Source organism: Panthera tigris, chromosome C2 (genome assembly GCF_018350195.1).
Source record: "Panthera tigris isolate Pti1 chromosome C2, P.tigris_Pti1_mat1.1, whole genome shotgun sequence".
Taxonomy (NCBI): Eukaryota; Metazoa; Chordata; class Mammalia; order Carnivora; family Felidae; genus Panthera; species Panthera tigris.
In genome coordinates, this window is record NC_056668.1 from 88985456 (window position 1) to 89057544 (window position 72089).

At 38.7% G+C, this 72089-nt stretch overlaps 1 pseudogene; it reads right to left on the reverse strand.

Moving 5' to 3' along the window:
• Positions 1 to 35378: 35378 nt before the first annotated feature.
• LOC102971803 lies at positions 35379 to 41452 on the reverse strand (annotated as a pseudogene).
• Positions 41453 to 72089: the final 30637 nt, after the last annotated feature.

A 72089-nucleotide genomic window follows, 5' to 3' on the forward strand; every position in this document is an offset into this window, starting at 1 on the left:
TGTACTTTACAGCAAGTAACAACCATGTCATCCCTCTGTGCTCCTGTCATTACTCCTGGAGCAACATGATGAGGGCTGGGTGGACAAACCTGTTTTGTCTGTTTTGTTGGTGAGGAATCCACCAGAAATGGATCTGGGTGCTTATATACCTGCTGTCTCCCTTCCTGAAAGCAGGCAGAAAAACCTTTGTTCTTGCATTACCTTTTGGAATGCAAATAACTGTTTCCACTTTTGTAACCTAGGTTGTTTTCCTGGTTCCAGGTCTCAGCCTCATTTGAAATGTATACACATACCTCTGAGAGGTAAATCTCTCTGGAGTTTTCTCTAGCTAACAAGTCACAAATTACCTTCATGCTTGCTTTTAGCCAAGGTTCCAAGTTCAATAATATTTGCTCACATACCTCTAACTCTGCAGAAAAATCAAAATATTTTATCCCTACCCCCACATGCAGATGAGGAGGGTGAAGTTCAGGCAGGTTAAAGACTTGCAAAAGTTATAAGGACTAAAGTCAGGATGTAAACTGAAATACATGAGTCTAAAGCCCATGTTTTTTCAGTCAAGTGGTTTAGTTTCAGAAAAAACTTTCTTGTTGCTTCGCCAGTCCCAGACGTTTCAAGAACATACTTAGTCTTTTGACCTTGTTTTGTTTATATTCCTTTCTTGGTCTGCTCAGCTTATATTTCTTCATTAGTTAGCTCTGCAGAGTGTTGTTTTCTGTTTAATTCCAATATTATTCAGTAGTGACTTTGCATTTTTAGTATCTTGGTGCATTACTTAAAGTACAAAGTGTACTTTATTACACTTAAAAGTTATAAAGTACACTGTGCTTGCTAGAACTTGACAAGGTATGACAAGGTATGAAATGTATTCTTAAGGTCCTAGGGGTCTTACGGAAGATTAGGTAATCATGGAATGATGCTCCAAAAAGCAAAACTATTACTGCTGTCTCTGGAAGTAGATTGCCTGTTTTAATGTGAACACATAGCTCCTTTTCAGTTTTAAACATACCAGCAGTTTCCCACATATCTTTCTTCCTTGATATTCCAATGCAGTTCATGCTTATTTTAATACCATATTTTGTTATTCCTGTTTCCCTGAAGGTTTGTACTAATGCAACAGTAACGCTCAAGGTCAGGGTGTGAGCTGTAAATAGTTATCCAGAAGAGTGTAAAAACCCCAATGGCATATTCAGATAATGAGGTACAAGGCATACTGTATAGTAGACATTTTTACTAGTGCATTCTCTTCAATCCTGCTGCCATGTAGGGGACACAGGGAAACTCTGCAATGTCATGAAGTTTTTCACATTGCTTTAGAGGGGATTGTGCATTTCAATTACGATTTGTATTCTGCACCACTATTTCATTCCTGACAGTTGCTTGGGCCTGACAATTACTGATTTAGCTCTTCTCTACTTTCCTGTGCTTTTAAGAATGGGGCAATAACGCAAACTTTTTATATAGCATATCAAAAGGCTCTGGACAGTTCTTATAAATGTCTATCTACAGTTATAGTAGTTACAGCATTAGAATAAAAGCCCCAGAGAAAACCGCTTACTAGTCCTGGTTTAGCTAGTTCCTGGAGTGTGCTTTGTCACAGGATAGACCTGTGACTGGGGAAGTTCCCCTTCCTATGGGTGAGAATAGCTAACAGGCTCTGGTGGAACAGGAAGTCTTTTGAAACAGTGTACCCAGGCTCCCTGAGGTGACACGGCCCTCTGCTTAGCTGCAGTGGTCGTGGTGCCTGTAGTTAACACAGTTTCACTCTTTGGAGCTCAGGCATTTAGGGAGCTGTGTGAAGCCTTTAATCCAAGCCATCTGCAGTCATCACTGAACACCGCACGATGGTGTGGCTGCTTCTGCTGCTGTTTCCAGTAGCTGCCATGCAGACTGGCATCTGCCTGCCATACACTCAGTAGAGTAACCCCAACACTATTTTGACAGTAAGTGACTTCTTGGTTATCCTCTTAGTTTTCTGCCTTTCTTTCTACTAAAAGTTTGACTACACTTCCTTGCCAACTAATTGAATGCTGCTGACCGAAGATGACTGTTAATTTCAGATACATTGTTATCTATTTACCCACTGCCACTTTATTTGAAAATCTCACAGTTGCTTGAAGGCACATGAAACATCGGAGTCATTTTTTAAATTTAAGTTCATACATAGAGGTAAAGTAAGTGGTTCTTTTGAAATAAAGTAAAAAAAAACAATGTAATAGTAAATGTATCCTTTGCATAAAAGACGGGTTCTTAGACAACTCTACTGTTTCATTCTACAAGTTAAACATATGGCAGAAATGAAGACTATTTAGGAGTTTAAAGAAATGGCCTCCTTAGTTCACAAATTAATAATAAGTTCAAAATAAATAATAATCAATAATTAATTAATAATAAGTTCAAAATAAATAATAATAATTAATTAATAATTAATCAATTTAAATTCATCCTAACAGTTTAGGACTGTGCCAGTATTTCTTTTTGGTTAAAGAAAGGATAAAATCTTCTTGTTCATTTTTCATTCATTTATTCATGCATTAATTCACTTATTCATTCATCAAAGCAATAAGTTCTAAGTGGAAATGTATTAGGCAAGAATTCCTCTGGTCTCATCCTGTCTGTAGGATGAAGACATGATGTTTGCATTTAAGCAGACTTCATTGTTCATGGAATAAATGGATGGGTGAATGAATGAATAACTCTTTTATCTTTCTGGTAATTGCTGTTTTGGTTATTGGGAGAGGAGAAATGTTGGCTATTTCTTTAGGATAGGCAGATCAGAGATTCTGCATAAGATGGTAGCAATTTCTACATTATATGTCCATCTGAATTTATCCAGCCACATAATTAGAAATAATAATAACAATAAAAAAAAAATAATAATAATAATACCACCACTACCAGCAGTAATAAATGGTAGAAACAGTTTTGCAAGACAGAGACATGTACAAGTAAGCACTTTTTTTTTCAGTGCTTCAGACTCCTGCATTTAGAAAGTTGAGGTTGTTAGTTGTCTCTCTCCTGCAGATTTCAGGTTCTTACTTAGGATATGTCCAAAGAGCAAAGCATTGTTCTTGATGTCCTTATGATTTTTATATTCTGATTTTGTTCTAGAGTAACTAGGAGGAAGAGGTGATGTTTTCAGTTGCCGAAGGAGTTTATGCTTTTATCAGGCTTTTATTGACTACGCACAATCCAATTTTCAAATATTTTTTGAGAATCTCTTATGGGCAAGGTGCTCTAGTATGTTGTCTGGAGATACAGAAATGAACAAGACAGGAAGCACAGTCAAATAGAGGAAATAAGGAAATAAGGTGTATACAGATACCCATAGTACAAGACAGTGTGGTAGAGACGGACAGAACAAGACCTGTCACACAAAGGAAAGGAGACACATTCCTGGGCTTATAAGAGAAGGATTTATGAAAGAAGAAACACTGACCTTAAACTGAGACTCTTTAGGGTCTATTCAGTTAGAAATGAAAGTGGAGGCAGTTTGAGGCAAGGTAAACCTCACCACCAACATTAATCAAACATTTATTGAGCACCGATAGTGCATAGTTGCAGTCTGCGAGTAACTTGTACTCTATCTGAGAAGATAGACACCCACCTAATAAATGCCATGAAATGTGATAAATTTGGTAAAAGTGGTATGTGCTGAGTATACTGGGAGCTCAGAGAAAGAAGTAATTTATTCTAACTAGAAGGAGAAGAAGATTACATTTGATTGGGGCCTTAGAGAATAAATAGGAATTTTAGAGTCAGGGAGAGAGAGAGAAAATGGCATTTCAGAGAGAAGAAAGATCATATGCAAATAGTCCAAGCCAGTGTTTCTCATAACGTGATTCTTGAACCTCCTTTATCAGTATCAACGGGTATGCTTATATATATACAGATTCCTGATTCTACCCCAGATCTACTGAGTTATAATCTCTTTGCATGGAATTCAGAATTTGCCTTTTAATCATGTTTCTGAGCTTGATAAAGGTGGCTGAAGATTATCGATGCCAGGGTAAAGTGATGTGGCTCCTTTGGAGAATGAAGAGTAGTTTGGCGTAGTTCAAGCTGAAGGTGTGCATGAGACTGAGGTGCGGAGCGATAGCAAGGGGAAAGGTGTTTCTGGCAATAGACAGTGCCTTGTTTATTTGCAGTGTAGCAGGAGTTGTGAGATAAAATTAAAGAGCATTTGGTGCCACATCACAGAGGGTCTTCAAATGCATCACCTTTGTTCCTCAGGTAATGGGGAGCCATTAAAATTTTCTAAGTAGGTGAGTAAAGTATATAAAACATCACATATGTGAATACCCAAGAAGTTTCCAAAGTTACCACCATGCCTTTCCAACAGTAGATACATAATACACAATTGTTAATTTATTGCTTTTTTTTTTCCTCCTACAAATATACGTACACATTTTTAGAAAGCATTTTGAAGATAATCAAACTCCTCTGTCTTACATTTGCCAGTTGTTATTTCGGGTGTTGCTAATAAACATATTGTAGAGCTTCTTTGTTTATATAATAGTTGCAGTTTTAACTATTCAACATGTTTGCTAAATATACGTTTTATTAATTTATAAATTTGGGGAGGTAATTTTCAGTTGTCTAAGACATCAGGTAGAGATGGTGGCCAGAACAAACTGGCCTGCAAGTCGGTAGAGGAACCCACGTGGCCTCACAGTGTGGCTCTGTGAGCCTGTGACCTTCGCTCGGTATGGGAGAGAGCACATGCTACGCTGCCAGTCTTGAATCTGGGACTTCAGCTGTTTTTAGCTTTGAGACAGGGAATCGAGAATCCTTGAAATGGTCTGTAAACATTATCTTCTTCTGTGACCTGTTCATCATGTTCCTTTTAAAGGTCATTGAAAAAGTGCGGGCACCTGGGTGGCTCAGTTGGGTAAGCATCTGACTTTGGCTCAGGTCATGATCTCATGGTTCACGAGTCTGAGCACCTCATCGGGCTCAGAGCCTGGAGCCTGCTTCAGATTTTGTGTCTCCCTCTCTTTCTGCCCCTCCCCTGCTCATGCTCTGTCTTTCTCTCTCTCAAAATAAAAATAAAAATAAACATTAAAACAATAAAAAAAATACAGGTCGTTGAAAAAGTGACTTAATGGCCTCCCTTGTTATCTGAATGCTGGAGCGATTACCACAGCACCCTCATCCTGGTCCCCACACTCCTATCTGGGGAATGTTCCTTACCTTTGGCAGAAAGGGCTTGTATTGTACTTCTGATATGCCAAGGAGTGATTCTGCCTTGCAGGTCCGCGAAGGTAGTTCTGCAGCCTGAGTACCAGGGTTTCCATCCTGGAGTGGATGCAGTTAGGCCAGCTGTGCATCTTTCCACATTTCAACCACATGAGGCTTAATCTCTGCACAGCCTAAAAAGCAACATTAATTCTGCAGAACTCTTAAGTCGGCTGTGGGCTGAGAAAGTAACTTAGGACCTCTCAGCCCATTGGAGTCTCATCTGAAGAAGGTAGTCTTCAGAGTAAGCCATTGGGCCACGAAAAGTTTTTTAACAATTCCATTCTCTGTTACATTACCCCCTGCTCCCCTAAAAAAGAAAAAAAAGAGTAAGTGTCCATTAACTTTCACACAGCACAACTGATGGCCAGTTCTTAGACTTCTTTTGACAAGTTGGCTACATCTATATCTTGGCCTGGCCATACGGTGCCTTCTTACTAAAGTAAAATGGTACCTTTATGGGCCCAATACACCATGATTCTCTCTGTGTGCCCTTACTTTCTAATGAGGGTTGGTTCCTGGACGCACATCCCCTAAGCACATTCCAAAGAAAATTGGAAGGAGCTGCTGAGGGCTTCCCAGGAGTGGGACAGGGGTGGGTGTTAAAGTGTGCCAGGGTAATCTACATGGATAATTGTGCATTGATTGTAATTGTAAACATTTTGTCCCTCATTACGGTCCTGATGTGGCCATGACAAGGGACATGCTTGCCAACCAGCAGGCCTCTGTGAAGGTGGAAAGTTGGGCTCTGGGTGTGGCCTAGAAGCACTTCTGTCAAATCACTGTCAGGAAAAAAAAGGCTCATTTTACAATTCCTGTGGTGGAAATATATCAATTTAAAAGCAAAATATGAGGCATTTGGGGCATATATAATCTCCAGTGATATGCCCAAACTTTTCAGAATGCTTTTTCACATTTGCAAAGCCATTAATGTTGAGAGTGGCTTTTTTTCTGATTTAAAATTCCAAATGCTATTTGGAATAAATAAATAAAATAAATCAATAAGAGAAATAAATAAGAAAATAGGTATAGTAGTAATTTATTCATACTTATATCCCATGTGTCATACTTACATTTATAAAGTAAATTTGTGATTTGTTCTGGTGTTATGGATATTTTCCCCTCCCCGTCTCAAGAACTCATCCCTTGCCAGTTGTCTTCCTGGATACCAGAGCCTTTGTGTGGAGTGGCATAATCTGCCATTCCCTCATGGCTATTGCCTATGAAACCTAGGTGTCAGGGAGGCATCATTGCTGGGTAATCGAAGTAAGAAAGAGGCTGAAAAGTAGGGAGTTCATGTTAAGTCATGTTAAGGGCAGGTATATTCCCAGGGGTGCCTTTAGGCACATGTCTGTAGACAAAAGCCACTTTGCATGTAAAAGCACATGTGGCAGGAACTTGCTTGCCTCCAGATACAGGTAGTGGGAGGGGCTGGTAGGCCCATGGGCACCTCATACCTGAACTTGTAAGGAGAGGAGGGTCTGCCTGCCCTCTGGAGACCATGTAGGACTGGGGCATGGTCATTTCAGAAGTAACTTGTGGTGTCCAATAATCCCCTCTATGAATATTCCAAACCCTCTGTGACCCTTGATGTTTTTGTACGGTTCTGGAAGGTAGTGTGGAAGTGATAGAGCTCCAGTGATGACTGCAGTCATCAAGTTTCCTCTCTGCTTTGCAGGTCAGAGACTAGAGATTAAATCTGATTTAGGAACCTAAAGGAACGGGGGCATTTATTACATCCAAATTTATGGAACCCATACGTACTGCTAATATACGTGTACCGTACAGCAATTTACCAAAGGCATTCATGTGTTTGATGCAACCATGACTCATAAACAGCCAGGAGGGCATTAGCCCCATCTGAAGATTGAACACAGAGAAACTCAGAGAAGTCAAGTGACTTTTCCAGAGCCACACAGCCAGTAAATACAAACTGAGGCCTGAGACCCAGGATGTTTCACTCTAAATCCACCTTTTTTTTTCCTCTACCACATGGGGCCGATGCTACAACATAGCATGTTGCAATAAAATACAGTGCTTTAAATGTGAGCGAAAAATAGTCTTTGTGTTTGTAGCTTCTGTGCTTTATCAGAGTCATCACCCTTCAAGGGGACATGTCACAGGATCTCTGAAACGTAGTTGTGATCTAAGGATGTTGAATTTGAGAGCAACCACAGAGATCACCTGCAACTTCCTCATGTGGGAGATAGGGGAAGTGGAGACAGGGAGGATGAAGTGACCTGGTGAAGGCCGTAAGGCTGGTTCAAGACAGAACCAGCTCTGGAGCCCAAACACATTGTCATCAGGACCCTCCCATATCATGAGGGAGTCTCCCACCATTGATGAGGTAGCACATGACAGATCAAGTTTGTTACTAACAATAATCAACAATAACACCACAGGGCAACACTGCTGAGGGGGGTCTGTGAGGAAGTCTGTGGTACTCCTCAGCAACTGGAAAATTTTTACAGTAAGCTGCTAATTATTTATAAACCAGAGACAACTACACAGCTCCTTGCTTTGCTAACAACGGCTGTGACAATAGGACACCCTGAAGAGGAAGTGTGGTCTTTTCAGATCAGCAGACTGAGGGAGCTAATTTTTGATTGATTTACATAGTAAAATGCAGTGTTGGTTTGGGCTTTATCCCAGCACATGCCACACTGGGACACTTCAGAGAGCACCAAACTAGGAGACGAAAGATCTGGGGTCAAATCCTGGTGTGTCACCTATACTTCTGTGACTTCAGGCAAGCTGTTTGCTGTCCATCCAAAGGCCTCTCTTCCCTGACACGTGGGGTGCTGCCATAGTTGCCCTGCCCACCTACAAGGTCATTGGAAGAGTGTCTATTATGTTTTATGTTATAATGCGAAGGAAAGGGCCTTGTGAACAATAGTTTCAATAAGTTATTATGATTATTCATAGATGATGATTCAGGAATTCCATAATATTGTTTATGAGGGTGAATGAAAAATAAATAAGCTGGCTGGGAAGGACTTCTTACTCCCTAGCTTCTCTTCCAAGTTCAAGGCTCTGTGCTAAGGTGCTTTACACACATATGTAGTTGTGTGCAATTGCATGTGATTCTTACAGTAACCGTATGAAGTAAATGTCATTATGTCAATTTTGCAGACAGAATTTGAAGATCAGGTTATGCAATTGGGCCACAAGGCTCCCTGATAAGAAAAAGAGCTGAAATTTGAATCCAATTTATTCTGACTCCTAGATCCCTGTTCTGGAGCAGCCCCACCGTCCCACCTCTCAGAAGACCCCGGGGGTCCCATTTGCCATTGGCAGGCCTGTGGCCTTATTCTCCCACAAGAAACTAGCGCGTTCGTGAATGGCTGGCATGACGGCCCAGGCAGAGACGCTGTGTTGCCGCTGCAGTGCCGAGGCCCAGTCAGGTCCACGCTCCGGACGTTTTGATTCACTACTGCAGACCACGACTGTGGTTTTCCGTTGTTTTATCACAGGCTCTTGGCATGAAAGCCTCCCTTTTATACCCCTTGTGAAATAAATCGAAGTGCAGTGTTTACAAAGATACTCTGCTTGATCATTTCGCTGCTGCAGCCTTTGAGTGCTCTGGCCTTACAGACAACACTTGTTTTAATGGCCTGAAGGAAAGAACCTTTTAAGAAGATCAAATGAGACACCTGAAAGGAAATCTGGCTTCTTCGTCCCATGGGTAGGAAAAGTAGCTTTTATGATTCAATTTAAATTTTGAGAATTGTTTGTCCTTTCAGATGCCAGGGAGAGGAAATAGATGTATATTGGAATCCTGCCTGGAGATAAAACTGCATACTGTTGAGTCACCTTAGTGCATTGCAGACAGCGGGTTGCCTGGTGATGTGAAAAGTTGGAAAGACTTGTGTTCCCGTCCTGGCTATGCCACTCACAAGCTGTGTGACCTTGGAAAAGTGAACTAACCTCTCTGAACCTGTTTCCACATCTTGTAATAGGCATTATTATAATCTCTATATTATAGATGAGGACACTGGTTTCAGAAAGGTTAGTTCACTTTTTCCAAGGCCACATAATTTATAAGTGGTATATGTATACCCTGAAGGGTATAATAAGAATTCAAAGAAAATATTCTTTTAGTCTGTTGATTGACTCATAGTAAGCTGAGTAAGCTGTCAATTTCCCTAGATCTGTGGACAGATGACTATAGCTTTAGTTTCACAAATTGGTGTGTGACCTTGGGCAAGTCACTTTATTTCTCAAGCTCTTTGTTTCTTAATTGGAAAGAAGAAAAAGCTTGGGTAAGCATTTCTCCGAAGTCCCTTCCAGCTCAAACATTCTACGTATCTATAACTGATTACTTTCAGCTCTACAACCACAAAAATTTTTGTGGCTCCTGCTTGAGGTACTTCAAAGGGAGAACACTTTTAAATGACTCTGACATTTTCCTGAGAATGTTCGATTGAGAAATATGGGTCCTATGCAGGTAAAACATGAAAGGATACCTTCAATATAGGATCTGGGTATTTCAGAGAAATTTGTATGTGGTCTTGAACTTGCTTCAAACATGTGTCTATCTCACCACTTGACTATATGCAACTTGAGGGCAGGTTGTCTCCTTCATCTTCGTGACAGAATTCATAACACCCAGAAGTTACCCAATACCAATGAATTAATTGGCTTTTTAAAATGTATTTATTTATTTTGAGAGAGAGAGAGAGAGAGGGAGAGAGAGAGAGAGAACGTGTGCACTAGTGGGGAGGGGCAGAGAGAGAGGGAGAGAGAATCCCAAGCAGGCTCCACACTGTCAGTGCAGGGCCTGATGCAGGGCTCCAACCCATAAACACCAGTGAGATCATGACTGAACTGAAATCAAGAGTCAGGTCCTTAACTGACTGAGCCATCCAGGCATCCCTTTACTGATTGGCTTTAAAGTTTTTTTATATGTACAGTTATCAGACCTATAGACTTGCTTGGACTAATAAAAAGAAGCAGTTTGGGGCACTTTCCTAATATTTATAGTTCTGTTAACTCCAATGTATGTGTTTTGGGTTGATTTACCAAGCTGTACACTGGGCTAGTAGCAGTGAATGGGCCACACAGAACATACTCTTCTCATGCAGCATTTCTCAGCAAGGGCCAAGCTTCAGTCCATACTTTGAAGGTAAGACATGGATATCATGCTTATATGTCTACCTGCCCTTCTGCTTATCCTCTTCTTGGTCAAATTACTTCAATAGTTTCCTTTTTACTATTTTATCCAATCTGTCACCTCGCTTTGATAAATCTCTATTTTATATGGAGTTGGACTTAAACTTTATTGCAAAGAGCTCTTTGCAACATACTACATTTTCTCTTGGCAAAGACTTGAGAACTTTTTGGTTATTCAGAGGTTATTTCAATAATTGAGAACTACCTGAAATTCTACAGAGAATTGGAAAAATTACAGGGATGCAATATCTTTTTCTTTCTTTCTTTCTTTCTTTCTTTCTTTCTTTCTTTCTTTCTTTCTTTCTTTCTCTTTTTCTTTATTTTATTCCTCCCTCCTTTCCTTCCTTCCTTCCTTCCTTCCTTCCTTCCTTCCTTCCTTCCTTCCTCCTCTCCTTTCCTTTCCTTTCCTTTCCTTTCCTTTCCTTTCCTTTCCTTTCCTTTCCTTTCCTTTCCTTTCCTTTCCCTTCCTTTCTTTTCTTTTCTTTTTGGAAAAAAAGGGTAGCATTTGGGAAGCTTTCGATGAGCTACTAGAGACAACAGAGTGATAAAGGTTTAGTGTTTTATTGAAATTGGCTCTGGTTGTTTCTGTGAAATTCCTGTATTGAGCACAGATGGTGGTATATTATTTATTTATTTTTTCAAATGGTGGTATTTTAAATCCATAAATATCTTGGTTTTTTTAATTTAATTTTTTTATTTTTTAAAATTTACATCCAAATTAGTTACATATAGTAAAACAATGATTTCAGGAGTAGATTCCTTAAGGTCCCTTGCCCATTTAGCCTATCCCCCCTCCCACAACCCCTCCAGCAACCCTCAGTTTGTTCTCCATATATGTGTCTCTTCTGTTTTGTCCCCCTCCCTGTTTTTATATTATTTTTGTTTCCCTTCCCTTATGTTCATCTGTTTTGTCTCTTAAAGTCCTTATATGAGTGAAGTCATATGACTTTTGTCTTTCTCTGACTGACTAATTTCACTTAGCATAATACCCTCCAGTTCCATCCACGTAGTTGCAAATGGCAAGATTTCATTCTTTTTGATTGCCAAGTCATACTCCATTGTATATATATACCACATCTTCTTTATCCATTCATCCATCGATGGACATTTGGGCTCTTCCCATACTTTGGCTATTGTTGCTAGTGCTTCTATAAACATGGGGGTGCATGTGTCCCTTCGAAACAGCACACCTGTATCCCGTGGATAAATGCCTAGTAGTGCAATTGCTGGGTTGTAGGGTAGTTCTATTTTTAGTTTTTTGAGGAACCTCCATACTGTTTTCCAGAGTGGCTGCACCAGTCTGCATTCCCACCAACAACGCAAAAGAGATCCTCTTTCTCCGTATCCTCGCCAACATCTGTTGTTGCCTGAGTTGTTGATGTTAGCCATTCTGATAGGTGTGAGGTGGTATCTCATTGTGGTGTTGGTTTGTATTTCCCTGATGATGAGTGATGTTGAGGATTTTTTCATATGTTGGTTGGCCATCTGGATGTCTTCCTTGAAGAAGTGTCTATTCATGTCTTTTGCCCATTTCTTCACTGGATTATTTGGTTTTTGGGTGTTGAGTTTGATAAGTTCTTTATAGATTTTGGATACTAACCCTTTATCTGATATGTCATTTGCAAATATCTTCTCCCATTCTGTCGGTTGCCTTTTAGTTTTGCTGGTTGTTTCCTTCACTGTGCAGAAGCTTTTTATTTTGAAGAGGTCCCAGTAGTTCATTTTTGCTTTTGTTTCCCTTGCCTCTGGAGACATGGTGAGTAAGAAGTTGCTGAGGGCAAGATCAAAGAGGTATTTGCCTGCTTTCTCCTCGAGGATTTTGATGGCTTCCTGTCTTACATTGAGGTCTTTCATCCATTTAGAGTTTATTTTTGTGTGTGGTGTAAGGAAGTGGTGCAGGTTCATTCCTGTGCATGTCGCTGGCCAGTTTTCCCAGCACCACTTGCTGAAGAGACTGTCTTTATTGCATTGGATATTCTTTCCTGCTTTGTCAAAGATTAGTTGGCCGTACGTTTGTGGGTCCATTTCTGGGTTCTCTAGTCTGTTCCATTGATCTGAGTGTGTTCTTGTGCCAGTACCATACTGTCTTGATGATTACAGCTTTGCAGTATAGCTTGAAGTCTGGGATTGTGATGCCTCCTGCTTTGGTTTTCTTTTTCAAGATTGCTTTGGCTATTCGGGGTCTTTTCTGGTTCCATACAAATTTTAGGATGATTTGTTCTAGCTCTGTGAAGAATGCTGGTGTTACTTTGACAGGGATTGTGTTGAATATGTAGATTGCTTTGGGTAGTATCGACATTTTAACAATATTTGTTCTTCCTATCCAGGAGCATGGAATCTTTTTCCATTTCTTTGTGTCGTCTTCAATTTCTTTTAGTGTATAGTTTTCATTGTATAGATTTTTCACCTCTTTGGTTAGATTTATTCCTAGGTATTTTATGGTTTTTGGTGCAACTGTAAATGGGATCAATTCTTGATTTCTCTTTCTGTCGCTTCATTGTTGGTGTATAGGAATGCAACCGATTTCTGTGCATTGATTTTATATCCTGCAACTTTGCTGAATTCAGGAGTCCATTCTAGCAGTTTTTTCATAAAGACATTTTTATTACAAAAGGTGACAAAGCCTTGACTAAGTCTTTGTGGTCACCATGTTACAGAGTGTCCCATGGATAGGTAAAGGAGCTGCATGTACCATTAGCACTTGAGAAATTGAACCAATATGTAGGGAAGAAAAATGTTGACCAGTGACACTAAGAGGAACTCTACCTTTCTTAAAAGGAACCCAAGAAATCTTACATCAAAGAATGGATTGTACTTTGATGTTAAATTCCTGTTGTCATCAACTGAACAATTTTTTTGAGCATCCACTATGTGTGACACCGTTCTAGCACTGTGGGGAACAATAAGGTAGATAAGACAGAACATATGCTTTTAGAGTTAGAAGAACAAAAAGTAATACCCCCTTCTTCCCTTTATATCTTTGGAACCAACTGAAAATCAGATACTAGGTTAGCTGGTGATCAACATAGTAGCTTTATTATTGATAAAGTTGATTGGAGAACTTGGACAAATGGACTTGCTAACAGCATCCTTTCTAAGTCTAGATGTTTAAATACTCTATGAAGTTTGGGGTGGCAGAATAGACACCTTTAGAATCGTTATTGTCCAACTTATCTTGCCTTTTGAGCCCAAACTAGTAGCTTTTAAATTGATTAGCTCTACATCATAAGATGTGTAGCACCTACTAAGCAGGTAAGTTATTTCTCCTTTCATTGGGAAAAATCAGTAAGGAGCAACATGAAGGGAGACCTGGAGTGTTATATCAGTGGAAGTAACCTCATGGAATTTTTGAAGTAAGGGGACTAAAGGTCTCTAGCTAAACATTCTCCATTTTCCCCTCCTAACCTGTGGGCTTAATCTCTAAGTCATGATAAAATGGCAGTGTGTTTATCCCTCTCTGAAGAAGAGATCATCAGCATAGCAGGGAAGCCCTGCTGTAGTCTTTGTGATGCAACTCACTCAGTGTTACTATTCATTTCATTCTGGGTATCTTCCTGGGACCACTGATGGCAAGTTTAGTTTTGGTTCTTAGATGGCCTTTGAAAAGATTTAGAATAGTACCTTAGCCTAAAATCTACTTCCTATATTATGTCTCTTCTTAAATTGCATTCTCTCATATTGTCCAACATTGGGGGTTGTGAAATAAACCCAAATAGCCAAAGTTGATATCATGGAGATACCCCCAATTTGGATATAACCCAGTTCTTAACTACTAAATTCCCAAGGAGCAGTAAAGCACAAAAATCCAATTTTCATGTCCTTTTAATAAAGTTCAAATTAATGAAGTCCAAAAATCTGCTTAAGGATTTTAGTAGGTAAGATTTGAAAGTTTTGAACTAGATATGGAACAAGGTGACTTCGAGATTTGTACTTGCTGGTCAAGATGTGTTTGTTCATTACCACTTCATCTCCATGATATAGTCAGTTTATGATTTTTTCCACTATTAATGTAGAAATCAGTCTAGCTAACATTTATTGACTACTCTCTATGTGTAAGGCACTATGGATAGTACAGAGATGACAGAAGATGTAACTTTTGTCCCTCAGAGGTTTACAACCAAGTAAACTGGGTGAAACGGAATGGTACATTACCATACCAAAGCTATCTCTCTGGTTCTACCTAAATTACCCACGCTATTTCTAATTTTTGTTCTTAGTTCTATCCCAGCACACTATGTTTAATCATATCCCTGTGACTTATATGTGTGTTTTCTTTCAGAAATGGCCCTTCTTTCTGCCTTCTTAGATAGTCAGCCTTTAAAAGCCAGTTTAACTATCACTTCTTTAGTTAAAACTTTGTTGGTTTTCTGGAAAGAGATATTTAGACCTTCCACTGAGCTCCCATATATAGTATTCTTTTCTACCTCCATTGTAATACTCATCCCCTTGATTTAGAATAAGAGGATATCTTCTTGTTTGTTCATTCTTCTTCAGTGCATTGTAATGATGGTGTTGATTCTTTACCTTTCCCCATATCTGTGCCCTTTGGCATGTGACTTTAAGGGTCTTCTGAACAAGAGGCAGAATTTATGTCCTTGCTCTTTGATTCTGAGTTTGGCTGTGTGACTTGCTTTGGCCAAGGGAATGTTATCAGTCATGACACAGAGTCTAGAAAAAGTACTTGAGTATTTCTGGTTGTACTTTCCTACTTCTTTCATTGCCTTGAGAATATGCTGGGTTAGCTTCTTGGAGGATGATATACATGTGGAGTGTACCAATTTGTCCCAATTCTAACAGCCAAAGACAGTCTAGATCAGCCAACAGCCAGTTGACCTCCCGACATGTGAGCAAGCCTAGCTGAGTACAGAGTAACTGTATTATTTACAGTCTAGACTATATCACTGACCCACAGACTTGTCATTTTAATAAATGCATGCTTATTGCTTTATGCAACTGGGTTTTGTGGTTAGATGTCAGAAGGCTATTTTGTGGAAATAAATAACTGATATCCTTTCTGTTTCCTCCATTAGACTGGGAATTTTCTCAGAGTAAGGATTGTGTATGATTCAACCTTCTTCTTTACCCATACCTAGCATAGAAAAGAGATATTTGTTTGTCGGATAAAAAATAGCCTAGATAAGTAAATGAGTATCATACTCCCAAATTAGAGATTACGCCAAAGTTGATTAAATTTGGCTTTGAAATATACAATAAAAATTTTTTATGGTCATAGTCCATTTATTTTCCTAATGTTTTCCTTAGGCTAGCATTTATGATTTTTATATACCTTATATCAAAATTTGAAGAAGAACAGACATCTAAGAAATAAAGAAGCAAGAGAAAACAAGCTGGAGATGAGATAAAAATGTCACTGTTAATCAGCTAGCTGACCATATGAAATAAATAATCCACTGATCCCAGTTGTCCCTGCTTCATGTAGCTATCAATGATGATTTGAAAAGATATTCCCAGCTACCATTTCATCCTAACTGAATGGCTGTTGTTTGACACTGAAATAGTTCAGGTTATTATTAGGGTAAACCTAATAATTATATAATTCCTGCTTGTTTGTATACATTTTAATGAGTTCAGAGCTGCCAGTTAAGGAATCAGAAACAAGTGGTTTAATATTTATCTTCTAATGATGAGGTAGCCCAAATTGCTGAAGGTTGGGTTTTATTGACACTTTATTAGTTTTTGATAGAATCTGAAACATAAATAGGGTGTTAATTGGAAAGTTGAGTGAGTGGTATGGATAGGAATCAGTTTTGAAGAATGGGTGCAGAGAGTAAAGTAGGATTCTGTAATTCCTTGAAATGTGATGCTGCCCCTGGGTCAGTCTTCCTTGAGTTCTTACATACTGCCATGAATGGTATGTCCATTCTGAACATGTTGTAAAAACATAGATACTATGGGTTTGGGGGAAATAATCAAGAAGGACCTGTCTCTTCAGGTGAATTCCTTTCTATTTGGCAAACACTGAATAAATATTGTAAATATTAAGATATTTCTAGAATCTTTTAGAGGTGAGGAAAAAGAAAGAAGAGCCATTTTTGGTAAGGTGTTAACAAAATATGAATTATATTATTTACCTAATAGTTTCTTACCTATCAAATGTCGTGCTGGCTCAAAATGTTTTGATCTGACAAGTATGAACTTTTCAATGTAGATACTGTTTTGAATGATACTAGAAAGAAGTGGTAGCCCATTAAGGTCCTCATCCAGGTCTTTGGGACTGCATTCTCAACTGTCTAGTAGCCAGTACATCATAGTATGGGTTGATAGTTTTTCAGGTTGCTTTTTTTCCTCATCCTAGGTCATTTCATAGAGAGACTGTGCCCTGTACCTTAACCCATTTGTCAGATCCATAAAGTGAATTTTGTGATTCTTATGGAAAAGCTAAGGTTTTAGTGGAGGACATTGAGGATGGTCATCACTTACTTGTGTTCAGAGCCAGTTAGGACGGTTGGTGTTATGTCTTAAGTTAGATAGCAGTCAAATACAAAGGCAACCTTCTGGGAAGAACCCAGTATCATGAAAGGGCATGAGATTTAGTATGAGGCAGATCTGTGTTCTCATCTTTACCCTGCCACTTACTAATTATGCAGCCTTGGTTGGTTACATAGCCTCGCCGAACCTCAATTTCCTTATTTGTGAAATTGGGTTAATAGCAGTATTACGGATTAACAAAAGTGAAGTATATGTACCAGACATTGAAAACACATTAGAGTTCCTCCCTTATTCTCCATTATTTTTAGTTTCCTCATGTTCAGGTCATATAAACTGGAATAAATAAAATAAATCACTGGTTGTGAATGAAGTAATGAACATCCAAAGCCTAGAATTAGTACAGACCTGTTAGTATAACTGCACTGAGCTGGACCATCTACATACCTTGATTACAGTTCTGGGCTCTGCCCCTGGGGTGCTGTGGTCAGATTCAAGTCAGTTGTTGAGAATGAAACACAGACATACTAACTCATTAGTAACTTTCTCAGACAACCAAGTCTTGCACATCACTGTTTTTGCCTCTTTCGACTCAAGTAGTTAAATGACATTTTTTTAAAAAATGAGTTTTCAAGTGCTTGATGATTTCAACTGAGCTGGATATATAATCTGCTCCACCTTTAACCTGACAAAACTATAAGATACAGAAATGTGATATAGTGATTTAATACCAACTCTGTCAGAGAAATTTGCTAACACACACACACACACACACACACACACGGGTGTACACACACACGTATGCATAGATGCACACATACACACATTTTAGTTATTTACATTCAGAAAAACAATTCTGTTTTCAATCTGAGATAAGTGCTTTTAAATGTAAACTTTATTACCCATTCCATTTCTACTGAACATTGAGCTCCAGAGAAAGCATTCAGGGATATGGTAAAGTATATGTGATTTGAAGGAGAAAATCCTCCCATAGTAAAAGATCTGGGAAGGAATCCTCACAGATGAAAGAGACAAAGGATTCTTTTCCTATCAAGTTTTGTAGGATGAGATGCAAATTTCGTGTCCATAGCTAATTTCTAGTTATTGCAGATCATGAGACTAAAACCTGTATCGGATGCTTTACTTTCTCTTTTCTTATCCCCCTTCCCCAGACTGTAGCGTGGGTTCTAGGAAGCCATATCTGTGTTGACTCCCATCCCTGCTAGCTCCAGAGAGACAAGCAGGTAACCTGGTCATCCTGCTCTTCCCCATCTGATTATGGAGTGTTTTTGGACAGGCAGGAGGACCTACACAAGGACCAGAAAAGTCTGTAGAGGATTTTTGGTGACATGTGAAATGCATTTAACTATTTAAGTTGTAAAAACAAAAGCAATAGTGGGAAGTAAAGAGCACTCAGAGAGCAGGATGAAGCTGTGAAGGCAAGAATCCTTTCTGCAATGGCACAGGTGTGTCAAAGCGAATGAACTTTAACTCCAGTATAAATGGATTCTTCCAGCAGAAATTCTCCTGGAACAAAGCAAGAGAGCCTCAGGGAAAGGATTTAGGACTGAAAAAGAAGCCCTCATATGCCATTTTCTTCTCTTTGTTTTTATAGTTATGTCACATTAACTTTAATGAGGCAAAATGTCTATCAAGCTTTAGAACTATATGAGAAATTTTAAGAAGAATGATTATACATTCAATTCAGAAAATATACTCTGGATAGTCAGTTAAATCTTTTTTTCTTCTTTTTAAAGCCGACTTTTTAAAAATAGGAGCTTTTTATATTTTGTGCTATGTGACATAACCTAAAAAAAACTTAGAAAATCCTGTGATAAAATTTTAAAGTGAAGTGTTTTGAGTGGTAAAAAGAATATGATGTGAGAAATCTTTTGACATAAAGATGACAAGCAGGTAGACAGAAAAGACTTATGCATGCTAGTTGAAGGAAAAAACTACAAAAAAAATGATACATCTTATAACAATGGCCTGGGATGAGTCATTTTCTTTTTATTTCCTAGGTAAAATCTATTTAATGATTTTAACATTTATCCATTAATTTTTTTCTGTTTGAAGTGTAATTCAAAGCTCGGTATCAATCCTCTGAAGGGTAAGGCAGGTATTTATTTTAAAATGAAAAAGGATTACATATTTTCAACACAAGTCATAATATAGAAGAGATGTATAGTTGGAGACTTTCTGGGGAAATGTTTTTGTGCCATGACTCTTCTTGATGAAGGCTGGTAATGATGATAGACCTCTATTCCTACCAGGGAAGGAAAGCATTTCAGAACAAATGTAAAAGTTTTCTTCCCAGGTAAAGGTGACCAGTTCTGTAATTTAATTCTAAGCCAATGTCTGGAATTTCTTGGGGAAGGTGAAAAAAATCTCTGTGGTGTTCAGCAAATTGGCTTTAAAATTTGCCTGTGGGGGATGAAAGACACATTCCCCTGAGGGAAGGTTTACATTACCCTTCTTACCACCCGACTTGGCTGAGTTTGTGACAATAGAGAATGGCACATGGAAAAGAGAGATGGCTTCAACTTTTTGTTGAATATTACTATTTCAGGATTGATATTTAAAAAAAAACTCTCCACAAGGAAGAAAATATTTATCTGTCATGATGTTGTTCATCAAATTATATTATTCAAATATCCATTTTTGCAAAAATACCTAGCCTCTTTACATAATCACAAGAGATATGCAGACTTGATGGCCACTCAGAATGCTCTGAGCTGACAAGGACCCTAGGACTTAGAGAGGACTTTGCTCTCCCATTCCACACTGGACCACAACACTTTTCTCTGATCATAAGATTAGGGCAATAGGATTTGTAATTAAAACATGCTCAGGGGTCTCAGAATGTTAAGCCGATTAAATGTGCTGCTTATTATGTGGCTATAGTTTGGTATCTGGAGAGCTATAAATTATCCCTAGACAACAAAACCGAATGCTCCCAAGGTGGTTCTCAGAACAATTATCATTTTATACCAGTTAATAGAAACTTATCACATTACCATTTACTGATCAGTTACCAACTACTAGGCAGTCTAGTGGGCTCAGTTTCTTTACATTGTCTAGAGATGAGAAAACAGAGGCTCAGAGGTTTTTAGAAATTTGCCCACAGTTATGAAGTAGAGTCAGGATTGAACTCATATCTACAGTTTTCAAAATCTCATATTTCACTACATCATATTGCCTTCCAAACAGAAAACAAACAAACAAACAAACCCATAATAGTTAAGTTCAGCAATTCCAAAACATCCCAAACAATAATGACTTAAGGTTTATTTCTCCCTTTTGTCATAGTGCAGATTTGCATGCCAGGGTCTGCATGGCAGCTCCATGGTGTTGGGGACTCAGGCTCTTTCTATCAAGTTGCTGTGCCATCAGTAGGGTATGTTGTCTTAGTCTGTGTGGCTCAAGAGGACTCATGACCATGTCTGCTTCAGCCCATGGAGTGGGGCAGGGGAATGGAAGAGGGGAGGGAGGGCATGCTGCTTCCCTTTAAGGGCACAATCACTTAATTGTGATTTTTACTTTTTACTCCTTTTTTACTCCTGTGCCACTGATTTGAACGTACCCATATAGCCATGCCTAGTTGTGAAGGGAGATGGAAAGTGGAGTTTTATTGTGAATAGTCAAGAGACTAGGTAAAGCTAGGAGGTTTTATTATTATGGAAAAAAGGGAAGAACAGTTTTTGGAGGTAAATTAGGGACTATGATAGGGACTTTTCATATCAGGGAGTCTACCTGTATCATGTTTTTGAAGAGTTTAGGTTCCAGAGAAGCTATGGAAGTTAGCCATAGCTAGCCACTGCTAGAAAGCAGTTCCCTGACATCTAGGCCTATTCTTTTCTACCATAGCAAACTGGTTCTGCAGCTTCACCGCTACTGGTGAAAAAACAATGCTGACCAAATTGGACCATTAGTGTCCAAATTATGTTCATTAGCACAAAACATTCCCAGAGAATCCCAAAGATGCTTTGTACTCTTCTTCCATGAGTTAATTTGAAAAATGCATAAATATTTGTATATGTTTGTCCTTATTTGAATGAAGATGGTTTGAAAACGGGCTTTAAAAAGCATTTCTGCATAGCTCTAGGACTGTATTGTGTAGGATTTTCGTGCAATTTTCTAATGGACAGAGAGAGAGAATAAGTTCTGGAATTTATTACACTGTGCATTTCACTTGAATTGCCTGACAGATCATTGGAATTTAATTTTAATTAAAAAATACGGTGCATCATAGCCTAATAATCTATAGCCTCACACTGCTATGCAATTTTTGGAAGGCAATAGAAAATTGAAATCATTCTTGGGTATTGAAAATGTTTATGTGTTCAGCCCATGGGCCAATTCACAATTTAATTCTGATTCTTTAAAGACCTATGCTTTGTGAGCACACTGGTTAAGAAAAAAATTAAATTTATTGTGACACATCATCAACGTGGTGCAAAGCTGCTCCCCCGAAGGAGTGGTTGAATAGACAATAGATTGTGCAGGCAGTGAGCAAAAACAAAACCTGAATTGGGACAGAGACTAATTGTTCCAGCTACTACTCTCAGTTCTCTACTATCATATGCTTCCATTCACTGAAGCATCTCTTGTTTGGTCTTGCCTGAGTGTCTTGTGTAAATGTTCATCAGTACCAATAACAACATTTCCTATGTATCTGTGCTTTATGCCTTATAAAGTGCTTTCCTTTATGAGATGTAACTTCATGTGAAAAGCAACCCAGTGGGATAGATGAGAGAAGAGTAATAATTTCCATTTGTACAGATAAGGAAATCAGTCATAAAAGGGATTATTGTGAGATTTGCTGGTTTTTTTTTTTTTTTTTTTTTTTTGGTAAAAGTAAGAAAAAGGAGAATCACATTTGACTGTGAGTTTAATGTTTGCCTTTTGGAGGCAATGTGTTTTGTGTATACAAATGTGTATTTCTGGGATGGATGGCCAGGTAGCAAAGTTGGAGTCATCCCATAACTGTGTCCATGGAAATGGAAACAATGACCAGTCTAGTAGTTGAATGCTTTACACAGCTATGCTTTCAGTCTATATGTGAGCTCTCTCTCTTTTTTTTAATATGTGAATTTTAGAGAATTTTAACTCTGGGAGGCTGGAGTATTTGTGCTAAGTTTTGTGTTTCTGCCCTTTCTTTCTATCAACATCTTTTACCGTGCCCAGAGCCCCTGCTGTCCTGATATTTCTTGTTGTAGCACTTTGTCCTTGTGATCTTCTTGATTTAAGCACCCTATTTTGCCATCCTATTTTCTCTTCAAAAGCCTGCCCACTGTCAGGACATATAGATGTCAATATAGATATAGAGAGACATAGACACATATATAGGCACAGACAGACATTTGGATGCCTGGTTGACTACTACTTTTCATTGGAAGGCCATGGTCTTTGTGGGCATGTGGTCAATACAAGATTTTCCCCTTGTGATGCAAAGAAATTTGTCATTTTTCTTTTGAGTCCATTTACTTTGACCTCTCAAGAGGTCAAGCTTAGCCAGATCATTGGAGGTGACAAAAGTCAATTTCAAACATCTGAGGATTAATTTGCTTATATTTTGGCTTCAGTGATTGTTACTGAAACTAACATTTTTTTTCTGAGATTTTGCAAGACAAGAGAGTATATGGACTTTGACTTTCCTTTACATATTCTTGTGTGATATCTGAAGACTCTTTCAGTTTGGTTTGCTACCATCCTATAAGACTTAAGAAGTAAGAACTATTTATTAAGTTTTAGTAACCTTGGACCATATCACTAGTCTTCTGTGCTCTCTGTGTACCCTCTTCTCCATGCTCACGTCTTTTCAAACAAAGATTAGAGGACAAAACCAGTTTTCCATTTCTGTAGGCTAAGAACTTCCCAGCTACAGAATACTATAGGTCTTACACTAGCTGAGGGATGGTTGCTATCTGGAATTGAGTCTTCATGGAAGGTTTTTAGTCTCTTATAAAGATCTAACTGGTCATCTCATTGTTTCCCCAGTGAAGGTGCCTGGTGTCCTGAAACTCCCTGTGAATTTGCTGGTGACCTCACTCATCAACCTTTGGGATAGCAGTCAGTGTTCGCTCTCTGCTTTTCAAAAAGAGATACTTGACTCTCTGAGCTTGGCTCACAAGGAGGCTTCCCAGGCAAAAGGTAAAGTTTTGGAATTGGCACCTCTGGTAAGGCTTTCATTGTAAAAACATTAAACATCACTGTATAAGTAAAGAAGAAAGATCTCAGGGTATCTGGGAACTTTTGTCTCTTCCTTAAACTACCTGTTACAGACTGACCATGGATTCAAGTCATAGACTAGGAATGGGAGTAGTATTGTAGTTATATTGTTTAGTTTTTGTATATTTAAGTATATGTGGATATTTTAAAACATGTTTATTTTTTCTGAGGATTCAATTTGCTAGCTTTGTTATGAATTTGACAGAGAAGAGCAACTCTATTACTGCAATGAATATAATTTCTAGATAATTTGTGAAATGAGAGAAAGAAATTATTATTGGAAGTCTTTTTTCTTCATAGTTAACTATTTTAAGACTTTTTCCGTATACTGTGAATAAAAAGATTTAAAGACATTTAGAAAGTTAAAACCTAATATTTCATCAGTAAAGGTGAATCTGAGTGAAAAGCATGACTTGAGTGGTAGTACACATTAAGAGTTACTTGTAGAGGGCTCTTTCTTACAAACAAAAACAAAAACAAAATATCATCAAGAATTTTTATGTGTTGTTATTAAAACAAAAGAAACCCTGAAATAACTTGTACTGTCTCTATACTGCACCATAAAATCATAAATATAGGGCTTTGCAATAAAAGGTGATATAATTCTACCTTTTATTGTTTTAGTAAATTTATGGGAAGAGAGTGGAAAATATTACAGAATTATTGCACATCTTTTTAAATTTCGTTCAGTGATTTTTTTCCCCTTTATTTCTTAGGACCTGTCCTGTCTGATCAGCTGATCTATTACAAATCTCTTCATTCCTTTTGCAAAGGGCTATCTAACAGTAGTGCACTATTTACTTCTAATGATTCTAATTAAGCTTGAGAGAAAGACAAGATTGAGAATCAGGAAGCTTGCCTTCAAATCTGATTTTGGGGAAATCATTTAATGGCTCTCAACTTTTGTTTCCTCACTTATAAAATAAGGACTTGAATATAATCGCAGCAAGCCAAACTTGCTCAAAGTGTGGATGGGGAAAGCAATATTGGAGATGTGATCCATGCCTAACCAGCTGCACTTAAAACAAAGGGACAGAATGACTATATTTAAGAGAAACCTTGGCTTTGAGGCCCTAGACTAATAATTCTGAGACTTTAGTGTGCCCAAGAATCTGTTCTCTAAGAAACTTATTAAAAATGACATACTCCTGGGACCCATTATAAGGGTGTTGACCTGTGAGGTCTGGGTTGAGGTTTAGTAATCTGCATATTCAACAAGTACCTACAGGAGTCAAATACAGATGACCCTGGGACACCCTTTGGGCGACACTCACTGCCTTGAAGGCTACATGGCTATGGGTGAAACAGATAAGTACCCAGAAGCTACCAGTTAATAAGATGTTTTCTCATAAGTTTTTAGAAGCTCAGCAGATTTGGAGCTTAGTTATTAATCTGTTGAATTTTTGCTGGGTGTGCTTTTGGATGAAATTTAGCTCCAGGCAGAGGGTACAGCCAGAGGAGCTATGTTGTATCATCTAATGCTGGTAAGGGAGCATGGTCTGGTGATTTCATTCTAGAAGCCTGGCTCTGTCCATTCTTTCCATGTGATGTGAGGCAAGCTATCTTCCAATGGAAGCCTCTTTTTCGTGTCTCTAAAGCAGAGGTGGTATAATACATTTTTCATGGTGTTGTTACAATAAATATGTAAGGTAATGCATGCAGAGCAATGAGCAGAGTGCCTGGAATGTAGTAGTGCTGAATGCATGTTACTATTATTGTTGAAGGTCAGAGGGGAGACACTTGGATTTAGTAATCAATTTTTAGTATAATTTACCTTTACATATTCAATTTGTTCTTTAAGCATTTATTAATTATCTGTTTGGCATGAACAAAGCACTCTGATGTGGTGGGGTTGGGTTCCATGAAAAGAGGAGGTAAATATGAAGATGTCCTCAAAGGGATGTGCAGGCCAGCTTGGTAGGCAATATCAGCTAAGATAGGGGCATGGGAACTATGGCAAGAGGAGGGAAGAATTCAGCATGGCTTGATTCCAGACATATCTAGACTCAATTTCAAAGTAAGGCTGATGTACCCCCTCCGATCTGAATAAGCCTTGGTCCAGAGTTGTGAGAATGGGCTGCCAGGGACCTGTTAGTAGTTCTCTTATAGTAACATTTTCACGTATGTATATCCCAATCTGATTTTCCCTGTCCCGTGGTTTTATAACCAAGAAAATGTTTGTTACGATTTTCCCTGTCACATGGTTTTATAACCATGGAAATGTTTTTAAAATAAAATAAAATAAAATTGAGACATGAGCCATCTCTTTTTACTTAAGTAATTTATTAAACAAAATTGTGAATAATCAGTGGGAATCAAGACAAAACAGAAGAAAAAGTCTTAACCCAGGCGGACAGTGTAACATGTTTTCCTAACTGGTGTGGGGAAAAATAATTCTTTGAATTTGACAGTGCTTTCTTGTCGAGTTCTCTCTGGCAGGTCTTCCTAATGAGAGAACACTTCCTTTGACAGGCTGCTCAATACCTTTGCAAAACATCCAGGAATGACTACCTGGGTTAGAGACATAGACTAAGTAGATAATCCTTTCTGAAACAAACAATCTCTTCTCTATGTATTTCAGAGGTCATGGTAGAAGTGGGAAAACATGAAAATAAGGTTAACTAGATTTGAGTTTTATGATGCCTGCAAAAGTCTGCAACCCAGAGATAAAGAATTCACATTTTATTGTAAAGAAGACAACACTGATTAAAGACAAGACACAGTTAATTTCTAATTTCAGTTAGAAATGGGGGTCTTCAAAGAGGAACAAGGGGAATCAGAACTGTCTCTATTTCTTGACCGCTAGGCAGCTCCTGCCTGCTTCATTAACACTGGGCAAGTAGTACTTCTAATTAAGAAGTCGTTTAAAATAATTTGCAAAGAGCAGGGACATGTCAAGTGTGAAAAGTTCCTCATAGAGGAGCACTTCAGGGCTAATGATGATGAGACTGACAGCAGTTTGGGGCCTCAGAATCTTATTCTGCCAGCTTGAAAGAACACCTAATTAGCACCTGTGGTTCTGTTAAAAATAAAATAAAGGAACCAATATATGATCCTGGGCCAGGTAATTTTCGATGGCAAAAAGCCTTCACGTATTCCAGGAATCCTGCTATTCTAAATAAACTAATCAATAACAAGGGCAAATCCTGTTAACAAAGCAGTGAATACCTCAGCCAAAATTACAAAGATAAAGGGCTCAAAAGGGAAAGGAAGCTGCCAGATTTCTGGGTAATCATTTAAACTAATAGCAGGTATTCTATGAGATTAACTTGAAGTGTTAAAGAATTTTTGTTTGTTAAACACCAAAATTTTTGGTTTGTTAAAGATTTTTGGCTTGTTAAAGAATTCATATGGTACATATAATGTACAGTCTTTAGTGGATAAAGAAGGTGACAGTGTCCTATCACTTTAGCAATAGTCTCTTTGAAAAGACTTGTGTCAGAAGAACCTCTGTTCAGATTTTTAATTTGTCACTCACTAAATGAATGATTCTGACTCTTCTTTTAAACTTACATAATCTTCAGCGTCTTCATCTGAATGGTGGAAATAATAATGCTCATTTCACAGAGCTGTTGTGAAGATTGGTTATGATAGATGGTGGGTAGTAAAAAATTGTATCCATTATTATTCATGTTGTCCAACCTTGGGGATTCATTCAGTCAACAAATGTTTTCTGAGTGCTCCATCTATGCTAGGCTCTGTAGGTTCTGGGTGGCTTTGTCACAAACATCTGTACTACCTGCCTTATCCTCTAGGTGATAATCAATGAACATGTGAAAATGAGATGGCTGTCCATTTTTAACAATACATGGAGATACGTATTTTATGGAACCACTGGAACTAGGGAAATTTTTCAAAACATGGTAAAATTTTGGGAGCTACCATGTTTGGGAGCTCTTCTAATTCACTATCCCAAATGGCTCCTGGAAGGGCCAAACATGACTTTTATCATCAAAGAATGAACCTTTATTAACATTGAAGATATTGACCTGAATGTGCTATGGATTCTGAAGGAATTTTCCAAGGTGAATTCTCAAATTGGGTTAGTCATGACCATCTCATTAATGTAATAGAGTCTTCTACTTGCTTTTTTTTGAGCAAAAAGCTTATTTGGATTTCTCTGATCTGTGTTGTCTATTTAAAACTTAGACCCAAGACATAACTCACACCATCAGTGCAATTACTATGGGCGTGGCTCTATTTTGATTCTGATCTTAGTGGAAAGACTTGAGAAGCAGGATGGCTGTGGTCTAAATACAAACGTGATGATTAATGGTGCCTTGGGAATTTTGCTAATTATCCTGGCCAACCAGAAAACTTAGTTATATTCTGCTTTAATTTCCTTATTGATTATAGGGAAGTGAATGTCTTGTGCCTACTAAAATCAGTGTTACCTGTATTTTAATCTTATATAGATGATACTCAGCAGTGGTTCTCAAACTTCAACTGCATTAGAATCATCTGGAGAGTTTTGTTAAAACAGATTTTTGGGCTGCAGCCCCCTGAGTTTCTGATTCACTAGATTGGGGTGGGGCCAGATAATATGCATTTTGAGTATGTTTCCAGGTGATGCTAATGCTGCTTGTTTGGAGACCACACTGTGAGACCCACTGGATAAGAGTAATCCAGTATAGTTTTTGTTTAGTGGTACAATTATATTAGTACTAGCTAGTACTCATAATTCCTGATAGCAAAATGCTTTCTCATATAGTTTCATTTTATCTTCCCAGGAGCCCTGGGAGGTAAGCATTATTAGATCTGATTTATTGATGAAAACTGTACTATAACCATTTTGGGTTTTCTTTCTTAATAGGCTGTGAGGTCTTTGAGGCCAGATTCTATACAGTATTCAATTTTACATCCTCAACACATAGCAGGGGTCTGGCAATAAATGTTTGTAGAATGAATAGCAGGATTTGCCCTGAGTCACACAGGGAGTTTGTAGTAGAGCCCAGTTTTGAACCTGGACTCCTTAAATCTTAGTCTCGTGCGTTTCTGCTTTGGGTCTACAACAAAAGCAAATTTTCTCTCATACTTGGGAAAAGGCAGTAGTTTTTCTGTTGTGTCCTGAAATTCTGGGTTCCAAAGCCTAGCTAGCCAAGATGATTACTATTTGTTTTGAGCTATACTGTTAACCACTGAAATATAACAGATCAGTCACGTCTTACACATTTATTCTTTTCTCTTCCATCATGACTACTTTAAAAATGCAGGCAGTCCTCACTTTGCAGAGTAGTTCAGGACAGTAAAATGACTGTATAAGCTGAAACCATAATAAGTGATTTTAATAACCAATGGGGAAAGTTGCATGATTTTGTTTTTGGTCCAAACATTAAAGATTCTCTTACTGTCCACTATAAAGTATAGGGAAAGGAAAAATTTAATAAGTCTAATATTCACTTAATACACTGCAACCTTAGAACATTAGAAGTATTGAGAATTATACTTTTTATTTCTTTGTAAATAACTTATTAAGCATTGTTTGTATAATTGCTTGCTTTCTCATCATATAACATAAGACATGGAGTGAGCATCTGTTTTATGTCTTGAAAAACTGTCCTACTCCTTTTTAAAGTTTGGATCAATTTCCAACATTTTATCCCTCGTACTTTCAACATTGTAAAATATTTCTGAGAGTTCTTTTAATGTGAAGATTTCTGCTGGCGTCACTTCCTCTGGGACGTCTTCATCCTTTTCATCTCAACCACTTCCCTCATTTATATTGATAAATTCTCCTCCATTAAGTTTTCTGGCTGCATAGCTAGTCTCTTGTATGGTGGCAGTGACAATATTCCCATGGTCAGCTATTTCTTCCATATCTCCTTGGAATCTGGGTGTAAATTTCACAAAAACATCTTAACTGAGTTACCGCTTCACCAGATAACATTCATCAATTCATGCTGACTTATGAAACAGTAAAATCAGCCTGTATTGGCAGTGGAAGGTCCTTTTCCAGTCTCTAGTACCAATTATAGTTTTCTTTCAACGTGGCAACTGACTTCACTGCTTTGGCTTGAGGGCTAGTGAAACTGGTTGAGATTTGTGTTTGATTACCATCTTCAATCCAAACAAAAGGCAAAGGCCTTATTTCAACCATAAGTGGCTTTCTGTTCCTAATTCAATTTAACTAAAAAGATAGTGAATTGGTTTTACCCTCTTTCTTATATTCACTGGACTTTTTCCAATACGGGTTATACTGTGACCTTCTTGCGGGCCTAGATCTTATTCTATCTTGATGAGCATTTTCTAATCAATAACAGTTGTACTTCACTTTGTGGCATTTGCTGCATTTTCATCTTTGTCCATTCTTTTGATTGTCCCATTTTTGTAAACGTGGTATGTGGCCTTATCACTTGTTGAAAGGAGGCAACACAACCACACGCTCTACTGTCTGTGTGTGAACCACATGACAGATGAGGCTCAGTGGACAACTGACAGACCGTGAAAGAAATGACGGGGTGGTCATTGATCCTGATGTGTCTTGGTTTCTGTGTAGTGATTCGTGGACTGAAGAGCTAGCGGTGAAGTTTGTACTTCATGCGATTGCTGTACTCACAGTGAACATACTGCATGTGAGATCTGAAGCACATTGTCGAGAGATTAACATTATTTAACTAAACTGTGGTAAATACATGTTGTGTGTCTTGGAGCCATGCAATGTGAGGACTGCCTAAAGTAGAAGTTTATCTGGGGGCGCCTGGGTGGCGCAGTCGGTTGGGCGTCCGACTTCAGCCAGGTCACGATCTCGCAGTCCGTGAGTTCGAGCCCCGCGTCAGGCTCTGGGCTGATGGCTCAGAGCCTGGAGCCTGTTTCCGATTCTGTGTCTCCCTCTCTCTCTGCCCCTCCCCCGTTCATGCTCTGTCTCTCTCTGTCCCAAAAATAAATAAATGTTGAAAAAAAAAAAAAATTAAAAAAAAAAAAAAAAAAAAGAAGTTTATCTGCATATGAGGTGAAAACTATGTGTGTAATTTCAAATACATCCACTGTCAAATAGCACTCCCTACACATTTTCTGAGTTGTTTAAGGAAACAACTTTTCTTTTGTCCTAAGATGGACAGATTAAATTAAGGGAACTGACACACATATCATTTAAATATATAATGTATCAGTGACAGAGGGGAGAGATCTATAAATTCCTGTTTGTTTTAAAACCCAATATAACTTCAGTCAACCTGTAGAGATCACTTGAAAGTTGGATGGAATATACAAGGACTATGCTAAGATTTGATTATTTAAGTTTTTTGCTACTCCCATCTTTTTCCTGTGATGTTTCTTCCCCACGAGTATTTCAGTGGTTGTAAATCTAATAAGTTGCTTAGCCAGACTAGGTGAGTTAGACTCTCTGAAGGAAGGGGAATTTGGACTGAAAGATCATTTGCCTAAGTCCCCGAGTTTCTGTTTTTTTCTCCGTACGGATCTTATTTGCTGTGCTACGCAGTGCTGCGATGCAACAGCTGCAGTGGTTTCTAGGCATTTATTCATTCATGCATTGCCTACAGCAGTGCTTGGCCCATAGTTGGCATCCTATAAACCATTTTATTGAGCCTTTACTGCACCTGGGGAATGCAAAGATAATTCAGACACTATCTTTGTGGGCAGAGAATAGAACTCCCTGTACCATGACTTTCTGCTGGATCTGTAGTATTGTATAATGATAATACTAATGGAATTTCTAATTTGTTCAGTGCCTGCAGTGCACCAGCAGCTCGTTCAGACCTTTGCTGACATTACTGCTATAGTTATCCGAAGCCAAGATTGGACATTGGGGATTCTGCTTTCAAGTTGGTTAACTCGCTTGTCTGACAAGTTTTGCTGGCTGTTGGATAGGGGCTTCTGTTCATCTCTGCTGGCCCTCTCCTCAGGGCTACTTGAGTGGTCTTACAATTTGTTAGTTGGCTACCTCCAGAGATGGTGACCCAGGAGGTCAAGACAGAAGCTACAATGTTCAGTATGCCTAACATTGAAAGACACACATCATCACTTTCTCAGTATTTTATTGGTTACACAGGCCTAGCCATGATTTCATGGGGGAAGTCACTATACAAGGGTATCAGTGCCAGGAGGTATTTATATCTCTGAGATATAAATTATCATCCCATTTCATAGATGAGTAAACTGTGGCACAATAGTAAGTGGTAGAACTGAGATTTGAATGCAAGCATTTTGGCTCCAGAGTTCATACTCTTAAGCATGATGATATTAGGTAAATTATACTTTAATATTGGCTATCATTATTAGATATTGCTTCCATATATACTGGGGATTTATGAGCTCTTTATTCTATTTTATTGGTCTATTTGTCATCCCTATAGCAGTGGTAAGACACATTTTTGTTATTATAGCTTTATAACTTTTTATATCTGGGATGATTCCTTAACTTCATTCTTCTTCTTTATAAGATCCTTAGCTATTCATGGATCACTGTACTCCTACAAACATTTTAGAATAGTCTATAATATTCCATGAAGAACCTTGTTGGTGCTTTGATTGGAATTACACTGAACTTATAGATCAACTTGGGAAGAATTGATGTCTTTAAGATATTTTTTATCCTTTTCTCAAACATTTGATTCTTGAATATGGTGTATACACTAAAACCTTGGTTTGTGAACATAATTCATTCTGGAAACATGCTTGTAATCTAAAGCGCTTGTATATCAAAGTGAATTTCCCCTTAAGAAATAATGGAGAGGCGCCTGGGTAGCCCAGTTGGTTAAGCATCCGACTTAAGCCTAGGTCATGATACTGCACTTCGTGGGTTCGAGCCCCATGTAGGGTTCTGTGCTGACAGCTCGGAGCCTGGAGCGTGCTTCAGATCCTGTGTCTCCCTCTCACTCTGCCCCTCCCCCACTTGTGCTCTGTCTCTCTGTGTCCTCCCAATAAATAAACATTAAAAAATTGTAAAAAAAGAAATAATGCAAACTCACATGATTCATTCCACAACCCAAAAATATTCATATAAAAATGATTACAATAATGTAATGTATTACAAAATAATAAAATGCAAAATATAAGGAAAAATAACCTTTGAAAACATTTGTGCCTGGCGTGAGGGAGACAAGAGAGAGGAGGGTTACTGTGTAGGATGACTTTTACTATCACTAATGGAATCACTTCTGTATGTTGGCTCAATGGAATCTTTTTCTGCATGGGAGCCATTGTATTTGCTTGCAAGGATGTTGAATACAGTACAGTATTAATAAATTCTTGTCACATACTGTATTTAATGTAACTGGCAATAAGGCAGCAGAGAAAAGGGTCTATATCTGCAGGCAGCCTGACCTAGAATGAAGCAAAACATTCATAAGCTTACTCTTGTATGGAAAAGCAAAGGTCCAAAGGTGCTTTGAGGTGACAAAAAATACACCAGTGCCAGTGTGGGCACCTTCCAGTGTTCTGAAAAATCACTAATTTCTGCTAAATGCCGCAGCCTGAGACTGAGCATCCTGGAAATGGGAGATGATCACCCACAGTCCCTCAACGAGAGAGACAACCATTGGCTCAGTTGTGATCATGTGATGTTTGGCATCATATACTACTCATACTGCAAGATATCACTTGTTAATCAAGTTAAAATTTATTAGAAATGTTTGCTCATGGGGCACCTGGGTGGCTCAGTCGATTAAGTGTCCGACTTCGGCTCAGGTCATGATCTCACGGTTTGTGGGTTTGAGCCCTGAGTCAGGCTCTGTGCTGACAGCTCAGAATCTGGAGCCTGCTTCGAATTCTGTGTCTTCCTCTGTCTCTAACCTTCCCTGCCTCGTGGTCTTTCTGTCTCTGCTCTAAAAAAGAAATAAATGTTAAAAAAAATTAGAAATGTTTGTCTTACGGAACACTTCGCAGAACAACTTACTTGCCATCCAAGGTTTTACTGTAGATCCGTTGACCTGTCCTATCGTTTCACAGATCTGGATGCTTTTCTGTGAGTTCTACCAGGACAGTAATTGGCTAATTTGGCTTTTTTATATGTGTGTCACTCACTTAATCTTGTTTTTTTGTTTGGCACTTTAATCTTTTGCTTGTTTTAAGTTTCCTAATTTAGAGACGGGCTAGATGGGTGATGGGTATTAAAGAAGGCACTTGCTGTGATGAGCATTGGGTATTTTATGTAAGTGATGAATCACTGAATTGTACTCCTGAAACCAGTTTTACACTGTATGTTAATGACCTAAATTTTATTTTATTTTATTATTTTTTTTAATATATGAAATTTATTGTCAAATTGGTTTCCATACAACACCCAGTGCTCATCCCAAAAGGTGCCCCCCTCAATACCCATCACCCACCCTCCCCTCCCTCCCACCCCCCATCAACCCTCAGTTTGTTCTCAGTTTTTAACAGTCTCTTATGCTTTGGCTCTCTCCCACTCTAACCTCTTTTTTTTTTTTTTCCTTCCCCTCCCCCATGGGTTTCTGTTAAGTTTCTCAGGATCCACATAAGAGTGAAAACATATGGTATCTGTCTTTCTCTGTATGGCTTATTTCACTTAGCATCACACTCTCCAGTTCCATCCACGTTGCTACAAAAGGCCATATTTCATTCTTTCTCATTGCCACGTAGTATTCCATTGTGTATATAAACCACAATTTCTTTATCCATTCATCAGTTGATGGACATTTAGGCTCTTTCCATAATTTGGCTATTGTTGAGAGTGCTGCTATAAACATTGGGGTACAAGTGCCCCTATGCATCAGTACTCCTGTATCCCTTGGGTAAATTCCTGGCAGTGCTATTGCTGGGAATGACCTAAATTTTAAATTAAAAAAAAAAAAAAATAAGTTCCCTAATTTAAAAAGAAGTATTGCTCTCTTTGTACTTTGTTATGGTAATCTATAGTTCTTGGGAAATTCCTGTCATTCTTACTTTTCTACTTTTACAGCCCTTTATATCCGTAGAATACCCTGAGATCACTTGAACTTCCTGCTTATTGAATACCAACCCCAGGACACCTTCTCCCCTCTCCAGATTCCTGGAGATTCTAAATATGTTTTGTTAGACCTGCCAGGAGGAAGAACAGGACAGGCTAGAGGTTAGGGGAAAGGAGAGGTATGTTGAGAAGGTTGAACATATGGGTGAGGAGGTAACAAAAGCTATTTGGCTAATGTTCCCTAGACCAGTGACTGCTGCCAGGAAGGTTCATGTGAGTGTAGAGCCTGAATGCTTTATCTTTGGAGCTCATACTGGACATAGTCCCCATTCCGCATCTCATGACTACTTTTTTATTATTTTTTTATTTTTATTTTTTTATTTTTTAAAATTTATATCCAAATTAGTTTGTATTCTAGAATGCCTGGTAACCCATGGAGAAACAAGACTCATTGACCACATACGTGTTTTGCAATGTGAAAGCACGTTTCTTTTGGTTTCATGTTATGCAAATGACTTAACATTGTTCCTTAAACTGTTGCCTGAATATGGTCAGTGCAATTTGTTATTTATTATAGGATTTAATAAATAAGGAATGCAGCTTTCCAGGATTGGGGACTAGATTCTTAAGGTGACATTAATGCTGTAAGCTCTTAGGTACCATACAAGTCCCTATAATAGCACTTCAGTGAACTGAAAGAAGCTGTTTAGATCTCAGCAAAAACTTCCTGGACCCTAAATCCGTCTCATTATTTACCGTATATAAGAAGTCCTCAATGAAAGGGGTCACCATACATACAAGACTAGGGTATTTAATTATTTTATTTTATTTTATTTTATTTTATTTTATTTTATTTAGCATTTTGTTTTTTTTTTTTAATTTTTTAAAATGTTTAGTTTTGAGAGAGAGAGAGAGAGAGAGAGAGAGAGAGAGAGAGCAGGGAGGGGCAGAGAGAGAGAGAGGGAGACATAGAATCTGAAGTAGGCTCCAGGCTCTGAGCTGTCAGCCCAGAGCCTGACACGAGGCTTGAACTCGGCAATGGTGAGATCATGACCTGAGCCAAAGTCAGATGCTTAACTGACTGAGCCACCTAGGCTCCCCTTCAGTTATTTTTAGTTAAAGACAAAACAGCCTTTTCCAAAGGTGACAAAGTGAAGTGAAGGTCAGAAGGACGCAGGGTGTCAAAGCTCTTGCTTTAAACCTGGAGGTGAGGAAAGAAGGCCCTCCCAAGAACTCAAGGGTGATTGGTCAGCAGAGGGATGGTTCTGGGTGGGGTGGGTGGAGCTACAGCCCATGATTGGTCACTGGATTGGTCTAAGTAGGCTCTAAGATGATTTCCACCTGCCAATTGTTTGACATGATTAGCATTATTATTCTTGGGGCTATTAAATGAAGGAATGATGTGGGGAGCCAAGAGAGTAGCTTATTCATTTGGATTCTGAATCACAATCAGGAAATAGTCTTTACCTGGTACAACCGTAATTTAGTTTTTCTTGCAAATTCAAAGGGAGGTGAGGTCATTCTGGGGTTTGATTTCACACATGGTGCTCTGGGTCTTCAAGATGAAGTTCTGCATGAGCTTGGCATACTGTGTGGTGGTGAGATTGTCCATGATGCTCTTTTTTTTCTAATTTTTTTACATTTTTTATTTTATATTTTTGAGAAACAGAGTGAGACAAAGCATGAGCGGGGGAGGGGCAAGAGAGAGAAGGAGACACAGAATCTGAAGCAGGCTCCAGGCTCTGAGCAAGTGGTCAGCACAGAGCCTGATGTGGGGCTCGAACCCACGAACTGTGAGATCATGACCTGAGCCGAAATCGGACACTCAACTGACTAAGCCACCCAGGCACCTCTAGGGATTTTCCATGATGCTCTTGATGGGAATGCCTTCAGCGTTCACCACAATGATTCTCTGTACCCACTTCTGGTCCTAAGTCACTTCAGTGTCTCCTCCACCTCTGCCCTTTCTGATCCATTGGTAGCTCTTTGACACTGGCCAAAGCTAGGGTATTTTAATCTTAATTTTGCAAGAGCTCTGATCTTAGCAAGGGTATTTAAAAATACATTTTAATAATGAAATCCAAATAACCTCGGGAGAGTCCTGTGGAGTTCTAGCAGCATTGTGGGCAGATTTCCTTGTGAAACTTTAATGCTTGTACTAGGAAAGGCATTGAGTATAGTGCTGACTGAAGGGGAAAGCTCTCTGTTGCTTTTCAGTATTTACTGGCATAATAGAAGCACTTGGGAACCAATATTCCCTTGTATGTGTTAAGCCTCATTTACAGCCAAAATTTCTTCAACTACTCCATTCGTGATCAAATTGTAGGTGGAAACACAGCAATTCTCTAAAAGGGCAGATTCTGTGTATATTTAGGAGTATTTGCTGTTTCAATAGCTTTTTTTTAGATTTATTTTTAGAGAGAGAGAGTGTGTGTGTGCAACTGGGGGAGACACGCAGAGGGAGAGAGAGAGAGGAAAGAGAGAGAGAGAGAAGAGAGAGAGAGAGAGAGAGAGAGAGAGCAAGAGAGAGAATCTTAAGCAGGCTGCATGCTCAGTACCAAGCCTGACACAGGGCTTGATCCCATGACACTTGGATCATGACCTGAGCCAAAAATCAACAGTCTGACGCTTGACCTACTGAGCCACCCAAGCACCCTGTTTCAGTAGATTTTTAAAAGAGCAATTATTTTTACTTTTTCAGTCCTCTTCCCCTCTGTTTAGTTCATGGCCCTAGATGTACTTCTGTAAGACAGAAAAGCTGGGGTGAAGAAACTGTTCCCAGTCTCATGCTTTTGGTTGGATAAGTGGAATCAAAAAGAACTGAAACTTCACAGCTTTTTATTTTTTTAATTATTTTATTTATTTATTTTTAAATGTTTATTTTTGAGAGAGGGACAGAGAAAATATGCACATGTAGAGGAGGAGGCAGCGGGGAGGCAGAGAGAGAGAGAGACTGGTGGGAGGACAGAGGATCTAAAATAGGCTCTGTGTTGGTAGCAGAGAGCCTGATGTGGGGCTCAAACTCACGAACCATGAGATCATGACCTGAGTCAAAGTCGGATGCTTAACTGACTGAGCCACCCATGTGCCTCTTAGTGCAGCTTTTTAGAGCGTGGCTTTTATAAATCTGTGTGATTGGGGGCAGAGCTGAAATTGATTCAATGCAAATTGTATCTCTCCCCCTTTTTTCTTTGGAACATAGCCCACAAGTGGAAGACATGTTGATGATTGCCTTCAGTTTCAAAATTTTTACTTAAACTCTTTCCCCCTCCTTGGATCTAGAGATTTTTCTTCTGAGGGTCCTAATGAGATGAGTGAGTTAGATATCTAGTGCTTCAGTGAATATGTCCCCCCCACCCTCAGATGTAATGCAGGCAGAGATGGGGCCTAGACTTGTCTATTGGTGCATGCCTAGGCACCAGGGACCACCCTTGGAAACAAAGAGCTAATCACTTTGAGTTAAATGCCATTGTGGTACGTTAAGAGCTAGAATGCAGTTAGCTTTTTTCATGCTAGAAACTCATCCTCATTGCTTTCCCTATCTTTTTTAAGTAAGAGATTCCATGATTCAAAGCTAGGATATATTTCATGTACCATAGTCATATTCTTACCTCCCTCCATCCCTTACTTCCAAAAGGTGTGCAGAGACAGGAAAAGGAACCCAAGGGTGAAAGCACCAAGTGTGGGATAGCCAGATTGGTGGAGGGAAGAATATGAGGGAGGGCATGTGGTGGATTCTGTGGGCAGTGAAGGATTTGCCTTGTGGTGATGCTGGACAAGTGAGCTAAACCTTGGCTTCACTATCCCCACAAGATTTAGAGTTAAAAATTTTTTTTCCCTACTCTAGTAAAAGTATATGATGTCTTAAATCTTCCCAAGGTGTCTCTCAATGTTCTTTCCAACCTGGCTACCTCCAGTGTCACTTGTGGACCCTGGAACTTGTCAGAAAGATAGACTGTCAGGCCCACTCCAGATGTATAGAATCAGGATTTATGTTTTAGCAAGTTTGCTGGCCAATCCATGTGCCTACTGCAATTATAGAAGCTACTCTATGGGAAGACTGTAATGATCTTGTTTTAGGTTAAAACCAAAGAAGGAAAAACAGCAACCAAGCAACCAACCAGACAAAAGATCTTAGAGATTCACCTGTTGTTAGGTCTTTTCTGTATTGCAGGATCTTTGGACCATGGGAAAAATTTTGAGTGCCCATAAATACCCAGTATGTCAAGAACCGTTTGTCCTCCAAGCCTACGCCCTGTGGGAAGGCTGTTATGTTTTATGTTCATCTGCCACCTCCGTGACAGCATGCAGAGACTGGGATCTAGTTACTTGGTTCATTTCTCCTTCTCAGAGTAGCACAAGTACGTAGTACTAGGCTCAGGTTCATCACGTCTTCCCTCTGTGGTATATCACATTAATGAAGCACTTTTATACCTTCTGTTTTTCACAGTAGCCCAGAGCAGGAGGCAGGGCAGACACCATTGCCCTCCACCGAGCTAACAGCTAAGAGTCTCTGAGGGTCAGAGCAGATGAATAATTGACTAGAGGTCCCAAGGTCTCATCCTCCAACTCCTGGGCTTCTCCCATCTCTAGGCTGCGACACCTTTTACAAAGAGCACATACTTCCATTAGGGCTGCATTTCCTTTTCAGGGCTTATAAAACCCTTTTTCTTAGAACATAGGTAGGTTTCATGCCTATTCTATAAGATCTGAGATACCTGAAATATAAAGCCACAGGCTTTAGAACACAGGCTCCTGGAAATCCCAGGCACCTGCACAGCACCACTGGACAACATGACCTCTGTTTAAATCTAATACGCACCTGTGGCGTGAGACTGTTCAGCGCAGCAGGATCTCTGAGCGTGCTTTCTGGGCTCCCCAGCCAGCTCAGCTACACCAGGACACCTGACAGCCTGGGAACTGGTGGTGAGGGAACTGCTGGCTTTTTCCCTCTCAACTTGCTTTTCTTTTCTTTTCTTTCATCTTATGAGATATGATTCCCTCCCACACATGGTTCTTTCCCAGTTCACATATTTTACTCGTTTTAAGAAGCTAGAATCAATATTTTGCTACCCACTTGTTGGGCTGTGAGTATATTTTTATTTCCAATTCTTCCAACCATATAGGATTCTGTAGGGGGTCTAAATTTGTTTTACACCAAGAGGAGGCACATGCAGAGCTCTTTCCTAATCCTACATATGCAGGACTGTGGCTGAGATTCAGTTCTGTTCTTTAGGAGTGGAGTGTTTCCTGGGCAGAGCAGCTGGAAATTGGTCAATTAAAGTGTCTTGTTGGCAAGATGTTGAAACGTGAATCATTAGCAGGTTTGCTGATCTTTTGACCTGCACCCCCTCTAAAAGCTGATTAGAATGCTATTTTTGGTATGCTTTGCCTTCATTTAGTCATATATTTCGTGCTTCCTGAGTTATGATAATTTGGCATGTCCAGCCAATGAATCTGTCAACATGTTGGAGTATAGGTGAGGTAGGAAGGTTATGTCAAGTTTTTGTGACCATGAAAAACATCAGCAAAATTCTTTTTGAGACCCTAAGAGAGCCAGTGGCTGCTGTGAGGGGTATTCCTAAGGGAAGGCTCATGAAATTACTGCTGCATATCAAGGAGAACTATTGTAGTCAGAACCACTGACAGATCTTGGGGACTTGATCTTGTGGTGAGATACTTTCAGTGACCCATAGGGTGTTTCTCTGAATGAAAAGTAGATCCGCTATGGCAACTTAATATTATTTTCCCTCAAGATAGGTATGGGCAAAGGCAGGGAAATTCTCTTGTTGCTCTCATTGCATGTATGGCCTTGCATTTTAGCAATTTGTAGCAAAGAGCTTATTTACCTGCCTCAAAGAGATAAATTCAGTGCTCTATACACAGTGGGCATTCTGGAAATGTTTCTTAACTAATGATATAGTTTGTTTCTGAGGCCAAGTTTTGAAGGGAGTTTTGTTAGCAGAGATGTGCTACTTAAAAATTATTGCAGGTGTTAATAGTAATTCCAGGAAACTAAGCCACTTGGGACATCATATTAACAGTGCGTAGAGAAAAAGTTTTCTTTTAGAGAATGCATAGATGAACTCATTTTAAATAGTTGCTGGCAAGATGTTGATAATAAGTTTTACCAGTAAAACACTGAATTCTCTTTACCTTTTTTCAAGGTTAAGAAGTGGCATATTGAGTAAGGGCGAGGGGAAGCATTATTCTCAGGCAGGTATTTTCTTGCACAATTTTTTGTTTCTCCCCCTTGTTAATCTACAGATATAAGACAGGAGACTTTATATATATTGGAGCTGGTATTATCATTCTTCTACAATTAAGGTAAAATCCAGATTCTGTAATATGGCCTGCAAGACCCAATATGAACTGGAATTTTCTTATTTTACAACCTTACACTTACCCATTTCTAACTGCTCATTTACTCCTTTCTGTACTGGCCTTTTCCCCACTCCTTGAATGGTCTCACAGTCTTTGAACCTCTTGGACAAAAAGCAGGTTTAGGACAAGTATCATTTTTTCAGAAAGTATCTCCCTGTTCCCAATCAGAATTAGTCTCTCTTTAGCACTATCTTAATTTTCCTTATAGAACTAATCAACACATATATATTTGTATGATTTTTCTTATTTCAGAAGAAATTTGTGTGTGTGGTCATATGCTCTTTGGGGAGTTCAAACCCTGGGCGGTCACTTTTGGGAAGCATAGGAAGGCATCTCAAGGTACTTAGGACACAGGATAAGGAGGGCAGTGGGCCGATAGGAGTGTGGTAGTGAGTATGGTACTACCCCGCTCTCCTAACTCAGCTCCCAGGCTGCCTGGTGTGAAATAGGGCCAGTGCTAGCTTGTCTCACAAGGGTAAGAGTATAATTGGGAGCATAATTGGGGAAGATGTTTCAACCATGGCACTTAATAGGTGCTCAGCCAAATTCTAACTTCCTTCAGAAGGTTACTCTGGCAAATTCCTTCAAAGAGCTGTTTCTTGAAAGGGTAAGATAACAAATACTTCCATGTTGGTATAAACGTGGACCTCGATGGTGAAAATCACACAACCACCTCTGTGGATAGCAATTTGGTAATGTATACTAAGAAACTCAAAAATTTTCATACTGTTGATCCTTATGGTTATGTTTCTGAGGATCCATCTTAATTTTAATTAAAGGTATAGAAAAATTGTATTTTATATTCATTGCCACATTATTGCAAGTGTAAGTTGGAAACAATTTAAATTTCCAGCAGTAAGGAAATGATTTTATAATGTGTGGTGTATCTGCAGGATAAACTGTTATGCAACCACTACAAATAATGCTTTCAAGGAATTGTTAAGAAAATGTGAAAAGGTGACAATAATGTTAAAAAAAAAGTGCTTTTGTTATAAAAATGCAAGGTAGCATACTAAATATTAAGAATGTCTAGGCATTTAGTGAATACTTATGTGCTGGGTATTATGTTAAGGAATTTGCACACACTAGCCCCCAAACAGGTACTAGCACCATTCATCTATACATGTGAGGAACTTGAGACTTTGCCTTATTAGTAATTTCCCCATAGATTCTTAATTACTACCATTGGAGCTGGACTTTGGGCTGCTAATTGATCTTTCAACATCCACGCATATTACCACCTCACCCATCTATTTTTTCCTGTCTATACTGCAACAGACAAATCACCCTGAAACATAAATCTGATTATTTGATTTTTCAGTGCTGTGAGGATAAAGACCAAAATGCTTGTCTAACTCTATAGCCTAAGCTCTTAACTACAACTGTTCACAGCATTTCCAGATAATAGTGTTGTTTTCTATTTTTCTCTAGTGGGGAAATCACAGATTGTTTTTATTTTGTTCTTTATCTTATTCTGTGTTTCCAGGTCAATTAACATATATTGTGTTTATAATGGGAAACAGTGTGTATAAAGGCAAGGGTGGTGATGATTTCTAATAAATTATTTTTATTTTTTAAAGAGAGAAAACCCTGAGCATCATAGCTGGGCTCAAGAAGGCCCCATAGGCGGGTGTTGAACCAGCTACCAAGGGATGAGGATACAAGGGGTTTTTGGGGACAACAGCTAAGGGAAGCTAGACACATTTTACTTGAGCTATAGCTGAGATTTTACCTGGAAAGTAAAACAAGCAAACAAACAAAAACCAAACCAAAACAAAACCCTTAGCCAGGAACTACCTGGTCCAATCCCATTGCTGATGGGAACTCTCCCCTTCAGGCAGGCCTCAGAAAGATTACTGAGAGAAAAAATGGATGGGAAGCTCCCCTGAGAGAACAAAACTTGTGATGGATTAAGGATGCTTCATTACTGAGTTCACTGCTCTCTCTCTTTCTCTCTCTCTGTCTCTTTCTTTCTGGAAGAGGGTCAACTTCCATTAAGCTTAACTCTCTGGCACTGTTGCAGTGTCTTCAGATATACAGGGATTTTAGTAAACACCCCAAATTACTCTTCCTATCCCAACCCTTTACTAATTCAACACATTTTTATTGAGTTCATATCTGTCACCAATATGCAGATATTTACCTTTTAAATGTCTTTTGGATCCATCCGTTCCTTTCCATTCCCTGGTAGCCATTCCAGTCCAAGTCTTCTACTAAATATTGTTGGTAGTCTCCTAAGTGACTCTTCTATCCACATGTACCACTTCCTCACCCATCCATTCCTTCTCCGTCTGTAGTGCAGCAGAGAAATCATCTTGAAACATAAATGTGATTGTTTGATTATATGTTTCCTAGTGCTCTTAGGATAAAGAAAAAGTCTTGGTACTACAAGGCCCCATGTAGGATCTGATCTCTGCCGTCTCTGTCCTTTGTTCATCATGTGCTCCCCTTGCTTTCTCTGCTCTGTTTGCACCAGCCTTCTCAGAATACATATGCCGTCCTCTCTTGTCTCAAGGACCTTTGCCTGTGGTGTTCTTTAGCCTGGAACACTCTGGCTAGTTATTCTTTCAGAACTTAGTTCAGTGGCTACTTCCCTGGGGGAACCCCCCCCCCCACCGCCCTGCCCTGATCTTTTTTTGTAAAACATTTTCTCTTTGTTTTATTTCATTTTCCTCTATTATGTATCCTGAGTACACCTTATCCAACAGTCATGTCAGTTGTATTTTGACACTGGCTCATTTTGCTGTGATTATTTGGTTGATCTTATAAACTGCTAGTTTGTGAGTTCCTTGAAGGCAAGGATCATGTATATTTTTGTTCATTATGATATATCCAATCTAGCATATGGCCTGCAACACATTAGGTATTGAATACCTATGTGTTGGGTGAAGGAAAAAATGCCTACTGTGTGCCAGGCACAGTATCAGATCCTGGTAATGAAACCTGAATATGATCTGGTACCTGCTCCCATGAGCTCATAGTCTAGAGAGAAAGGCTATAAGTTAATGGGATATTCTAGTTGAACATGCTGATTGCTATGACTGAGGTATGAACCAGGTCCTGTAGGAGCTCTGAGGACGTACATCCAGATGAATGATGGTCAAGGAGAAGGTGCTTGAGATGAGTTTTGAAGAACCAGGAGGATTCATTGAGGAAAAGGCCTTGGAAGGGGGTTGGAGGTGGGTGAGAAGCAGACCCCATAGAAGGAAGAACAAAGGAAACCTGTGCAAATTAGGTCCCAGAGAGTGCAGGTGTTGAGCAAGAGGCATCTATTGCCTGTCATCAGGAGTAGAAGTCTGAACTCTTATGCCTATTGCATCTTAGCATCAGAGTCTCTAAGGAAAACACACTGTGGTCAAGCACTGCATGGAACGTGTTTTACTCACATAGAGAAGAGAGAGAGCAAAATCAGCTTTGGTAGTGTGCAGTGGTCCCCTATGGCCAGCAGGTCCGTGCTAGCAACCAATGCAGGGCAGTTGGCCTGCGTGCATCCAGCATAGGCCGTTTGGACTCCTCATCTCTTGGTGAGGATGTGCTCTCAGCCCAAGGCCCATTCTTACGTGGTCCTGTGGGATCAAAAGACTGCCTGCAGGGGACTGTCTTCCTAACAGAATGATGTCCCCATCCCATATTGATCTACTGTATCATTCTTGAGGAGAACTCCATATCTTTCCAGGAAAACGGGTGTTTTTAAAGGACTGAAAATTCTGGGAAGAGCTTGAACTACAATTCTGTTAATTCCTGAGTGTTAGAAAAGGGTCTGGATGTAATTCTTCTGTATAAGTGAAGTTTGGTTTTTATTAAAAATACATGTTGGTGTGCAAGTAAACAAATTTGTATCATTTGTCATAATGAATTATCTCTCTAATCCTGTAAGTAATTGGAAACTGTGTCGATCTCGGTCCACTAAGCTTGTTCTGAATATATGGCAAAAAGCAGGACCTACCATATCTAGTCTTTAACCCCCAGGTCCTGATCTCAGCTTTGATATCATACACAATTTCAAAAAAAACCTACTTTTTCTGTATTGGTGTTTGAATTTCATAGAACTTTATTCTTCCGTCTGTGCAGTGATTAAAAACATACACTCTGAAGCCAGATTTCCAAAATTGAAAGCCTGCCTCCACTACTTATGAGTGGCAGGAACTACGAAAGGCACTTAAACTCTCTGTGCCTCAGTTTGCATTATCTTCAAAGTGGAAACAATAATATTACCATATATAGTAGTTATGGAAATAATATTACCATATACAGTTGTTATGAGGATAAATTAATGTATGTAAATTTCTTACAACAAACCATGCACTAAATAAACTATAGTTTATTTAAGTGATTAAAAGCTTTTTTCAAATTTTAAAGGTTGTAGACATCCTCACAATCACCAAAGGCTAGAATAAGTGTTCATTATATTTGTAACATTTAAATGAATTTCAGTTTAGGTGGTTCTTCAAAAGAAGTTACTGACATACCTCACAAGATTGAGTTTAAGTGTCTCAAGGTTAGAAGTGGTAGCACTGGGGGTGGGGATTAAGTAGGAGTTGAGGGAATAATAACCCTTCTCGGAAAAGGCAAAGAGGTTTGGGGATTCATGAGCTCGTCTGATGTGTTGATTGGTCACAATGGGATGGCTCCAGGTTGGCCGCTGCCTGCATGCCGGTATAGCATATGCATACTGTGCACCAACAGTGTGCCAACCTCTAGACGCTCCAGATGATTAAGGCATGGCATCTGCCCTCCGAGCATGTAATTTGGTGGGAGGCACCTTAACATCTCCATGAACACCAATTCTTTAAACCACTTACATTGTGCTATACTGTGCTAAACTATAGGTAAAAGCATTTTGCTGGGGAGATTAATTCCAAGTGGTGGGATATCTCTGAGATATCCCTTCTCATCTCTGAGAAGATGGCACTTGATTTCACCCTCATTTCATGAGGAAGGAGAGGGTTTCAGTGGGTGCTATCTTGACAGCAGGATATTACAGATAGAAGGGATGGCTGATATCAAGGCCTGGTGGCAGAGAACTGAACAGATTCAAAGAAAACAGGGTGAATCAGGCAATAAGACTATAGAGTTGAATGAATTTATAATCATTTGTATATGAAGAGAGTCTGGGATCTTGTTTATGCTTATTTATTCCTGGCACTAGAGTGCAAATCTAACTTGCATAATGAAATCTTGACTCATATATCTCTTTCTTCTTATCATTTGCCCCATTCTGTTTGTCCTTTCTCTTCCCTCAAGTTTATGCTTTCCTGGCATAAAGACTGATTGTAATTCTCCTCTAATAGGAGACAACTGGGAACTGACAAGGAGGGACTAAAAGATTGTGTAATCAAAGGCAATAAAAAGATTCATTTCAATGGGTGTTGAGCTCAGAATTCCCAACTTGTGTTCTTCTGCAAATACGAAATGTGTGGTTCCTTTAATGTGCTGGGCAATGTCCATTATGCTATCTGTCTTCCTTTATCACTTAAGTTCACTCCACGGTAACCACTATTTTAAATCCATCTTTCTTTACTAGAACCATTTTCTCTTTAACTGGGACAAAGGAATCTAAGCTTATAGCTTCCTGCAAACAGCATGAAAACCTTTTAAATTACACAGCGTTGATGGATTTTCACCCCTTCCTCTAAATACAATACATATGCTATCCCTGGGGTTCACTTAATGCTTCCTTACTGATGATAAAACTGCTGCTTGGCACAGACGAGCGCCAACACACTGCATCACTGCACACTCTTGTTCAGATTGCAGTCTAACCGGTGAAGCCGAAATGGAAAGTCTAAGCCCCTGATCCTGGCAGCAAACAGCATATTAAATGCTGTGCTCGCTAATGTTTCTTCTCTTGAATGTGAAATACATTTGCTACTGCCTCCAGATCCCAGTGTCCTAAGTGGTAGGGTGATTCAGAATTGCGTACCATGGACAAGCTGCAGAGGGCTCAGGGGAGAGGCTTTGAAAGAAAAAAATGATGTGAATGCGGAAATGTTCTACCTCCGGGAGAGACTTTAACAAGAAAGCCTGCCTGCTTTGGGCTAGAATGAACTTACCATTCTATGCCTGCCCCTTTCTGAAAAGAACACTAGCTGCCAGCCGCAGTTCTCGTGCTGGTTGCATATGAAACTTTATGTATGATAAATTTGACAAGAAATGTTATTAAATGAACATAAAAGACCTTGGATTGGATTACTAAGAGCCAGGAAAATAAAACAAAACAGACTGAGGGAAATAATGGATCGCACCACAGACTGTTATGCGTACCTGACTCGACGATTTCCAATACTGTTTTTATATCCAATAGTGTAGTGCCTTATGATTTGGGAAAATTCTTTCATCCACTGTATCTTGACTGAATCTTCCAAACATTCCACAGAGAAAGGCCATATCTTCATAGGACATATGGGGAAACTGAGGCACAGAACTAACTAAATGAGTGGTCCAAAGTTACATGGCTAGTAAGAGGCAACATAGACTTTCTGACTTAAGTCCAATATTCATTTATCACATTGCCTCTTAGTTGAAACACTACTGCCCTATAGAAACTTTGTAGAGAGGAGGCACCCTTCCTTCTCTCTACAGTCACTTCCTTATTCTGGTGAAAACATACGGAGTATAACCTTTACATTGAGTAAAGTGGTCTATTACAGTGCTTTTTACACTTTTCCCCTGTCACTTAGATTCTCCTAAACAACATAAGCATGATGGAATACATTTCCTGACATGTCCAAATTAAAAAAAAAAACAAAAAAAAACAAAAAACTCTTTTGGATAGTGTTTCCTGACATGTCCAAATTAAAAAAAAAAAAAAAAAAAAAAAAAAAACTCTTTTGGATAGTGGCCTGTAATCTTTTTTGGGCTTTGAACATCTCTGAGAATATTATGAAAATTATGCGTTTGTGGGAAAATCCAGGATGGGTAAAGAGATCCATGGAAGCCCTTCTTGGGCCATAATTAGAGACTCTGATAGAAAAAATAATGTTGTGTTGCTGGAGAGTGGCCACTTCCAAGCATAACTCAGCTGCAACAAAGGAAAGGAAAAAAACCTCACCTTCCCTGAGATTCCCATGGTGTCCAATCCGATAGATGGTCCTCTACTTTCACATTCCTTCTTGGACACTCCCCAGTCTTCCCTACCTTATTTTTAGGCGAGAAGAGATAATAACATTCACCTAAAAATTCTTCCTGTAACAGTCCTTTATTACCTACATACCACATGCCAGAAACAGTACTAGCTACAAATGGAGACACAAATCTCTTGAGATGTGTTCCCTGTTCTCAAGAGGCTCATAGTCTAGAATGTGTATTAAAGTCTTTAAATTCTTCCTAGTGGGAAATTCTTTCCTAGTGGGAAAAGGGTAAGATATGTATGTAGTTTTAGAGCTGGGGGATGAAAATAAGTGGGTGCCCTCCAGGTGGATAAGAGAGGGATGTACAACATTCTAGCAAGGCACTTAGTAGCTCATGCATGGACTCAGAGACGCTGCAGAACATAGCCCATCCAGGGCATAGTACTGATTCAGCGTGTGCTTAGAATGGAGTGCTGGTGAAGAGGTAGGTGAAAGGTAGCCAGGGCTCAGATGTAAAGTGTCTTAAGACACAATATATGTATTCTTTGTTCTACCAGTGCAAATACCCAGATAGAGGAAGTTAAAATCTGTCTGGAGATCCTTTGTGTTGTGGCAGGGTTAGAGTGACAACCACTGGCTACCACTGACTACCCAAAAAGAATCCTTGGCTCTTGTCATAACCCAGATACTAGAAAAACAGGCATCTGAATGAAAAGACCTGCCTGTCCATTGCTAGATGTATAAACCATAAAAGCTCTTCAGTGCAGTAAGGATGTTTCCTTGGATTCTTGAGGATGTTAACACAGCTGTTTATAAACATTATCAATCCACAAGTAGCAGGGGTGAGCCACAGAGTGATTTATCTGGCTGCTTGAACATTTTTCAAAAAATGCTGGAAACATGGTAGATCGACACTCACGCTGATATTTTAAGTAGCAGCCAGACTCTGCTTCCAGCTGAATGGACATAGTCTCTGTCTGATTACTTATGCATCATATAGCTCTATGCTGAATCCTTGCCATTTGCCTGTTTAATTCCGGGACTGCAGTGGAACTATAATCTTCCTGTTCATTTATTTATTCTCCAACTGGTTGGCAGGTCCAAAAGGCCAGTGCCTGCATATGAAAGTCTTGTGGGTAAGTGGGTCACACTTCACTGGAATCATCTTCGTCAGAGCTTCTCTGCGTAACCAACTCCAGTACCAAGTTGCTACATGTATTCCAAGAGTGAGTTTTATTTCCTCACCACTTAGCTGCTTTAGGATTTGGGGGATGCAAGCTACAACTGTGCCTCATCTGCACATCCCCTGCTTGGAGAGCACAAGACTATTTAGTTAATTTTCCTGGAGGCTGTGTTAAAAATGTCCTGCAGAAGTAAAGTTTCTTAGTCCTGTGGACCGTGTCTCTACACGAGCTAATTCTAGGGTAGTGGAACACTTTTGGGTGAGGGAAATGATAATATAAAATTGATTGGCCTGGCTTCTTTAGGAAAGTTTAGGAGTGAACCTCTTAAATTTGCTCTGTCTCAAAGCCCTAGAATGCTCTGTGTGGTAGATCCCAAAGTAAGGGGTCATGGTAAAGAGGCTGCTTTACGTTATGTTTTAGGTGAGTCTTTGCAGCCAAGTTGTTATAGATGATGGAGTAAACAGTGGGCATAATCCAGGCAAAATGTCACTGTGATGCTATACAAATTAGCCCTATGGTCAGGCTACAGGGGTCAGGACCCGGTTCAGCTATTTGAGTGCAGTATTGGGAGGAATTTTGTCCATTCTTGATTTGTCAAACATTACCTGCAGGATCATAAGACATGGAGAAACCTCAACAATGTTATCTCTCCCGTTTTTTTTTCTCCACGTTCCTCTTTTGACCATATTTTAGAAGCCACATTAAATAAACGAAATGCTATTCTCTTCTGCATCTCAACACAAAAGGATCTGTCTACCTTGGCAACTCATTCTCATATCTCCCTAGTTCATGAACTATATATGTTTACTTAGATAGTTTGTGAAATATCCACTTGAAGCCTCCATCCCCCAATATTATCTTGTTGAAATTGGCTAAGGTCAAATTACTTTTAATTTTCGTCTCAAGTCTTATTTATATTTCTTTGGATAGGTTTTTAAAATTTAACATTTGCTTGATACTTACCATATACTTTGCATTATAGTAAATAATTTAATATGCATGATCTCTTGTACTCTCTCAACACGTAGATACTATTATTTTCACCATTTTCATTTTTGGCATGAAGACATTGAAGCTTAAAGAGGTTGAGTAACTTGTTCAGGGTTATATAGCCAATAATTGGTGGAGTCTGGATTTGAATTCAGATCTGTCTCATTGCAGATCCTGAATTGTAATCTTTATGCTCTACTACCTTCAGCCATGTGATTACTCACCAAGTATTTTATACATGTTCTGTTAATACTTTGCAGATCTTTTTGCCCCAAGTTTTATTGATAATAATTGACATACATCACTGTATAAGTTTAAGGTATAAGCATGATGGTTTTTAATTGCGTATATTGTGAAATGATTACCACCATAGGTGCAGCCGTGTCCGTCTTCTCACATAGATACAATAAGGAAAAAAAGAAGAAAAGAAAAAAAGAAAAGAAAAGAAATCTCCTTGTGATTGAGAACTCTTAGGATTTACTCTCTTAACAATTTTCCTTTATGTTATACAGCAGTGTTAGCTGTAGTCATCATGGTGTACATTACATCCCTGGTAACTGTTTATCTTATAACTGGAAGTTTGTACTTTTTGACCACCTTCTCCTATGGAGAATGTTCAATGTGCACTTGAGAAGAGTGTATACCCTGCTGCTTTAGGATGAAATGTTCTGAATATATCTGTCAAGTCCCTCTGGTCCAGTGTGTCATTCAGAGCTATTGTTCCTTTGTTGATTTTCTGCTTAGATGATCTTTCCATTGTTGTAAGTGGAGTATTAAAGTCTTCTACAATAATGGTATTATTATCCATCAGTTTGTTTATGTTTGTGATTAATCGACTTATATATTTGGGTGCTCCCATGTTGGTGGCATGAATATTTACAGTTGTTAGCTCTTCTTGATGGATACACCCCTTAATTATTATATAATGCCTTTCTTCATCTCTTAGTACAGTCTGTTTTAAAGTCTGTCTAAGATAAGTATGGCTACTCCGACTTTCTTTTGATGTCCATTAGCATGATATATGGTTCTCCTTCCCCTCACTTTCAATCTGCAGGTGTTCTCAGGTCTAAAATGAGTCTCTTGTAGGCGGCATATATATGGATCTTGTTTTTTGCTCATTCTGATACCCTGTGTCTTTTGATTGGGGATTTAGTCCATTTACATTCAGAGTGATTATTGAAAGATATGAACTTAGTGTCACTGTGTTTCTGGTGATGTTTTGTGGTCCTTTGTAGTCTTTGCTTCTTTCCACTCAGAGAGTCCCCCTAAGAATTTCTTGCAGGGCTGGTTTAGTGGTCACAAACCCCTTTAGATTTTGTTTGGGAAAGTCTTTATCTCTCCTTCTATTCTAAATGACAGCTTTGCTGGATAAAGGATTCTTGGCTGCATATTTTTCCTATTTAGTACATTGCATATTTCCTGCCTTTCCCTTCTGGCCTGCCAAGTCTCAGTGGACAGGTCTGCTACTTATGTGTCTACCCTTGTAGGTTAAGGACCTTTGGTCCCTAGAGGCTTTCAGAATTCTTGCTTTATCTTTGGAGTGATTTTTGTAAAAAAAAAATCTGTAAAAAAATGCCATTAGAATCTTGATAGGGATTGCACTGAATCTATAAATGGATTTTGGTAGTATTGACATTTTAATAATACCAATTCTTCCAATCATTGGCCATGTTATCTTTCCATTTATTTGTATCTTTAATTTTTTTCATCAATGTCTTATGATTTTTAGAGTAGAAATCTTTTACCTCCTTAGTTAAATTTATCTCTAAGTATTTTGTTGTTTTTGATGCTATTGTAAATGGGGTCAATTTATTTATTTCTTTTTCAGAAAATGTATTGTTAGTGTATAGAAATGTTACTGATTTTTGCATGTTAATTTTGTATCTTGCAACTCTACTGAATTCATTGGTTATGTCTAGCAGGTTTTTGGTCTTTAGGATTTTCTGTATATAAAATCCTGTCATCTGCAAATAGAGACAATTTTACTCTGTCCTTTCCAATTTTAATAACTTTTGTTTCTTTTCCTTGCTTGATTATTCTAGCTAGGACTTCCAGCACTATGTTGAGTAGGAGTGGTGAAAGTGGGCACCCTCACTCACTCTTGTCTTATTCCTAATCTTAGAGGAAAAGCTTTCAGCCTTTCACCATTGACTATGATGTTAGCTGTGGGCTTGTCATATATGGCTTTTATTATGTTGAGATATGTTTCTCCTATGCCTAATTTGTTAAGAGTTTTTATAATAAATGGATGTTGAATTTTTTCAAATGCTTTCTATATATCTACTGACACAATCATATGATTCTTTTATTTCATTATAATGATGTAATGTATCTCATTGATTTATTTGCATATATTGAACCATCCTTGCATCCTCGGGATAAATCCCACTTGATCTTGATAAATGATCCTTTTAATGTACTGCTGAATTCAGTTTGCTAGTAATTTATTTTTATAGTATTTTATTGCTAGTATTTTATTTTTACATCTGTATTCATTGTAGGGTTATTGGCCTGTAGTGTTCTTTTCTAGTAGTGTACTTTTCTGGTTTTGGTATCAGGATAATGTTGGCCTCATAAAATGAACTTGGGAGTGTTCCCTCCTCTTTGATTTTTTGGAAGAGTTTGAGGAGGATTGGTGTTAATTCTTTAAATGTTTGCTAAAATTCACTAGTGAAGCTATCTCACCCTAGGCTTCTCTTTGTTTGGAGATTTTTGATAACTGATTCAGTTCCCTTGCTAGTAATTGGTCTAGTCAGATATTTTATTTCCTCCTGCTTCAGTTGTAGTAAGTTGTGTATTTCTAAGGTTTTTTCCATTTCCTCTATGTTGTCCAGTTGGTTTGCATATAGTTGTTCATAGTAACTTCTTATGATTCTCTAAATTACTGTTGTATCAGTTGTAATGTTTCCTTTTTCATTATAATTTTGTTGATTTGAGTTTTTTCTCTTTTTTCCTTAGTCTAGCTAAAACAAAATTTGTCAATTTTGTCTATCTTTTCAAAGAATCAAGTCTTAATTTGGTTAATCTTTTCCATTGTTTTCCTAGTCTGTGTTTCATGTTTTCCTGCTCTAATCTTTATAATTTACTTTCTCCTGCCAAATTAGGGCTCCATTTCTTCTTTTTCTAGTTCCTTAAGTATAGAGTTAAGTATTTGTTTGGCTTCTTTCCTGCTTTTAATGTAAGGGTTCCTTGTGGAACTGATTTTGCTATATCCTGTAAATTACAGTATGTTGTGTTTCCATTTTCGTTTGTCTCAAAATACTTTTTTATTTTTCTTTTAAATTTCCTCTCTTCACCTATTGATTTTTCAGGAAAGTATTGTTTAATTTCCATGTGTTTGTGAGTTTTCCATTTTTCCTTCTGTTGATTTCTAGTTTCATGCCATTGTGGTCAGAGAAGAAAATTGATATGATTTCAGTGTTTTTTTTTTTAATTTGCTAAGATTTGTTTTGTGACCTAATGTATGGTCTAGAAAATATTCCATATGCTCTTGACAAAAATGTGTATTCTGCTATTGTCGTATAGAATGTTCTGTATATATTTGTTAGGTCCATTTGGTCTACAGTATTGTTCAAACCATTGTTTCCTTATTGATTCTCAGGATGATCTATCCATTGTGGAGAGTGGAGTATTCAAGTCCCCAATTATTGCATTACTGCCATTTCTCCTTTTAGCTCTATTAGTTTTTGCTTTATATATTTAGGTGTTCTGTTTTTGGATGCATAATTTACAGTTGTTTGATCTTGATGTATTGCCCTCTTTATCATTACATAATTACCTTTCTTGTATCTTTTTACCATTTTTAGTTTAAAGTCTATTTTGTTTGGTATAAGTATAGCTACCCCTGCTTTGTTTTGGTTACCATTTGCATTGCAATTGCATTGCATTGCAAAAGGTATCAAAATGTCTTTTTCTGTCCATTCACTCTCAATCTATATATGTCTTTAAGGCTAAAGTGAGTCTCTTATAGGTAACATCCTGTTGGATTTTTTAAAATCCATTCATCATTATATGTCTTTTAATTGGAGAATTTAATCCATTTATATTTAAAGTAATTATTGATAGATAAGGACTACTTGCCATTTTATTTATTGTTTTCCAGTTTTGTAGATGCATTGTTCCTTGTTTCTTATCCTGCTGTCTTTTTGTGTGTGTGTTTTGGTACTTTTTGGTATCAGTACGCTTTGACTTCTTTATTGTGTTCTTTTGCATGATTATTACAGGACTTACCCTTGTGGTTACCATGAGGCTTACATAAAATGTTTTAAACCTATAGTACCATATTTTAAACTTATAACTACCAAACTTCAATAGAATTTTAATCTTTACACTTTTACTTCTCTTCCACCTCACATTTTAGGTTATTGTTATTATAATTTACTTCCTTTTTATATTGTGTAACTAATAACAGATTATTGTAGTCATGGTTATTTTTGCTACACTTATTTTTTTTTAACTTTTAGAATTGTAAGTTATGCAACACTATTACCATATTGCACAATCTAACTATGACTATATATTTACCATTATGAGTGAGATTTATGCTACCTTTTAACCTTTTTTATGATGTTAATTAGCATTTTTTTACTTCCACTTAAAAAAACACCTGTGGCATTTCTTCTAAGGCAGGGTCTGGTGGTAATGAACTCTCTTAGCTTTTGTATGTTCAGGAAAATGATTCAACCTTTGTTTCTGAAGGATAGCTTTGCTCTTGACAGTTATTTTCTTTCAGTATTTTGAGTATGTCATCCTATTTTCTCCTGGCCTGAAGTTTTTGTTGAGAAATCCACCAATAGTATTATGGGTGTTCTCTTGTATGTAACTTCTTTCTTCTCTGTTGCCACTCTTAAAATTCTTTCTTTGTCTTTGACTTTTGACAATTTAATTATAATGTCAATATTTTTCCAGACTTTACAGGTTTGCTTTGGCAGAGACCATTTCTCATCAGTCAGCTCAGTTTGGATTTCTGGTTGCGTCTGCTGGTGATGTCCTTGGGCAGTAAGACCTGCTATTATGGTCTGTTTTGGGGCAAGGGAACTGTTTGAGCTTGGGAACTGTTTTTGATTGGGATAGGGAAGATGTGCCACTGGTTGAGAACAGTTGGATATGACTGATGGTTCGGTTTCCTACCTGAGTGGTACTGTGAGATGGGTTCATGGTTGCTGGGATTTTCAGATCAGGCTTACTAGATGGGTCATGAATGGGCACAATATTCAGTAGTATATGGGGCTATGAATTAACTTACCTGGAAGGGCAGCAGAATAAGACCCATGGCCTGGGGAATTTAATCCATTTATATTTAAAGTAATTATTAATAGATAAAGACTTACTATTGCCATTTCATTTACTGTTTCCTAGTTTTGTAGGTCCATTTTTCTTGTTTCTTATCCTACTGTCTTTTTGTGTGTGTGTTTGGGTATCTTTTGGTATCACTATGCTTTGACTTCTTTATTATGTTCTTTTGCTTGATTACTATAGGACTTTCCCTTGTGATTACCATAGCTTGTCATTTGAAAATTCAACTCAGACCAGAGTGTGCACTGAATTCTCTGGTCAGGTGAAGCCATTGGTTTTGCTCTGCAGATGGGAGAAGCCATGAGCTGTGCTCTTGTTCAAGCGCCACAATAAGCAGGGCTTGTTAGATGGGCTATGCAGTTTCCCATGTGCTCTGGTTAGGTTCCTTAGTCAGATAGGTTGAAGGCTATGTTCATTAATGCATAGGGATGTGAATTTCTTTCCTGGGTGCAGTGGGGGAAGCAGCTGTAAGACCGGTAAAACTGTTTATTATCTTAACTCAAGCTGCCCTGTACCTCAAGTTCTCTGGCTAAACAAGGCCACTGGCTTTGCTTTACAAACTGTTAGCTTTGCCTGCCCTTCTCTGGAGTTGAGCTTTGCTGGGCCACACAGCTTCCAGGATTTGTCACCAGCCCTTTGGGTCACATGGGACTGGAAGACACCCTCTCCAGTAGGTGGGGCTGTGTCTCAACTCCCTTGCCTTGGAAGGAAGGGGAAGGGCTACTCCAGGCAACTTTCATGTCTCAAACAAGCTTTCCAGGTGGGGTCCTGGATAGAGCTACTCTTAGCCTTGGCTAGAAATTAATTCCCCTGCCTGTGTGTAGCATGAAAACCCTCCACACACTGAACTGGCTATGCTCTGGGGTGATCAACTCTGCCTTCCCACTTCTTGGCTCCAACATTACTGGGCTACACAGCTTCGAGGAGGTGTTGCCAGTTCTCCTTGTCAGATGTGGCTGGAAGGCACTCTCCACAGTAGATGGGGTTGTGACAGTGCTCCATACCTTGGTGTGGGCAAACAGGGTCCTGGGGCAAGACTCCTTGCTTGAGAATCCACATCAGGCAGATTTGCACTCCAAGGAGTTCCCATGTTAGTGTGTGCCCCTGATTCGGTTCTGTGGATGAGCAAAGATGCTGGTTGGGGTTACTACTTGAGTACTGCAGGTATAAATTTGGTCTGCCAAGATCCGTGTGCTGGTTGGGGTTACTACTTGAGTACTGCAGGTATAAATTTGGTCTGCCAAGATCCGTGTGCTGGTTGTTGCAAACCCCTCCCTACTTTTCTGTCCCAGTCAGATTCCTGGTAGTCAAGCCCTGCAGATGCCCCTGCAGTCTCCATTATGTGAGATCAGAGAAGAGGTTCCCAGAAAACAACCCACATTGCCGAGTGGGGTGGGGCTGGTCGTGCTCTCTGTATTCTTTTTTTTCTACTGGAGGAACCAGAGGCTCAAAGGGGTCTCTTCTCCTGGTGCTGTGCTGGGCTGGGGAGAGACAATGTGCTTAACATATAGCTGCTTCTCCTACCCTTCTAATGCAGTCTGTCTTGGTCTCTGTAGTGCTGGGAGAGGGATGGGGGTGGTGTTCTTCAGTTTCACCTCCGTGTTCCAGGATTCTCTCAATGGTGTCTTGTTCTTGAATGGTTATTTGTTTTTCTTGTGAGGGGGAATGAAGTCAGGAATAGCCTATTTTGCCATCTTCGCGATGTCACTCTCACAGAACTTTTTTTTTTTTTTTTTGGAAATAGTTTTTTTTTCCAAACCATGGTTGTAGATCATTAGTGAATTATGATCATCATATGTTTGTTTGTTTGTTTCTAAATGAAATGGACTATATACAATATTTCAAAATAGAAAACACCAGAATAAATTGATGCAGTAATGGTAAGTATATTTCTGTGAAACATTTGTTATATATATATGTATATGTGTCATTGAATCACAATTCAAAATGTATTTATTACTGTAAGTCATGGTAAATTTAGAGAAACCATGCAATGAATGATATAAAAACAGTATAAGTTATGTACTGTCAGGATACTTAGATCCTGGTGGGAAGGGAAAATATGTTTATATTAATGAATATCAGCAAAATGCACATCAGTAGATTATTCAAAGCCAAAATATACTTATGTGGGTAATATTAAAGTCTCTTCCAGTGCCTACCATCTTCTGTGATTATTATTTTTAAGAGTATATGTGACACTATTTGAACATCTTGAGGATAAGGACACATGCCTTATTATTTAGAATCCTCAATGCCTTGAGTACAGAAGGTTCTTCATGAGGACTATTGAATGGATGAAGGGAGGAATGAGGACAAGTAGCCTCCTAAGTAAAGAGCATTATTTTAGAATAGCGCATCTTGAGTTTCATGAAACTTATAACCAGCTCTTTTATTTTATGGCTATTTATTTCTTTTAAAAATGAATCATATTCTGCTATATGTGAAAGAACTTGAATAAGCCACAGAAATTTTCCAAGGAAGCGTGTAAGATGGGAATTGTCATGGTGGCTCCTTGTCTATTTTGACTCAGCTGGAGTCCCCTTCTGTAAGCTTCTCCAAGGATATGATAGAAAAAGTACTTATAAATGAATTGGACCAAGTTTACCTAAGAGAAAATATGTTGAATACATTTTCTTTGGTATCTTAGTTACTTAACCTAGAAGCTTTGTGTCAAACACTGGTATTAAATTAAAAGTCGAGCTAAAGCCTCAACTTGAGTCAAAAGCCTCCCCCCTTCCCCCGCTTTTAATGTCTATTTCTTTGTTCTTTAACAGAGTTATATAAAGGTGTGTGGTAAACTTCTCATGATCTTCCCAGATAATGTCTTATGCAATTAACACTTTAATATTTGCTGTTTAAACTTGTGTCAAGTGAATGATTTAACCAAGTTGCATGAAGAAATAATTCAAATTTTACTTTTTTACTGGTCACGGCGTTACCTTTTATTTTTTTAATTTTTACTTTTTATTAATTTTATTTTTTTTAATTTACATCCAAATTAGTTAGCATATAGTGCAACAATGATTTCAGGAGTAGATTCCTTAATTCCCCTTACCCATTTAGCCAATCCCCCTTCCCACAACCCCTGCAGTTTGTTCTCCATATTTATGAGTCTATTTTGCTTTGTCCCTCTCCCTGTTTTTATATTCCGTTTCCCTTCCCTTATGTTCATCTGTTTTGTCTCTTAAAGTCCTCATATGAGTGAAGTCATATGATTTTTGTCATTCTCTGACTGACTAATTTCACTTAGCATAATACCCTCCAGCTCCATCCACGTAGTTGCAAATGGCAAGATTTCATTATTTTTGATTGCCAAGTCATACTCCATTGTATATATATACCACATCTTCTTTATCCATTCATCCATCGATGGACATTTGGGCTCTTTCCATACTTTGGCTATTGTTGATAGTGCTGCTATAAACATGGGTGTCCATGTGTCCCTTCGAAACAGCACACCTGTATCCCGTGGATAAATGCCTAGTTGTGCAATTGCTGGGTTGTAGGGTAGTTCTATTTTTAGTTTTTTGAGGAACCTCCATACTGTTTTCCAGAGTGGCTGCACCAGTCTGCATTCCCACCAACGCAAAAGAGATCCTCTTTCTCCGTATCCTTGCCAACATCTGTTGTTGCTTGAGTTGTTAATGTTAGCCATTCTGATAGGTGTGAGGTGGTATCTCATTGTGGTTTTGGTTTGTATTTCCCTGATGATGAGTGATGTTGAGGATTTTTTCATATGTTGGTTGGCCATCTGGATGTCTTCTTTGGAGAAGTGTCTATTCATGTCTTTTGCCCATTTCTTCACTGGATTATTTGGTTTTTGGGTGTTGAGCTTGATAAGTTCTTTATAGATTTTGGATACTAACCCTTTATCTGATATGTCATTTGCAAATATCTTCTCCCATTCTGTCGGTTGCCTTTTAGTTTTGCTGATTGTTTCCTTTGCTGTGCAGAAGCTTTTTATTTTGGTGAGGTCCCAGTAGTTCATTTTTGCTTTTGTTTCCCTTGCCTCCAGAGACGTGTTGAGTAAGAAGTTGCTGCGGCCAAGATCAAAGAGGTTTTTGCCTGCTTTCTCCTCGAGGATTTTGATGGCTTCCTGTCTTACATTGAGGTCATTCATCCATTTAGAGTTTATTTTTGTGTGTGGTGTAAGAAAGTGGTGCAGGTTCATTCCTGTGCATGTCGCTGGCCAGTTTTCCCAGCACCACTTGCTGAAGAGACTGTCTTTATTGCATTGGATATTCTTTCCTGCTTTGTCAAAGATTAGTTGGCCGTACGTTTGTGGGTCCATTTCTGGGTTCTCTATTCTTTTTTTTTTTTTAACGTTTATTTATTTTTGAGACAGAGAGAGACAGAGCATGAACAGGGGAGGGGCAGAGAGAGAGGGAGACACAGAATCTGAAGCAGGCTCCAGGCTCTGAGGTGTCAGCACAGAGCCTGACACAGGGCTCGAACTCACGGACCGCGAGAGCCGAAGTCGGCTGCTTAACCGACTGAGCCACCCAGGCGCCCCTGGGTTCTCTATTCTATTCCATTGATCTGAGTGTCTGTTCTTGTGCCAGTACCATACTGTGTTGATGATTACAGCTTTGTAGTATAGCTTGAAGTCTCGGATTGTGATGCCTCCAGCTTTGGTTTTCTTTTTCAAGATTGCTTTGGCTATTCAGGGTATTTTCTAGTTCCATACAAATTTTAGGATGATTTTTTCTAGCTCTGTGAAGAATGCTGGTGTTATTTTGACAGGGTTGCCTTTTAAAAAAGTAGTGTAGGGCACGTGGGTGGTTCAGTCACATAAACGCGTAACTCTTGATTTCTACTCAAGTCATGATCCCAGGGTCATGGGATTGAGCCCTGCATTGAGCTTAGGAGTCTCTCTCTCCTCCTGTCTCTGCCCCACCCCTGCTCATTCTCTCTCTCTCTCTCAAAAAACAAAAACAAAAACAAAAAAACCATACTAGTGTAAAAATATATAGGAAGGAGAAATGAGGCATGATTCAGAAGCCGAAGTATCTAGGCATACTGAGAAATGGCACTTAGAAATTTGATTTGAGATTCTTTAGCTTATTTCTTGCTACCTAAAAATTATCTTTATTGCCTTTATTTGTTTTTAATTAAACATATTCTCTGAACAAATACTTACTGATTGTCTAATATATATCAGACATTAAGCTAGATGTTAATGGGTCAATGGTACACAAGATGTAAAACCATCCTCATGATGCTGGAGAGGAAACAGACAAGTAAAAGGTAGCTCTGGAACAGAGATTTGTGATATCACAGTAGGGGTGAGGCAGAGCATTACGAATGCTATGGACAATCCCCTCAGATTGGGAAGTGTGGAGGGCTGACTCTCAGAAAGAGTGGGATTTATGTTGAGAACTGAAGAATGAGTAGGAAAGTTCACTGGGGCAAGAGAAGCTGAACACAAGGTCTAAAGAGGCAAAGGAGGGATGGAAGGTAGGAAGAGGGGGGATGGAGAGAGAGAGAGAGGGGGAGAGAGAGAGAGAGAGAGAGAGAGAGAGAGAGAGAGAGAGAGAATGCTTCTTTCTGAGAATTTCTGAGTAGTTCCGTATGACCAGAACTCAAGAATGTGAGATGAGTATATGGAAAAATGTGGCTGGGAGAGAAGGGTAGAGATAAAGGGTTTTCTAAACCATGTTCTGGAGTTCTTATTAAATCCTGAGTAGAATAAGGAGGTTGAAGGCTTTTCATTAGAGGACCAGGATGACGGTTAACTTCTAGCAAGTACTGGTGCTTTGCAGCAGCACTGGAGCCACCTTTCCCCTTTCACTCTGCTGGAGAGAACAGAGCAGTGGTATGGTTCCCTCCACGTCTTTCAGAGGCATTCTCCTGACAGGCTAAAGGGAAGGATCAGACATGGTGTCTGCTAGACCTCGAGACTTTGTTGCTATAGGCAGAACAGCAATCACAACAACACTTGCAATTAGATCTCTTAGCATTTTATAAATCTTTCTGACTACCTAGAGAACATTGTTTCTTTTTCCTTCACTCTGATAGAAGATGAAAAATGGTAGCTGGGAAGATGAAAAATAGCAAGAATATTTATAGTCCTGCATGACAGATGGAGAGCAATAAGCCCGTTGACATTTACTTAAAAAATGGCACTGTGATTAACAAATATTTTCTCCATTTTCACTGAAGGTGGAATAAAAAGAAATTAGCTTATATGGTAAGCTCTTTTTGTTATACATGCCTGCCTAGTGTTTCTACTTATTTCTGCCTGCAGGTTCTGTATTAGTCATCCTAGACTTATGCCCTAAAGGGATACATATAATTTTAGATTTATGTACAATCTTTCCCAACTTCTGGTGTCCCTGATGGGGCCTCCTGTTTGCTTAATTCTGTCTAGTCTACTCTTCTGGATCACTTGGTTCTTAATTATTCTCACGGGCCTTTGCATTTTTGCCCTCCTTCATCATTCTTTCAGGGTCTTAGAACCTTTCAGAAAATGATTTTCATGTGTATCTTAAGGGTGCTTAAAAATCATTAGAAGCCAACATTCTCTTTTTGTAGTGAAATGTTCTTTCTCTTCTCCTATCTTTCTGCACATGGTTTTGTGAATCTGCTTGAAATCTCAGGCACATACAGATCACTATGCATAGGTCAGTAGATGTTACTTGAATGACAAAACAAAGAAATAGTTCTCAACTTGTTAAGGCAAAAATAGCAATATATTATCACTCTGGGGAACAAGAAAAGGTCTGGATTCAGAATTCTGGCAGAAACCATCACATACACACAAATAGAGTATCTTAATTAAGAAAAAGGGCTTATGTTGAATGAGTAAATTGCTAGACTTTTCTGGTTTATTTAAACACTCACTGTCTGGCCAGATGCTTGCCATGTCTCCTGCTACTTTTATTTACCTATCATTAGCTGTCCACTTGGCTTTTGACCTTTTGGTTAATAGAAGCTATATATTTCCCACAGAAGAAGACTGAGATCATCAGATCTGGTTCTTGACTTATGTCTGGGCTATGCTTGGGCTTATTTTATTTTCACCCTCAACCTTTCAGACTTTGTGATCTAGTTCCCAGCCCTCTGCCAAAGGTTTACTGGTACCTATGGTTCTTGTGTTAATGTAGCAGCTGAATTTTCCCAAGGTCCTGAATTTTCCAGAAATGGCATGTGTTCCTGGCATGCTCTTAATGCTCTTTCTTCACCTTCACATATTCACATGGCTAACTCCTTCCCCTTAGTGAAGCCGCATCTCCTAAATGCCATTTCCAGTGAACAACCTGGTTTAGGGAAACTTAGCCGCTACTTAAAAGGGACCCATGATGATGTTTATTTATATTTCACATATTAGTATTGATGTGATTAGTCCAGATTATTTCTTTTTTTTTTAATATATGAAATTTATTGTCAAATTGGTTTCCATACAACACCCAGTGCTCATCCCAAAAGGTGCCCTCCTCAATACCCATCACCCACCCCCCCCCTCCCACCCCCCCATCAACCCTCAGTTTGTTCTCAGTTTTTAACAGTCTCTTATGCTTTGGCTCTCTCCCACTCTAACCTCTTTTTTTTTTTTCCTTCCCCTCCCCCATGGGTTTCTGTTAAGTTTCTTAGGAAAGAGCCTATATGTCCATCAACTGATGAATGGATAAAGAAATTGTGGTTTATATACACAATGGAATACTACGTGGCAATGAGAAAGAATGAAATATGGCCTTTTGTAGCAACGTGGATGGAACTGGAGAGTGTGATGCTAAGTGAAATAAGCCATACAGAGAAAGACAGATACCATATGGTTTCACTCTTATGTGGATCCTGAGAAACTTAACAGTCCAGATTATAAGAAACGTCTTCTCCATGAGGTCATTTATCTATACATGATCCTCCCATCTTGCTGTTTTGCCATATACCCAAAGTATTTCTATCATCTGAGTGACTAAAGCTGTGTTGTTGCTACATTCAGTTTTTAGCTAATGGGAAGGGAAAAGAGTGCATGGAGTAGGCATACCTGGAATGTTAAGGCCTAGAACCAAAAGTGGCGCACATCATCTCCTTCCCTGTTTCATGGTGAGGACATAATTATATGGACACATTTGGTGCGAGAGAGGCTGGAAAATGTAGTTAGCTGAGCAGCCGTGTGCTGAATTCCACCCTACTTTTATAAGTGGATGGAGTTTTTAGATGGCTAGCAGTCTTTATTTTTTTTTTAATTTTTTAATGTTTACTTATTTATTTTTTCAATATATGAAATTTATTGTCAAATTGGTTTCCATACAACACCCAGTGCTCATCCCAAAAGGTGCCCTCCTCAATACCCATCACCCACCCTCCCCTCCCTCCCAACCCCCATCAACCCTCAGTTTGTTCTCAGTTTTTTAACAGTCTCTTATGCTTTGGCTCTCTTCCACTCTAACCTCTTTTTTTTTTTTTTTTTTTTTTTTTATCCTTCTCCTCCCCCATGGGTTTCTGTTAAGTTTCTCAGGATCCACATAAGAGTGAAAGCATATGGTATCTGTCTTTCTCTGTATGGCTTATTTCACTTAGCATAACACTCTCCAGTTCCATCCACGTTGCTACAAAGGGCCATATTTCATTCTTTCTCATTGCCACGTAGTACTCCATTGTGTATATAAACCACAGTTTCTTTATCCATTCATCAGTTGATGGACATTTAGGCTCTTTCCATAATTTGGCTATTGTTGAGAGTGCTGCTATAAACATTGGGGTACAAGTGCCCCTATGCATCAGTACTCCTGTATCTCTTGGGTAAATTCCTAGCAGTGCTATTGCTGGGTGATAGGGTAGGTCTATTTTTAATTTTTTGAGGAACCTCCGCACTGTTTTCCAGAGTGGCTGCACCAATTTGCATTCCCACCAACAGTGCAAGAGGGTTCCCGTATCTCCACATCCTCTCCAGCATCTGTAGTCTCCTGATTTGTTCATTTTGGCCACTCTGACTGACATGAGGTGATATATGAGTGTGGTTTTGATTTGTATTTCCCTGATGAGGAGCGACGTTGAACATCTTTTCATGTGCCTGTTGGCCATCTGGATGTCTTCTTTAGAGAAGAGTCTATTCATGTTTTCTGTCCATTTCTTCACTGGGTTATTTGTTTTTTGGGTGTGGAGTTTGGTGAGCTCTTTATAGATTTTGGATACTAGCCCTTTGTCCGATATGTCATTTGCAAATATCTTTTCCCATTCCATTGGTTGCCTTTTAGTTTTGTTGGTTGTTTCCTTTGCTGTGCAGAAGCTTTTTATCTTCATAAGATCCCAGTAGTTCATTTTTGCTTTTAATTCCCTTGCCTTTGGGGATGTGTCAAGTAAGAAATTGCTACGACTGAGGTCAGAGAGGTCTTTTCCTGCTTTCTCCTCTAGGGTTTTGATGGTTTCCTGTCTCACATTCAGGTCCTTTATCCATTTTGAATTTATTTTTGTGAATGGTGTGAGAAAGTGGTCTAGTTTCAACCTTCTGCATGTTGCTGTCCAGTTCTCCCAGCACCATTTGTTAAAGAGACTGTCTTTTTTCCATTGAATGTTCTTTCCTGCTTTGTCAAAGATGAGTTGGCGATACGTTTGTGGGTCTAGTACTGGGGTTTCTATTCTATTCCATTGGTCTATGTGTCTGTTTTTGTGCGAATACCATGTTGTCTTGATGATGACAGCTTTGTAGTAGAGGCTAAAGTCTGGGATTGTGATGCCTCCTGCTTTGGTCTTCTTCTTCAAAATTACTTTGGCTATTCGGGGCCTTTTGTGGTTCCATATGAATTTTAGGATTGCTTGTTCTAGCTTCAAGAAGAATGCTGGTGCAATTTTGATTGGGATTGCATTGAATGTTAGCAGTCTTTATAATACTAAGTCATTCTGTTATCACATGACTCTTTTTTTTCACAACAGCATAATTATACTTTGTAAAATATTATTAAAATATTAACATATTTTTAATTATAAATTAATACTTCTTTGTGTTTACTAAATCTCTCATTGGAACGTAAGATCTATAATAGCAGAACTATGTTCTCTTTTGCTTACATCTGCATCTTTAGTGCATACAACAGTGCTTCACAAATAGAGGATATTCACAAGGGTTTGAGGCCCCTGAGATTGGGTGAACAATTTGCTCAAGATGAAGGCTATATTTTCATAAGTGGTGCTTCCTTTTTTTACATCTGCTGAGAAGCTTATACATGAGGGCAGTCAGGGGTCTGAATTTGAGATTTTATTCTGGAACTGCACTTAGTTAAGTTCTTGCCTCCTTAGAAATGATAGACTTTCATCTTGAACTGGGCATGTTTGTTCGCTGACTTCCATGGCAAACATCTAGATTGCTGGACAAATTCCATTTGTCTGGGACATGTAATTAAATTAGGGGACTAACTAGTAGCCCACTGTATTGCAGAATACTGGTGTTATGTCTTTGAAAGATGGAGGCAACATCTCTATTTCCATCCTGGTTTCTTTGGCCTTCTGGGGACATCCACCTTTTTAGCAATCAGATCATGCTATTCCTGTTTGAGGCCCACTTCACGGCTTGCCTCAAATGTATAGATCCTAAAGGAATGAGAACTTTTTTCATAGGAGAGTGGAAAGTTCTTACCAGATACTCTCTATTAGCAGCTCCCCTTGCTTTCCCTACTGTTGTCTCTTCAGATTCACCATGACTCAACCTAGATCAGCAATTCTCATTCCTTTGCTTATATTCCTCTATATGCTTGTCCCCTGGTTTATTCCAATTTTGTCTGGTCTTAACTCTTCATCTTGTATTCATTCTCCACTGGTGCTTATGATCCTGGTGTTGAAATGAAATTGCAAAAAATAAATTAATCTAGACTCTAAACTTTATGGTGAGTAGGAACAAGGTCTGTCTTATGCATTATTGTATATTCATATTCATACCTAGTTGTGCCTGTTATATAGCAGGTAAGCACAAAGATAAACAAATAACAGTGAAAAGATATGCACTAAACGTTGAGAAAAGAACAGTGAAGAGAACACTACAATGTTATGATGCAGTAGAAAGGGGACTCACAGAAGACTTTGCCTAAAGAAGTAATGTTTAAGTTAAGATACAAAGGGCCTGAAGAAGATCAGAATCTAAGGTGTTATGGGACAGTTGCTTAAAGTTCAGTTTGGGTTTAAAGCCTGGTTCTCACTTATACTATGTATTAGTCTGCTCAGCCTACTATAAGAAAATACTTTCAACTGAGTGGCTGAAACAACAAACATATGGCTTATAGTTCTGGAGGCTGGAAAGTCCAAGATCAAGGTGCCAGCTGATTCCGCTTCTGGAGTGGGCCCTATTCTTGGCTTGCAGATGTCCTCTTTCTGGTTATATCCTCAAACAGAAGAGAGGGAAAGAGAGAGATCACTTTCTCTCTCTTTCTCTCTTTTTCTCTCTCTTCCTCTCTCTCCCATCCTCCCTCTTTTTATAAAACCATTCAGACCATCACGAGGACCTACCTTTCTGACTACTTCTTAACCTCTCAAAGGCCCTATTTTCAAATACCATCACCTTGGGGGTTAGGGCTTCAACATATTAATTTGTGGGGGACACAATTCAGTATATAGCATGATCTATATAAAATTGTTCAAATCATTCCACTTCAGTACACTTCATTTTGTTCATCTATAAAAGGAGGGTAATAATAGTACTTACTTCATAGGATTGATATATTAAATGAATCCATATTCTTTTTTTTAAATATTGAGAAGATTGTTTTCTTTTTTTTAAGTTTATTTTGAAAGAGGGAATGTGAGTGGGGAAGGAGCAGAGACAGAGGTACAGAAGAGAGAATCCCAAGCAGGCTCCACACTGCCAGCACAGAGCTTGACTTGGAGCTTGAACCGAAGAACCATGAGATCATGACCTGATCTGAAATCAAGAGTCAGATGATTAACTGATCGAGCCGCCCAGGCACCCCTAAATGAATCAGTATTCTTAAGACTCTTTTAAAAAGAGCCCAGAAATAGTGCTATTTGAGAATATGTTAAATAAATAAAAATGAAGTGCATAACAAACAGATGAAAGAGTATGGACATAACTTCTTAGGAGACAATAGCTCGACAATTCATGAGCACAGAAAGGAAGCTAGTATGAATGAGGAGAAAAGTAAGTAAGGGTGGAGAGAAGCATGAGATGAAGTGGAAGAGGTGGCTAGGGCTAGATCTACTTGGACCTTAAGATTCTGGTAAGGAACATGGGTTTTGTTCTAAATGCACTGGAAAGCCATTTTATTTTATTTATTTATTTATTTTTCAAATCTTTTTTTAAATGTCTATTTATTTTTGAGAGAGAGACAGAGCATGAGGAGGGGAGGGGCAGAGAGAGAGGGAGACACAGAATCAGAAGCAGTCTCTAGGCTCTGAGCTGTCAGCACAGAGCCCGATGCGGGGCTCGAAGTCATGAACTGCAAGATCATGCTGAGCCGAAGTCGGACGCTTAACCGACTGAGCCAACCAGGTGCCCCAAAGCCATTTTATTTTAATCAGAGGTTTTGAAGATTAGATTTATGTTTTAAAAGTAGTTCAGATGATCTGTAGAGAATAGATTGTAAAGGGGAAAGAATGGAAGTGTAGATACTGATTACAGGCTATTGTTCTAGCCCAAGCAAGGATTTTTATGTTGGCTGGAACAGAGTGGTGGTGACAAGCCAAGGAGAAATTTGGTCTTGAAGTTTGGAGGTCGGATGGATAAGACTTACTAATTGATTGGGTGGAGGAAGAGGGAGATGTGAGAATCAAAGATGCTACCCAGATTTATGACTTAAGCTCTTGGCTGTATAAAGGTATTAAATGCTTAGTTGAAGAACACTGGAGATGGATAGTTAATTAGAGAGTGGGAGTTAAGACTTCACTTTTAGATCTGTCAAATTTGAGATACATAGGAATTATCTACGTGGAATAGTTAATTGGTTATGTTTTTTATATAGGAGTTTGGAGGTGAGGTCAGAGTGAGAGATTATTTGTGGGAATGAACTTTTGAATGATGTTTAAAGTTAAATAATGAATGGGGTCACCTAGAAAGAGTATAAGAAAAAATTGCTGGAAGAGTTTGAAGGGTTTGGGTGGAAGGAATATGGGGCAGGAGTTAGGACTTCAAAAGATTGTCACTTAATTTTTTCTTTTTCTTTTTTTCTATTTATCATATAAAAATTAAAACATACAAAAGTTTGAGCAAGGATACATGGTACAGTGAACAGCCATACACCCACTACCTGGATTCAACAATTGTTAACATTTTGCCATATTTTGTTCATCATGTCTACCTATCTCTATATCCTCATCTACATCTACACATATTTCTATCTACACATGTCTCCAAACTATTTCAAAATAGGCTGTAGATATTATGACAATTTACTCCTAAATATATCAGTAAGAATCTCCCAAAACTAAAAATATTTTTCTGTGTAATCACAATACCGTTAACATATACAGGCATAACTTGGAGATATTGCATATTTGGTTCCTGACCACTACAATAAAGCAAATAATTGCAATAAGGCAAGTCAAATAAATTTTTTGATTTTCCAGTGCATCTGAAAATATTTCTATACTATACCATAGTCTGGTAAGTGTGCAGTGGCATTATGTCAAGAAAAAAACAATGTACATACCTTAATTTAAAAATAGTTTATTGTTAACAAAATGCTAACCATCTTTGAGCTTTTAGTGAGTAGTAATCACTGATTATAGATCACCATAACAAATACAATACTAATCAAAATTATTTGAAATATTATGAGAATTATCAAAATGTGGCACAGAGACATGAAATAAGCAAATGCTACTGAAAAATGGTGCCAGTAGACAGGCTCCATTTGGCGTTGCCACAAACTTTCAGTTTGTTAAAAAAAACACAGTATCTACAAAGCACAAGAAAGTGCAATGCAATAAAATGAGGTAAGCCTGTATAAGAAAATTGGCAGTTATTCATCAATGTAATACCTAATTTTTATTTACATTTACTCAATATCTCCCCAGATATCTTTTATGTATTAAAGATCGTCAACATTTAAAAAGATCAGGTGGAACAGCAGAAGCTATGAAAGGGGAGAGGGAAGTACAGGTCTCCACCGAAGGTAAGGCAGGAAAGCCTGGTATCATGGAGGCCAAAAGAAAAGTGATTTCAAGGATGTTGAATTTGTAAATACTAATGGCCTTCCGCTGTTCTGCTTTGTCACAGAAAAGTTGGGTATAGAGCTATTTGATAGAGGTTGAACATCATGATTTACTGATAGTCCTTCAGATTAATGATTCATAATAAACTATGAGTACTCATATCCCATTTGGTCTGGTAAAGAGTTAAAGATGAAAGGAGATAAAATTCAACATTATTTAGTGGAGGACTGTAAGTTGACCGTTGCCTATTGACTTGCACTTTATCATTCCATTTGGTAGTTTTATAATGCTTTTCTTCTGGCGACTGATCCAATTTCAGTGATTCCTCTCCTCTTTAAAAATTTTCACTCCCTGCATGTCCCATTAAATATGCCATTAATTTAATGTTATTTATAATCCTAGTTCTTTACTCCTCTCACCAATTAGAATGACCATATAATTTATCTCTCAAATTGGAACACTTAGTAAAGTAAAAGGAGCATCATTAATACACAGAACTAGAGGTATAAAATGGACTGTTCCAGGCAAGTCAGTTTGTATGGTCACCCTATCTATGGGTAAATTCCCCTCTCCCTTTATTTTTCCTTCTGCTCTTACTCCTTCCTTTATAACCAAAGCTACTTAACAAAGCAAGAATAAAACCCCCCAGGATACCTCTCCATATAGTTTTCAAGAAGTCATAGAATAAAATGAATATAACCACAGTTTTTCAAAATTTTAAGTACTGTTAAGTGGTTTCTAGCCATACCTTACTTTTTCTAATGTTTTTAAATGTTTATTTATTTATTTTGAGGCAGGGGAGGGGCAGAGAGAGAGGGAGAGAGAAAATCTTAAACAGGCTTAAGGTGACAGTGCAGAGCCTGAAGCAGGACTCATTCCCATGAACCATGAAATCATGACTTGAGCGGAAATCACAAGCTGGATGCTTGGGGCGCCTGAGTGGCTCAGTCAGTTAAATATACCCCTCTTGATTTAAGTTCGGGTCATGATCTCACAGTTTGTGGGATCAAGCCCCATATTGGGCTCTGAGCTGACAGCATGGAGCCTGCTTGGGATTCTGTCTCTCTCCCTCTCTCTGCCCCACTTGCGTGCATGTGCAGATTCTCTCTTTTCTTTCTTTCTTTCTTTTTTCTTTTTTTTTAACGTTTATTTATTTTTGAGACAGAGAGAGACAGAGCATGAATGGGGGAGGGTCAGAGAGAGAGGGAGACACAGAATCTGAAACAGGCTCCAGGCTCTGAGCGGTCAGCACAGAGCCCGACGCGGGGCTCAAACTCACGGACCGCGAGATCATGACCTGAGCTGAAGTCGGATGCTTAACCGTCTGAGCCACCCAGGCGCCCCTCTCTCTTTCTTTCAAAATGAATAAATACGCATAAAAAAAAAAACAGTTGTATGCTTAAACTTCTGAGCCTCCCAGGTGTGCCATTCTAATATTTTTCATTTCCAAGATTTTTCTCCCTTATTAATTTCTATTTAGAGGTGTCTGGGTGTCTCAGTTGGTTAAGCTCCTGACTCTTGATTTTGGCTCAGGTCATGATATCACAGTTGTGAGATCAAGCTCTGTTCTGGGTGTGGAGCCTGCTTGGGATTCTCTCTCCCTTACCCTCTGCCCCTCCATTGCTCACATGTTCTCTCTCTCTCAAAACAATTATTTAGTATATAATTTATGGAATTTATTTATAGTTACTTTACATTGACTAATCTGAGTTTCTACTAAAGCCCTTGACTAAAAATATATACAAATTAATGTATATTTTAAATATCTGTTACCTTATTTCACATAACTGATGGATTATATTCTTGTGGTAAAAAGAGATTATGTCCTTGCAGTAAATTCAAAGTCAATTTAATGGGAGCACAATTTTCAAACATACTTGAAAAAACCTTGTACAAAAATATATTTTAAAAAACTTACTTGTAGCAGTAAGTGTTGAATGAACAAATAAATGAGTGAGCCAAATTATAGTGTTTTAGTTCTTAAAATGGTAGAATAGTAGGTTAACTCTTGTCTGATTGGCCATTAATTTGAATCAAAATAAGTATATGGTAAGTAAGTCTGAAGACTATCAAAAGTAGTGGATTTTTGGGTTTCCTCTAACAATAGGATTAAAATATACTATTACATTCTGTTTTGAAATATGGTTCTGGTAGGTCACTATAACTTGAATTTGATTTTTTTAATTTTGTAGTTTTCAGGGTTTTTTTTTTCCTTTCTTTCTCTCTCTTTAAAGATTTATTATTTTTTAGAGCAGTTTTAGTTTACAGCAGAAATGAGAGGAAGTTACAGAGATTTTCCATATACTCCCTACCCCCACACATGCATAGCCTCCCCCCATGATCAACATCACTCACCAGAGTGGTAGGATGAACCTACACTGACATCTTATAATCACTCAAAGTCCACATTTGCCTCAGGGTTTTCTCTTGGTGTTGTACATTCTATGAGGTTGGACAAAAGTGTAATGACATATATGATCCTTACAACACCATAGAGGTTATTTTCAATGCCCTAAAAATTCTCTGTGCTCTGCCTATTCATCTCCCCTATTGCCCCCATCATTGCTGCAACCACTGGTCTTTTATTGTTTCCATAGTTTTGTCTTCTGAAATTTTTTTTTACTGTCAGCAATGGGTATTCTACAAAATAATTTTGAAAAACTTCCGTTTTGGGAGTTGTCTGTCAGTACTCAGCATCCATTTCCATTGTCTTCTGTCTTCTTTGTACTGCAGGGGCCGGTAAACTAAATGCTGCATCTCCCAGACTCTCTTCTGATTAGGGTTCTGGATATGATTTAGATTCTACCAATAAAATGTACTCACATGAAATTTATGGGACAGAAGGGAGTCAGAGACCATCTTCTTACCACTGTGGTGGCTGGCAGCAAGTCAGATAGTTTTATTTACTGTAGCCAAACTCCATGTGCCAGTGGGTGGTTACCATCTTTATGGGTGTAGAGGCAACAGCACCCACAGAAGCAACGATGTTTTTCTTATCCCTGGTTTGTATCCAGGGTGATCCCACCTTGGAGCTAGTAGTCTAGAGGTGACTCTGTGATGTCTCTGCTCCTTACCACAATTTGTAGGCATCAAATGTCTATATTATGC